This window comes from Gavia stellata, chromosome 16 (assembly GCF_030936135.1).
Source record: "Gavia stellata isolate bGavSte3 chromosome 16, bGavSte3.hap2, whole genome shotgun sequence".
In the NCBI taxonomy this organism is placed as follows: Eukaryota; Metazoa; Chordata; class Aves; order Gaviiformes; family Gaviidae; genus Gavia; species Gavia stellata.
In genome coordinates, this window is record NC_082609.1 from 11,590,862 (window position 1) to 11,662,626 (window position 71,765).

The 71,765-nt window shown below is 47.8% G+C and overlaps 1 protein-coding gene across 1 annotated transcript; it reads left to right on the top strand.

The window, feature by feature from the left end:
* The first annotated feature begins 29,495 nt into the window (after positions 1-29,495).
* On the top strand, positions 29,496-39,493 carry STC2 (stanniocalcin 2). Its single transcript, XM_059825380.1, has 4 exons — positions 29,496-29,646; positions 31,864-32,006; positions 34,552-34,763; positions 38,383-39,493. The coding sequence occupies exons 1-4, from the start codon at positions 29,496-29,498 to the stop codon at positions 38,774-38,776; spliced, it is 900 nt and encodes a 299-aa protein (XP_059681363.1). The 3' UTR covers positions 38,777-39,493.
* The last annotated feature ends 32,272 nt before the right edge of the window (positions 39,494-71,765 follow it).

Sequence of the window (71,765 nt, forward strand, 5' to 3'; positions counted from 1 at the left end):
GTGGTCACCTTGTGGGACACTTGCTTCTGCAGCTACATGGGGAGAATGACTCTCATTTCCGTAAAATGCAGCACTGTGCTTGCATTACACTGGCAATCTGTGTGTGGTGTGACTCATGTGCGCACATGTGCTTCTCTATCATGGGAAGAAAAGAATACAAAACCCCTCCGTTTCAATTCTGATCAGATTTCCAAAAGCTGGGGAAAAGGAAAATAGACCACAGGTTTGAGAGCTGGCAGAACAATTCAGTGATTCATCAGAAATAACACAGGTGCCACAAGAAGGGAGTTTTCTCCAGTTAGAATGACTGTTTTGCCAAAAACCCAGCTACGTACTAAAAACCCTCCAGTCCCAGGTTTAACCCAGGCTTGTCAACCCACCATGGTGCAATTTAACCTTTTCCCCCATCTCTCATCCTCCATGGCATGTCCTTTCCACAGTCCCCATCTCTCTGCTGTTTTTAACATTTCCCCAAGCCAGAGATTTTAACATTTCCCTAAAGTTGATTTACCCCCATGCTCCATACCTGAACCCAGTCCCAAATGTCTCCCCCATACAGTGGATGACTTGGCTCCCACCAATGCTCTGAGCTGAACCTCACTACCTTGGATGAGATCCTTCCTCCTACTACAGCCCCTGATCAGCCCAGCTTTAACCTCTAGAGATCCACCATGCAGATGTCCTCCCTCTTTCACCATATAGTTGTCACTGAAAGAATGGCATTTCCATGGTGAAATTACCCTTCTGGCTTTGGAGCTTTCTAGAATTGATAAGATTCATTGACTGCATCAAGCTCCAAATGAATTGCTGTTTTGTACATCACAGTACTTAAGTACACCAGGGAACCAGCAACTACAGCTACCAAAACCCCCTTGTATCAACTCTTGACAAGCTGCTGAGAGAAGTTACATTACAGCCTAATCCAGCGGGAATATTACCTTAGGTCACGCTCACCTCCCATCTCAGGTAGAGTCACATTTGGCCACCTGATTGACCGTCAAATCCCCTGTGCTGATACCTATCCATCTGTTTGATAGACAGGCTCCAACAATGTAAGTTACCTCCACCTAATTCTATCAAACCCATTGACCAGCACACTCCATTGGACAGGAGTTTGTCTCCTCAAGTGACTTTGTAGGTCAGACTCCTGCAGTTCACCCCTATCTCTGCATCCACACAAAAGCCAATGCTCTGATGGTGGAGAACAGCAATTACCAGAATATGTGAGATGTGGCAGGAGGCAGGGGAGTAGCTTGCAAAGAGTGTGGCCACCCTGGCAGCACCTACAGAAACTCCTATTAGGTGGAGATTTAAAGTCAGCCAGGTCTTGTGTCATCTTTCATCAGTCTTCTTGGCTTTCCCTCTCTGTGAGCAAATGATGAATATGACCTTCTTTGTTTGAGTTCTTGCGATGAAGCACTGTTTGCATAAGGCTCTTTTTTATTTATTTTTTTCCCTGCAGCTTGTTGACTTTTATAAGACATTCATAAATTTGTTCTGCCAGTGAGATGCTTAATGGTGCTAAAGGGAAGGTATTAAGGATAGTCGACTCATGTTAGAACAAGCCACTTGAAAGTAGCTATAAATATTTGTCTGGATTTCATTTTGCTAACAAACAGCTTCTTTTCTTTTTCTCCCCCCATCACCCCCCTTAAAGAGTTGATTTCATAAACAACAGAAGAATTTTCACATTAATATGAAAGTGCATGTCTGGGTTTGGGTTTTTTTAATAGAAACTTTCCTATTGGGGACATTCGAGTCCTTGTATTCTGTCTGCATGAAATCGGCTCCCTTTTCAGGAAAACCTTGGCAGCTTAAGACCTCCAGGGTGAGCTCATGTTCTTTTGCTCTCCCTCAAACTCATCTCGGCTCTTTCATTGCTCTGGCAACGAGTTTAGGCTAGACTTAGGGACTGCAGTGTCCTAGAATGAAGCCAGTAGCTACACATTCCTCCTCATTTTGCTCATAGGCACACTAGAGGTTTTTGGATTCCTTCAGGACTGTAGCCACTGGCCACATAATTTGGAAACTCCACCCTCTGGTCCCATTGCTCTAAGGTCACATTGACACAGACAGACACAGAATATTCTGATCTTATTGTCTTTGGTACCAAAGTCCCTCTCATTGAGAACTATGACTGATAACCAGGGGTTGCCACTCATGTGTGGTCACCCTCCAGATCCCTGTCAGCGCCAGGGCAGCACAAGAATAGTCCAAAGCTACTTCTTGGAATTGGCAGGCATCAAAGATGAGGACTTGTCTCTGACTCTGGCTTTGAACAGACAGAGCCCCTTCCTTCCCATTTCAGCCCTGAAAGGCCCAAAATTCTGTTGGGATGCAGTGGTCCAAGAATATCCAAACAGCCACTGCTGGGACAGATGAGCAGATAGCTCAGTGCTCAGCCAGCAACAGAGGAAAGGACAAGGGGGTGCCTAGAGGAGCCAGGTGGGGAGGAGAGGAAGCCCGCCCCCCCCCTTAGAACAGGGATTAAGGGACCAAAAGGAGTGGGAGAGCAGTGTTTGGGAAGGTCTTCTATTTTAAAGGCAAGAATTAGTTACCAATGCATTTTTTAGATTTGTTTTCTTGGTGTTTTCACCAACTGTGTTTATTATAGCAGTCCAGAAAGTACCAGCAAGGGTATCTTGAACACTGACATCTCAGACAACTCTCGTAAGACTCAGGGTGAGTTTTACCCCAGGAAGGACTCTCAGCTTTGGTCCAAGCTAGCAAACTGACTACCATTTTTAGCTCAAAGTCACTTCTAAAAATATTCAAACCTAGCATCCCCCGGAGAACTTCCCCAGACAGCAGGGGAAACATAGGGGAAAATAAACTTTCTAATACAGCTCTCTAAACTGTCTCCATTGTTTTTTCTGGATATGTGAACAGCTACATCCCTCTACTCTCCATTATAACATATCATTATGTCACAAACCCCATGCCTGCAGCACAGTAATGGCAAAGACCTGGCAGATGGTCCAGATGAGCAGTCATAAGAATAAATGTACCACATAGCTAAGGTACCTGCCCCAGGGAAGGATGCAGTTACTGGCCAACACGCAGCTTGCTGCTTCTGTTGTAATCCCTCCCCCCTTTTTTTAAAAATGCAGGTATATCATTCAACGAGGTTTTCTAGTCCATGCAAACGGTAACTGCCATGGTTTGAAACATTCTGTACCCCACTAGAATTAAATGGCAAACCAGCAGTTCTGATGATATCATGGTGAATTATTTATCTGGTGATATACTGCATTCCTGCAGTGTGCCTAAGCAATAAGGCATGCTGGGGAGAACGTTGAGATCAGTTTGCCTCTAGTGTGGGCTACAGTCAAAGATTAATGACCTTGAGCACCCAAGAAGTTCAATTAATGCCTTGAAATGGACTACGTAGAAGGCCTGATATCTATTATTAAATGGAACATTAACACAAGGAACACTTATTTCATGCCTTCGCAGGGCTCTGTAAACACGGGCAGAGTACTTCTCACATCCAAAGCACCCTTGCTGTCTTTCTAGACTAGCGAGCACCTGAAGAATTGAGGTGATGGGTCCCAGCTGCATTATAAACCCACCTTTCCACCACCATCACCACAAGTCTGGTCTGTTTAGAGTGGTGTTTGGGTCTAGCCTCCACGCTTTTACTACCCAGTAATCCCAGACTTTTCCTTCTCTTTTCGATGACTTTTGACATCTCAAAATACTTACAAGAAGCTGTGGTTTCCAGTGCTATCAGGATGCAGGCAACTTGCAGCTTTATACCACCTCCTCTATTTCTTCAGCCTCCACTCCCACCAAAACACCCAAAAGCCTGAAACAAGTAGAGTGAAGAACAGCATTTCCTTCAGACTCCTCCTGGGGAAGGCAAAGGAGTGCTGGCACTCCTTGAAGTAACTTGCCAACTTCAGCATTACTAACAACTAAGGGGAGAGACCATCCCATCCGCTACGAAGACTTTGCCACATGGAGTCTTTGCTCTGCTGCATCCTTGTCACGCTGTTTGGGAGGGGAGGAAATGAACAGTGGCAAGAACCAAGAACTAGTTCAGCAGATGATTAAGTAAAATGCTCTGTAGAAAGGACCTCCTATAAATCCATCTAAGCAACCCATCAATACTTCTAACAGTCACATTCCTCCACTCCCTCAGACGAGTGCAGAGAGAAGCAGCCAGCTCCCTCAAGGGCCAGAAGAAGACCTCTTAAGAGGTGGCACTAGCAAGAGTGAAGCTGGGAAAAAACCTCTAAAGACTATGATTTGCATAGGAACCACCCACTCCCTCAACGCCCTTGAAGTCATAAACACATGTTGCTCTGCCTCTAATTGCCCAGTCCTAGCTTCTTCCTCTGCTGAAGACTGATACAAGGCCCTTTCTCTACAGGCTACCCATCCATTTTTAGTTCAAAGACCTTAACCTACAACACCTGCTTGGCCAGGACCAAGCCAGTTGTGATGCAACGAGGCAGGAGTGTGCTATAGTACAGCCAGCCCAGGTTCGCTCTTCTGAGGCTGCCCCATCCCAGCTATAAAACTCCCTGCCAAGACAAATCGGATTAAGCTCAGGTCAGATTATGTGAGAGTTGGGCTGCAGGGACTTTTCACCCTAGCCTTTCTTCAGTAAGAACTCCACAGGCTCAGCATGACAACAAGAGAAGAGAGAAAGGAGAAAGACTGAAGCCATAAAGAGAGAACTGGACTCCTGGGGAGAGGAGAACAAAGAAAGATAAGATACAAGGTAAATAAAAAGGCACAAGGGCTTAGTTGTGACTTCAGAGAGAGAAAGTGGGGGACAAGGGGTCATATTTTACACTAACCTTGCACCAGCAAACCCTGAAAGTCAGCAACAGCCCCAATGACTGCAGCATGAGTGGTCAAGTCTGGCCCCATCTTCATCTTTTACACTAAGGATGAAGAAAGTGACAAAAAAAGTGACAGATCCACCTTCAGATGCCAGGCAGTTAGCTCGAGGTCTGACCTGAAAGTGGCAATTTGCTCTGGAATCTCCCCACAGCATCATTTTAATTTTGTAAGAAACAGCATTGTGAAAATGTGCACTTGCTCCCTGATCCACCAAAGCATAGACATGCGAGCTAGCCTTTAAATACAGGAGCTCCTGTTAACCAAGTGTGACTATTCACAATTTATTAAACCTTTACTTAAATACTTTCCTGAATCAGGGTTTTGCTGTCATGGGTGTCCTCTAGCTGCACAATTAATTGAAGCAGTACCCAATTCTGTCAATGCTATTCACAGCATGGTAAAAATCATGCAACAAATCACATGAATACAAAAACTATGACGACTAATACATAAAAGAAATTGAATGTCCATGTCTTTGTACTGTAAATACAGGACACAGAAAAAGAGCTGGTTTATATCTCTTTCCTCAATGGTGAATAGAAAAAGGGTAAGCCTGGTTTGGGTGTTCTGGCAATCATGCCATGTTTCTGCTTGCCATTTAATGCATTTACTTATTGGCTTGGAAAGAGAATTCAAATTCTTGGCGTATTAACACTGAAAAAGCATCATAGAAAAAGGAGCTTTCTTCAAACACTGAACAACCAACTTTATTCTGATAAAGAAAACTGATTTCCAAAGTCTGTCTTCCTTACTGCATCCCTCCAGAGCAGGGGAACCCCAGAAACACTGGGGGATCCACTCAGAGTTTTTGCACACAGCCTACAGAGAGATTTTTTTCATTACTGGTGTAGATCTGCATTACAATCACACATACCTAGAATTACTGCAATACAGATTAACTTTGTTCTACGGTTACCAGCAAGATCTGCTCCCACTGAACAACTCCATGAACAGAACTATGGGGACCCCTTTTATTCAACCTTCTGTCTAGAATTTTTACATACCTTTTCCCTCCTGCTACAGAATTTAAATACAAATTTTGCAGGATTTGGGGAAGGCAAGGTCAGCTCTGCCCAGCTCCTTGCACACAGCAAACTAATTAATAATCACAGCAGAAGAAAGAACATAGCTGTGTTCCCATTCTCTCAGTATGAGAGATCAGTGATTGAGAACTCCTGCCTCCAGAAAAGTCTCTTTTGCTTCCCAGTCCAGTTTGTATTTGTTTAAGCCTGAGGCAGGCAAACACGACACAAGCCCCCAGGAATCCATAACCACCCTGATGCTTCTGGGTTGCAAAGCATCTCCACCACCATCTGTTTTCAGTCACTCCAAAACGAGTTCTGAAGAGTCAATTGTTTTCTTCTAGGAAAAATAAACATGCAAGCTGCTATTCTCCTGATTTCCAGCAATTTTCTGCTGTGGGTAAATGTAGCTTCAGATTTTAGAACTAAGTCTCATTCTCATCCAAAGAATTTTGCAATATAATTACCTCATTTTTACTGACTTGGATAACTGCTGCCCTTTAAAAATAAAGTGTGTAAAGTCTGCAAGACTTAATTCCTCCTCCTGCCCCTTTGCTATAAAATCTTGGAACAATTGATAGTGATTAATCTCACTTGATATTTCTTTGGTTCTCTATTTGTTGATTTAAAGGCATTTTATGACTGATTGTTTTCAGTTGCTTGGACAGCTGTCAGATCTGTATTGTGGTCTGATTTGGCTTCCAGGGAGTAAAATTATTATTTTTCTTATTTTTACAGCTCTAATGCATAGTAGCTGACGGAGGCAGCCCTTCGAAAACCATATATATGAAACCAAAACTACCTCCAGATTGGGAGAAGATTGCCTGGAGATTCTGCAGGCAGATGACACAAGCAAGATGTGGAAGGCATTAATACAGTTGGGTTTTTTTAAATTTTATTGCTAGTTTTTAAGATGTCCGGCTTGCACATTGAATGCACATACTCTCAAATACAGTGGCAAAATCCATCTCTAGGTGTAACATCAGTGGCTTTACAGGACTGGCTCTGGCCTTTGCAGCAGTACTGGCAGAGCTGGTGGGGTCTGCATTTTTTGCTTGTTTTGAGGGCTGGAGTGCTCCAGCCCAAGTTGTGTTCCCATCCCTGCCTGCCCAGGAAAGACTGTGCTCAATGGAAGGAGCCTGAAACAGGGTCCAAGACTCTGGACCACAAAATGAGGACAAAACGAGACAGAAGAGAGCTAGCAGAACTCAAGAAAGAAGGGTGTTAATACTGAATTGCTCAATACCCATCAGCTTCACCTCCCATCTTCAACCTCCTGACTGTCTCTAACAGTGACCTACGTCCTTTGACTCTGAACCTTACTTACCCTCAATTTCAGCCTATTTTCATCTCTGCATCCTCCTTTTACCTGCATCTCACAGCTGTGTCTTCCATGTGTCCACCCTCTCTTTCCTTTTTTCTTATGGTCCATCTACAAACATAACCAACTGCATTTGTATGTCAGCCCCGGCTCACCCTCATGTCTTTCCCATTTCAAACTAAAACCTCACCAGCCACTCTCTCAAACAAAATATACAGAAAGACCAATCATCTGTCAAAGTTCTTCCTCCAAAATATGCTGAATAAAATTTCACTAAAGCAGAAATCTTTGCTATTAGACAGTGCTTTCATTGCTTTCACATACAATACTCACAAGTTTCCCTTGTTTCAGAAATTGCATGAAAATCAGGTTTTATTCTGTAACTTCAGGGCTCTGCATGATCACAGTTGCATTTTCTGTATGGCCTGGTGTGCTCATTAATACACAATATCAGTGCTAACAACTTGACCTAAAGCAGAACTTACCTGTGAGGATGGAGAGAGCAACTGACTGCTATTGACTACAGTTTGCTAAAATTTAAGCACTTTTGCACAAAAGAAAGAATGCTCTTACTGCCATGGTGTCTTACTGGACAGATTATGTGATCTGCTTAGCATACCTTCATGTTTGTCCCCACCCGATTAATAAACACTAGGAGCAGACTGCTTTAAGCCAAGCGCTAGATAGTGGTGGCAGCCCAGGGGCCACACTTCCTTCCTTCCCCTTTTTTGTAATCTATTGCTTCCGCTACCCAAAGTTAACAGCACATAAAAACAGAACAAGTGCTCAGAAATACAGTGAAATGAGGGATGGGAATTGTTATCTTGCACACCCCCACTGCCTACAAAGGAAGGTGCCTCCAGTTCTCTCCACCACCCTGAGACACCCTCTCCTTCCACTGCCCACATTACTTTTTAGTCTGACTCCACTGCCATTCCTAGTTGGCTGCATTACTGCCAGATATCTCAAAAAAACCCACACAAGTCTTTTTCAGTTGCCAGATCTTTATTCACCCTTTCAGCCCATTCTGAAGAATATGAAATGAAATTATTTAGATGAGGTGCCTCTCTGGTTCTCTTCTTGAGCCTATAGCCCTGCTACTCTTTTCAAACTTCACACTTATATTTTTCTTGGATTTTTACTCTTCCTCTTCTAGTCCCCTCCTCCACAACACACTGCAAGCAGTAGAAGCAAGCCCCCTATTATGCCCTGAGAGACTATTTATAACAATAGACTTGAGCTTGGTTTTACTAAATCTCTCATACTGACATCTTTGCTTCTTTGCTTTCTAAACCATGGCCATAAATTGTTGGGAAAACAGCACAACAGTTGTATCTTCACATCTATGCCCTCATCAGCTTCTCTAATATACTGCAAATATGGCCCATCAAATCCACCAGGCCACATTCAACCGTGCGCAACACACAGATCTAGCACTACAGACTACGGGGGACGTTTCCCCCACCCTTGCTCACATACAGATCTTTCAACCCCATTGAAAGATCTAGGAATTCCTTTCCCAGTTCCACAAATCCCAGTGTGTTCCTTTCCCTTCCATCCCTCGTCATCTTCTTAGGGTACCATCTTCTGCAGACATGTGTATCACTGCTGCATCAGTGCTGTCTCCTTCCAAGCTGCTTGGATTGAGACCATCCTTGAACAAACCACCATAGTGTTCCCATCTCTTCTGCTTTCCACCACTCTGGTCTCATTTCTATCATCTGATTCCTCTTTATCCACATTGCCTGTTCTCATACCCATTCACGTCACACATTTAAGGAGGTGACAAAGAATGTCAAATGTTTTTATAATCCAACTAAACCACATTTGCTGCTTCCACCACCAGCTTAGTTCACTGTTCTCCTTTTAAACAAACACAAACAACTCCAGAAGATCTAGTAACAACAGAAACAGGCGGGCAGCAGAGCGGTACACACTGAAACTCAGCATGGTCCCCCATTAGGGGAAAAATTTCAAGTGCTTTAATCATGACAAACGGCACCACAATGAGTCAGTGGATATGACGGGTCAGCCTCTTGGCTGATGCTGCGCCAACAGCTTCCACAGGGGTTCATCAGGCATGAATTGGCCCCATATGTGAAAACCCACTACAATTTGTCCAGTTTCTCCCATCCCTGTGGAGCAAAGTCTCCATATGCGAGATCCCACAGAGCCGTCAGCCAATGTCACATTTCAATAACAGCAAAAACAACCAGCATAAACCAGCAAAGCAATCCCATTGCTCATGAACTGGCAAGTGACCTAGGTTGGCAATGTTTTTGTTGATCACAACCCTTTCTACGGAACAAAACATAGGAACTATCACGCCAGAACAGACTCAGTGATCCATCTTCTCCTTGTCTCCAGCAGAGGCCAACATTGATGCTTTAATGGAAGATTAAAAATGGATATACGAGGCCTGCAAGGCACCTGGGTCAGTTGTGCAATATTTTGCCCTTGACCCAGGGCAAAACTCCACTACTGTTATATACAGCTGTGCAGTATTATACTATGTTATCCCAGATACGAAAGATTGTCAGGTGCTGTCATAAAGAAATATATGTCAAAGTCACAGAATTGTCCTTTCTTCTCTCTTTATTTTAGCTTGATATAACTGTACACCCTCTTCTTAAGATCAAATATGTGACTTCTCAATAGACTGGACTTTACAAATCAGTTCAACTTTATGTCAAAAAGCAAATCATTATTCTTACTTATATTAATATCTTCTCTTACAGAAGAAGTAGTTTCATAGGATTCTTTCTTGAACCTTTCCCTGTTTTACAGAGCTCTACTCCCTTTCCTTGCATTATTCAACATCAAATTAATGTTGGTCTATTCAATCTCTTTTTAGAGAGATTCTCTCTCCCCAGACTTTATAAGCTTTTATTCTTGTCTACCTTTATTCCAGATTGTCTTGGACAAGCTTTATGTAGTTCAGCTACAAAAATATTTAGCTCTACCCTAAACCAAGATTGCACTATCAGTTCCTACAACATAAACCAATAGATCAGGTGAATAATAAAAAAAATTAAAACTGAAACAATATCTTCTGGCCTATTGTAGCTGAAGTAGAGTTTAGGGAAGTTGGCTCCAATGATACTGATGGCTATACAATGAATCGTATGCTTTCTAAACTGCTGATATTTAAGTAAAACAGTGCTTCATTTCCAAAGGGGAGATAGTGAGCAGGGGACTGTTCTATTTGTATGTCTTTTTGTCACAAAATGAACGATTTTGCAAATCTTAAATCAAAAGAAAATAAAATCTGATCCATTATTTCTTCTATTTTTCCTATCTCTGAAACAAGTACTTTTTAAATGCTTTGCCTGTGAGCCTGGTAGAGCATGCCAACATGAGGAACTTCTAAATCAATTTTAAAAAAAAGAAGTATAGACACTTTTGTTGTAAGTTACTAAAAATAAAGACATTTGCCTCACTCAATTTATATATTATTAATACTCATAGCATCTTCTGATCACAGAGCCTGAATTACAGAAAGAAGACGCGTGCATCCATCCCCAAGCTAAGTATTTTCTGAAGTACCAACTGCCAATTCTGGCAGCCCCACCACCCCTGGTAGGTGATAAATTAATGCTCGCACTCCCATTGTGCGCCTTGCCAAGCCAGGCAGAGTTCAGCCAGCCAAAGCCTCGCTGTGTCCAAACTGCACCCACCCTCTAGTGGGATGAGGAAAAAGTGCTGCTCTGGGCTGCGATTCTCTTCTATATATGCTTGATCCTGCAGCACAGGACAGTTTGTTGCAATACTGAAAGAACATTCATATGGGATAAGCATGCTAAGTTTTTTCTTTCTTTGCTTCTCTGTACCCTCCACACACCTGCTAGATATGCATTAATAAGGCATGTTAGCGCTAAAAGATGATTACAGACCTGATGAGTTTCACCAAGAGACTTTAGGAGCAATCTTTTCTTTTCAGCTTTGCCTTGCACTCCTCAGAGCCAGTGCCATTTTAACTATGGTTTCATAGGTGACTAAGCAGTGATTAGCCCACTGAATTAGTGGCTGTAATATCATTAATTATACCTTTCTTTTGCTATAAAGAAAAAAACCACCAACAAAAATGCTTAGAAAAAAATAAATCCAGCCCATTTTCCTCTATTTATTAGACAGACCACTACAATTGACTGTAAAAAGTAAAAAAGTGGAATATAATTGCTAAACAGTGAGTGCATCTGTGAAAAAGCAGCAGAGCTGTAAACAGGTTTCAAACCATGACCTAGGTCAGCTGTACAGACTAACAAGTGAGCAGTCCTTGGGGCAAACCACTCTTAAAAGTGTTTGCAGCAGCTGAAGACCAGATCCTGCTTCCCACAGCCAGGGAGGAGACAGAGCAGGATGCTTGGCAAGGGACAGGCAAGCAGGATCAAGGATGAGAGCAGGGCAGCACCCCCACCCAGAGATACAGCCCCCCGGTACCTGGGTAAGAGCTGAGCAGGTCCAGTGGCCACAACCAGGGTCAGCCACAGTCCAAAGCCCCAGGCAGGTCCAAATCAAGGCAGAAGGTCAAGGCACGAGGCTAAGCACAACAGTCCCACAACACCAGTGGCTGAGCCTAAACACAGATCAGGACCAGCCAGCACAGGGTGCATGGCTCGGTGGGGGCCAGGTGGAGCTGCACGGGGCAGCCAGAGCCTGCCAGCACCCTCTGAGGTCTGGCAAACCTCTTTATAAACCCAGACTAACGAGCCCCATTGAATTTAGGTGAGTCAAATTAGGTCCAAAAGAAGTAAGTCAAGATCTACAGCAAGGACACAACGTGAAAAAGTACTAAGAAATATATTCTGTTCGCAAATATGAAGATGGAGCTTGCAAATAAATCCACTGCCTTTAGCAGTAAACCTCGATGAAAGCTGGAGATAAAGAATTGACTCTACAAACGGTGATGCCTTTTACTAGCCTGACTATTTGGTCCACTGCTTGCACGACAGCAAAGTGAGGGACAGAAATAAAGCAGCCAAGGCCATTAAAAGCAAGATGGGACCTGAAACAATTGAACAGGACTGAAGGGAGCGTGAGCCCTTCCTCGACATGATGCAATCAGCAGCCTCCAGCAGCCTGCTAGGCAGACTCAGGTCTAGAATGGAAACAGCGTGAAGGGAAGGGGGGGGGAATAAAAATAAAGCTATCTTTCATAGATCACATGGTCCCACCAGGAAATACGGAAACCTCTGACTTGTCTGGCTCTCTGTCCCTCCCTCCCTATGAGTCTTCTGCAGAAAGCATAGCCTGTGTGCCCAGGAGGTGATGAAATCCCTAATGCTGTATGGCACATGGGGAATTTGGGGGATTGCAAAACAGGATGTTTCTTGGAGGAAATACAGTCTCAGAAAGCAAAAGGTTCAAGTACGGTACATCTCAACAATGATGTAAGAGCTTGATTATGCATCTCGCTTAAAGCCCAGCTTAGGGTTTTAGTTCTAGTAGAACTAATGGGCAACACCTGCTGCGATGAAAACAATTTCCGTCCCTGAACTCTAGCAGAAGTGTTTATCTTTTGAGTTAGAAAATGTTTCTCTAATGTCTGAACAAGACTCCAGGGACAGGAACATATGCCCAGAACTGACGTTTCTGCGCATTAGATAGCTTATAAAAATGAGAATTAGAAAAACCTGGTATCATCAGACGTCTCATCCAATAAAGGCATTAAATGGTAAGTACAGAAAGGTTCCTCTAACGTTTCCTCTCCCTGCCACTGTAGTTCTAGTTGCTCTTTGTAGAGCAGAAACAGGCTACTGAAAAAGCTTGCTGGGGTAAATTCTGAGTTCAAAATTCAGGGCTTTTCCAGACCTGTCCCTGGCAAAACTACCATTGGCTTCAATGGAAACTTTACCCAAATATGGGCCCCAGGACTTGGGCCTCTTGGTTTTAGTTACTAATTTTATTATTAAAGGTTAAACAGAGCTGTTGACAGTACAAACGATTTTCTTACGTAAGCAGGGGGAAGAGTGTCAGATATACAAGATAAAACAATACTGCCAAGTCAAGGCAATACAGGTTATGGGTGAACGTTCTTTCACAGAACATACTGCACCAAATCCCAAGTTTCGCCCTCTTCCTCAAGCAAAACTCCCATTTAAATCAACTGGAGCTCAGTTTGATCAAGCGGCAGGGTCAAGCCTAAGAAAGGACCTCGGCTTCAGCCACCATCGCTACAAGGGCTTTAAGAGACTGTAGCTGCTGAAAAGAGAAAAGCTCTACAGAACAAAATGAGTGATCAGTGAAAGTCATCAAAACCCACGTGCTTTGCTTTGCACTGAGAAAGGAAAAGGCACAGGTCCCAGATTCGACCATCAAAGCTGAAGGATGAAGCATTGCTTCATTTTGAACTTATGGGGACTGTTTGTCCTAGTAACGTCCTAGAATGGTAAGACAGACCTGCCCTGCAAATGCAACTGCTGTACAGATACATTATTTAATAACCATTAAATACTACAACTGCAAATTAAGGGCTTCAGACATTCAGTTACACACACACAACCCTTAACAATAAATGCCTTGATGATACAAATGTCAGGGAGGGCATGTAGGGCTTTCCTCCCATACTTTCTGCTATGATATTCTTTATCTAAAGCTTGGACAGAAACCAGAGACTTGTTTTTAATTCTTGACCAAAAATAATAACAGCAAATGATGTTATGATTAAAAATAATAACCATCCAGTCAAAGGCAAACTGTTCTCAGTTCAGTCTAACAACACTTCATTGGTTTGGTGATTAAGTGGCAACCCGAAAGTTAACTTCCTGGAAAATCTACTGTTGTTAAATGAAATCGCACTGTCAGAGCCATACGATAGTTCTGTCTTTAATAACAATGCAACAGACATTGAGGGAAATTCCTGTGGCTGTCTGTCCTATTCAGATACAGTTATCATCCAATAGATCATCAGCTGTACAATAGTCAATGGTGTTGCAAAGTTTTTGACACAGTTAACACATTAACACATTAGACAAATGTAGGATTTGAGCCAAGTCTCACCAAAGCCAATGGAAAAACTCCAACAGAGTTGTACTGGGCACAGGGATGGTGTCACACGTATTGTCAATCACGTAGGAAACAAGACAATCACAGCAGCTCTCTTCTGACATCAGCGTCTGCCTCTACTTGTGGCTTTGGCAGAGCCTCATGAAAGACTGGCTCTTTTTCTCCTGCTTCTTTTAAACACCCTGAGAATCACTGGGGTTTGTTTTTTGGCATAGGGCACTCAAAGGGACATTGTCAAGGTTCACAGAACTGAAATCTAAATAATTTTTGTCTTTTCTTCTTAAATTTCATATACTTTTTAAAGTGTGATTTGATTTTCACCCTTTTGCTTTACCCAATGCTTTTTAAAATAAAGAAGCAACAAACCCTTCCTTTACAATCAACCCCACTGTCATAAATCACAAACCGGCTCCAATCATGTACTATTGAAGTGTGGTCATATCAGCAAACATGCCAGTATATCTAACCATGGAATGTATTTTCTGAGCAAATGTTTAGTAAAACTCACATCATTTGCTGAGTAAGAGTTCATTGGGATTGATCTGCTCAGGCAAGGAACATCACGGATGAAAACATACTGTTCCTTTACAGTCACAATACTAACACAGCAATAAACACTACCTCAATTGACAAATCAAGCTTAAAACAACAAAATCCTTGTGCAAATGGTGCACAGAAATACCAGAACTCCCAGTTTAAACAAAAAAGCTACAAAACAATGAAAGAAAGAGAAAGAGTGTATATTAATCATTATGGCACTGATTCCTGCTGGGTTGAAGATCCAAATGAATGAGTGGGCAAAAGAACCTGATCCTGGAAATATGCTCACAGAGACATAAGTAGGACCCTAAATCCAAGACAATTTTCCCTTTTTGTAAAATCAGGGCTTCAACAGCAGAAAGAAACCTGTACATTTTCCTATTAATATGGAAAAATGTTAACCCAAGGCTCAAGTGGCAGAGACAAAACAGATCATAGATATCAGTGAGGTCTGAATGAAGCCTCTCCCTCCCTTCCTCTGTCCTCTTCCCCATCCCTACCTCCACCCAAACCTGCTGCTATCCATGATTTTGTATTTTAGCACATCTGCCCCAGCCCCTGCTGCAGGGACAAGTCTGCTACGTGGGCACCCCAGCAGGGAGTTCCTCGCTCTCCGTCCCCCCGCCTGAGCGCTTGGCAGAGGCAGGAGCCGCGCAGGTGGAGCAGCAGGTCGGCAGCTGCCTTTGTGTTTCCCGTTGCTGTGCTGCTCTCGCAGATGCTGCACCAGAGTCCGCCCCGCTCCCAGGGAGGCTGTGGCACATCCTCTTCTGCACTGGCTGGACTTCAGGGGACCATCCTAGCGGCGGGTGTAGTAAGCAGGAACATGCTTCCTCTCACCAGTACACTTTCCTTGGCAGATGCTTGCTGTGTTGCATCTGTTTCTGACAGAGATCTTCGCTTTTAGCCTAGTGCAGTACTTCAACAGCACTTGCTTAAGTTGCCCTGAGAATACAGCCTGTGCAAGCACTAACTAAAGGAGGTTTCCACTCTCCTGTCTCAGAGCCTTCAAAGGAAAATGGTTGGAAAAGATGATAAACAGGTAAATGGCTACTTAGTTGGTGACGAGCCATCAGGATCAGCCGCGTAACACTGGCACCTGCTATCAAACTTTGGCCAACATAATACCCTTACCCCCAAAATTTAAATCACTACAAAAATAATCTCTTTTAATAAGGTGGAAATGTGTTGTGAGGGACTTCTTTTTATTTCACTGCAAAGAACACAAGCAACATAGGTTTTTTCGCTGAAATTCATAGAAGACTGCCTGGTTTACATGAGGAAATGGAGAATGAACATTCACTGCAGTGTGCCTGCAGAGGGAAAGAAATTACTTCTCAGAAAGGGCCAAGTTCAGGATTTCAGCCTGCACTTTAAGCTGAGGCTAAGAGTAAAGTCCTGCCTGCTGGAATTGTGAAATCTCTGTAAGCAAGTTTAGAAGCAAGTATTAGCACAGCTGGCAAAGACCTTCAGCTAGGAAAAAGCCACTCTACTGGTGAAGACATGCAGGATGGTGCAGATGAACCGGAGTCTGCAAAAGCACATCAGATGGGGGGCTGTGGGGACTGGAGGGCTGTTGAGAAGCCGCTGCAGTATTCATGAAGGATTTTAGGTCCTTATACCAAAGTGCTTTACCCATAGCTATTAGCAAAACATTTTTTTCTCTGTTCGTGCACGAACTCTAGTTTTGCAGACAGCTACGATGAAAACCTTTTGAAATGCCAGCCAGAGGGAGGAGATGGACCTGACACATAACATGCCATGAGGAGACTGGTTTGATAGGTCCTGATGGAGCACTTCAGCCCAGTGATGGATTTGGGAAGCAGCTTGTACTGAGCTGAACGCAAAACTCGTAATGGGAAAAGATGCCTGTTCTTACAAGGGCTCCATGAAAAAAGCTTTTGTGAAAAGTCAGGTCATAAACAACTGAACGAAGGAACTTCAAAATCTACATTGGTGAAGAAAAAGAAGGTACAGAATGAACCTAAATTAGACAGATGCCCCCAGGGAAGCAGAAATAGGGGTCTTGTTAAAGCACCAGCTGTTAATTCCCATCTGTATGTAATTTCCATTCCTATCGTCTGTGCAGAATAAAGCCTTTCCAAAAAGGATCGTTAGTGAACTGGCTAAAAACTGGAGGAGGCCCAAGTGCAAGCTTGTGGTAGGTGTCCCACAGCTCAGAGGAGACCGTCTGTTTCCCATGTGGGTTTGAGGCCAGACGACATTTCTAGGCAGTATAGAGGCAAAGGTCACCAGTGACAGGATTGCCCAAGTGTAGGGAAACCACATAGGGGAAAACTAGAAGTTGCTGAAGCAGCAGTCACCATCAGCAACTCTTCCCAAGGCCCACGCAAAACGCTGGCCTCTCAGCTGCCATTGAAGGTGTGACACTGACAGCTTGAAAGCCCCATTGCTGGTCAGAAATAACTGACCCACAGAAAATGTGCACAGCTGAAGTATATGGGAACTGCAAGAAGTAAATAAACCATAATTATCAGCTGCATCAGGAGAAATCCAGCTCTTGGTGAAGTTCATGTCTAGGTAAGAGGTGGACTTTTAATAAAATGACCACTACTATCTCTAGCGCTGTTCGGTTTTGAGTGACCTCCACTTCAGCTACCCACCGTTTTACCACTGTGAACTGTAGCTGAAATAACTGTGTAAGGTGCTGGTTCGGAGTGAGTTCATCTGTCTGTTAACTGTGCTAATACATCTTCCCCTGGACATTTTTCAGACATCTCCAGTGGATGGGAACAAGAACAAGTGCTGACTCTGTGGGCAACTCATGGTTTCCCCACCATTCCTCCAGGGTGACAGAGATGAACTGCTCCCATCTGGACTCTCAGTAAAATTGTGGCAAAACTCGTTCATGACACAAAGGATTCTGCATGTGCTGATGCCATTTCAACTGGCTGGTGGGAATCAGCTGTTCACTGCTGGACCAGTTCATGATGGACCAAAGACCATATTCTGCAGGACAATTACATGACCAAGTAGCAGGTGCAGCTGGTGGAAAGTCACATCACGGGGACAGAGTTTAGTGTACCCAGTGTCACGAGAGAAGAGGTTGGCTCTGAAATAGCTCAGTGAGTTAAAGGCTGGCAGATGTGACAGCAGAAAGAAGAGAAAGGACATAACGAGAAGAGCAGCTCTCATGAAACATCAGTCCCTTCTCCAGAAATGAAGTTAGGACCTAGCCCTTATCCAACATTAGACTGCACTTAAACCAGATGGAACTCTCCAGAACCTGTCATCATCGCACTGGTCAGATGGCAGTGAAAGAGAAACAAAAGCACATCCTGGAGCACAGCCAGAGGCAACTACCTAAATTGCCCTCAACAGACCCAACTGCAGCGGTAAGAAATGCCAAGAGATACTTAGGCATATGCATTGACCATTAAAACCTTCATTTACAAACAAATCTACTGTTATCCCCATGTAGCAGACAACCAGGATAAAACACCAAGACTGAAATATGTTTGTAGATTAGACGTGGTGCCTGTAACACCATCAGACTAAAGCAGCACCCAAATATCAGGGCAAAACGAGTGATGCCCTGGTCTACTGAATGTCATTCAAACCCATAAATGTTCAAGAGAGATGTCAGAGAATGACACATGATCTAACCCAAGATTTGAGAAGTGAAAACATCTTCACTTAGATTATGACTTTTGTGTCCTTAAAACACAGACGGTACTTTTGGTAGGAGAGTAACAGACTCTAAATCATTTTAATGAGATAAAGTTTTAATTTGCAGGGACCAGACATCAATTTGAGAAAAATCATATCCTCCTGGTGAGATGTTTAATTACCTGATTATTTCAGGAGACATGCTTTGGCACACTAAGGTGATGGAGCTGTTCGCAGGCTCCAGAAAATTGTAGAGGTTTGCTCAAAACTTCACAGAAGAGGCACAGAACTATTAGGTCAGCTAATTAATGGAGTTTTTTGGCACAAATACTCGATCTATTTTAGACAGTTAAAATTGCCTAAAATCAACCCCTTCTCATTCATCTGAATTCAAAGGACTTCAAAACCAAGCTGATCTCATATCATCCATCCATCTCATCTCCCCCCAGATACCTTCAAGATGCTGTCAATCTGCATTTGAACCAGTTGAGGAGATTGGTAGGCAGTGATGGTGTCACCTGAGGAATCAATAAAGGTTTTGAGAGCAAAATCAGTATTCCACTACTTAAACTGGAGCCTATGGTTAACGAAGATGTTATACGTGAAGACCAGGAGTAAGTTTTGAGTTCCCTGGGATGTGCTATATGCCCTCTACTCCCCCTGTTTTTTGCAGGGTGGATAACACACACAAACTCAGCTGCGTTGAGCACCCGAGTCTGGCTCTCTTTTGTTAGGTCTGTTGATGCACAAAATATAACCGAGGCTCCCTGACTTGTTCTTGCATAACACTGTCACAAGACCAATTTGAATCTATTCTCACTGCTCTTTAGCCAGCTGAGGACATCTGCACCGAATGCCGCTTTCCAGGCACATGGTGAGGAATGTATACACACACAGTATGATATACCCGTATACCAGACATGTATACCCATACATCTCCAAGGGTGCCCTGGATTGCACTGTGTAAGGAGTGCTCTGGTGGGGGTACACTGGGGTTTCTGTACCTTACAAATCTTACCCAGCAATGAAGGAACTGAACAGCCTATTTTTTGCAAATGCAAACCCAAAGATTTTGGCCTGCTTAGTACATCAAGACTGCCACACACATTCATTGAAAGAAAGGCAAATGCTGAGGGAACTCCGTAACCCTCCCAGACAGATGCAGAAAAGAATTTGGAAATACCCCAGTGTGTTCCAGCAGCCTATAATGGGAGACTGGCTGTGGAAGAAGAATTGCTGGTATGATCTCAGGACTCAACCCACTGTAGTCAGACAGTCTGCCCACAATGATGGGCCCAGCCAAGACAATACAAGCTTTATACTCACTGATAATCTAGACCCAAATACAAACAACATCCCCATGCCTGACTATGCTACTCAAGTGGGCAAATGAACATGGAAACATAACGTAGATAGCAGGCCACCTGGTCTCTTAGTTTCAACACCAGTGTCTTTGCTGCTTTCCAAAACTCCTAACGGGGCCAGTTGAAATGATGGATGTAAACAGCTCCTCCAGCCACAGGCAGTGCTGGATATTCCTATGAGTACTAAGCTCCTGTGTGTATTACACGGCTGCCTCTATTCAGGAGGCTAAAAAGAAGTTCAGTCCTGCTTGTATATGCTGGAATCATTACATACAGTGTTCCCATAAATCATATAAATGAATATTACTGTGTCACTAGTTAGGATGGTTGCTGTTATTATTGAAAAACCTTCTGGCAACCCAATGCTAGCGCCATCCAAGCTGAGGTTGGCCTCAGTACAATTTATACCAGTCTCAAGTCTGTGCCCTGCAAACAGTTTCCCAAAAAGACTCTGGCAGCTAGACAGTCAGTGTTAAGGTGCTGTGCCCATTCTCCATCATATTCCCCAACCCAAAGATGAGACAGGTTGACGGAGCCATGTCACCAGCCATGCACCACCAGGAGCTGCATCCTCCTCCAGGCTGCTAGTGCTCTGCACCCCTGGAGCGGGGTCTGCTCCACGGCCGCTCCACATCCAAGGCAAAGACAACCTGTTTTCCACTTGGGATGAAATGCCTCGTGTGTTGCAGGAGACTGGGGAGAACCAACCCCAACCTTCCTGTTGGGGACACTATATACACAGATGAATCTCAGCAGATGCTCTCAGGGCACCCAGCAAAACTGCTGGTGAAAGAAGACACAAAAGCATAGGCAGCATTTACCTCGGCCAATGTGCCACCAATTATCAGAATAGAAACTTGACTAAACACAGAGATTTGAAAAGGCAGAGAGAAGAGGAGTCCCAGGAGGCAGCAGAAGACGATGGACACCCTGTCTGTGGTCTCGTTCTGCACATTCCACCCTCCAGTCAGCTCTGTCTGAACCACTTACCCAGAGTCCAATTTATTCCTGTGGATATTCAAGAAATATGAATCCTAAAACAAGATGTACTGGAAGTTCAGCACATAGTATTAAAGCTAGTATCCGTCATGTCAATTCTGTCTCTCCAATTTATACATTCTGCTTGTTATTATCATCTGACTACAATCTACTCATAAACAATACCCTTATGACTTTTTCCATGCCTATTTATCTCCTCAGTCATTGACTTGGTTCCCCGAGACTACTAAAAAAAAAAAATAAATTAATATTTATATAAACACATCTCTATTTTGAAATGGTCCCTAACTACTTATAAATGCGATATGACATCAACCAAAAATCAAAGCATGTTTTGCACACGGGACCAACTCCTGGCTATGAAAACGGGTGTAGCTGAAATAGCCCCAGGAAAGGACCCACCCAACCCATATACAGAATCCATTTAAACAAATACAGGGTCCAGTATTGGTCGATAGATGGGCAAAACTCTTAAGCAGGTGGTACAAGAGTCACCTGAACGACAGCACGGGGGGATATCTGTGCACCAGCCAGATGTGCAGATATAGTTGTACAGTACTGCAATACCATAGCTTCTTTGTAGTTGGACGGGTGAAAGAGTGGAAGAACTGAATTCCATTCATGGACATGTTTCCAGTATAAAATCTGACTACACTAGAATAAAGAAGACAGCAAATACTATCTCTGAGGGGTTTTATCACAGAAAACAGCATCCAGCAGTTCTTCCATTTTGGGTTATAGATCTAAAGTAGTTTACAATAAGGAGGAAAAAAACCTTCTGAAATAATCCCTTTGCAGACATGAGAAACTACCATGTACGGTCCCATGCTGATGAGCCCAGCTATAATCCAATCTTTGCTTTCTGCTGACTAGCTGAGATCTCGTGGTTTACTATGTCAGTGGAACCCCTCAAAAGAATTATAGCCTTTTATTCAGCTCCGAACCATGTATTATTATGAATACTAAACTGTTTCAAATAGTCTATTGGTCCTGCTATAACATTAGACAAACTCTTAAGTAATTACCTATCTCTTCAAAGAATGTGTTTTCATTGGCATCCGATCCCACTGAAAGCAGGCGTGCATGCTTGTGGATACACTGTGCACGACATCCCTAGAGCAAGGACATGGCAATGTATAAACAACAGGACAGAGCTCCCGCCACCACAGCTCTGCAAAATAAAAGGTTTCCACAGCAAGCAAAAATCTAATCTCAATTAATCATAATAAAAACACATTAAATGATGCCCAGAATAAATACAGATACGGATGGTGCAGGCAACATGCATGTCACAGTGGCAAACTGCAAGTTACTTCATGAAAAATAATAATGAAAGGTATTAATAAAGCTACTTTGAAAATAGATGTTAGCATCAGCCCTGCAAAAAGATGGGCTTAAACAGGTTCCTGCATCTAAGTGATCCCAGTGGAATCAGGAGACCCCGTGACAGCAGCACGACTTTAATTTGTATTTTAAAAGTTGCCTGTTCCAGTATTGGTAACTGCTCATCTAACACCCACAAAGCAGCAGGACCGTGGCTCTATGACTGCTCGCTACATTGAGCCCCGTTTTTTCTACAAACTGTCTGCAAGTCCTGCTCATAACTGATAAGATTCGGGGAATCTTTTTAGTCTCAGCTGCCTGGGCTTGACAATTAACTTTTTTTTTTTTTATGTGAATTTCAATTCACAGTAGTCACCATTTCACAGGGAGAATACAAACCCATAAATTGTGTCATGTAGGTCACAAATGGACCAGCACATGCAAGTATCTCTAAGCCAACATGGTTTACAGGCTGTGCTGTGTGTCAGAGCATCCGCCTAGATCCCATATAAGTGAAATGAGAGGTCCCACCAAGAAATTGTAATTAAGCCATGGGAACGGTTAGAGCTATGAGTTAGTTCTTGTCTGATCTACACTGAGAAGTCTCAAAGCAGTGGGAAGACCGTCTACACGTACAAAGTGAAATGTGGTTACAAAAAGCCAATGAGAGCCCAAGGTGGGACTGTAGAGGTGCTTTTCTGTCTCATTGCTCTTACCCACTCTGCAGAATTGCATTGAATTTTTTGGGTCCAACATGAAAACAAAAACTGACCCTTAATTTCAGCATCAGCTGTTGGCTGAAGTGAATCAGTGAAGAAAAAGCATAGGAGAGGCAAGCAAAACATCCATTCAATTTGTGTTTGCTGGCATCTGCACGGCCATTCACAGGAGAGGCAGATTCACTTTCAATCTGAGGTCAATCCAACTGAGAGCCAGGACTGGCGGGTAGGGAAATTTAAGAGCATTATATTGTCTGGACTCTGATTCTGGAATCATTGTACTCCGCACAGAGTTGTACTTTGTGGGCGGTGACTACGGTGCTATAATTACCACTATAATTACATTGGCATGTTTCCTTCTTGGCGAGCCCCATGGAATTACAGTCCCGCTACCTGACCTGGGTTTCCGATAGTCCTAGCATGATGGGCGATAGCATTTTTTTTTTTGGCCTGGCCACAAGCTGGTAGGGTTAGTGTGAATTGGAAGGCCAGGAATGCCAAGATAGGTTCTTCCAGAGCAAAAAAAATGTCGTTAATGTCCACTTTGACTGCAACTATCACTTGTGGCTCCTTCAGGAAGTGAGGTGGAGGAAGGAACCAAGGAACCAGAACATCCAAAGAATCTGGCACTGCAAAGGAGAAGGACACCCTGGGACTAGCAAATCTCACCCATCTTTAACTTCTGCCTCACGTAACTGCATCATAAACACACATAAGCTGGGTGTGTCTGATAAATATGTCAGCCGTGACACTTAATTAAATTATTTGCATTGGGCTTTGGCATTAATATCGTAGTGGTAATGCTCATCTCTCCTACAGCTGTTGCTTCAGGATTTGGCAGGTTCAAAAACGCAAAAATATCTTGTGTTGCAGATGGAACCTAGTTCATCCCTGGGTTTTGATCCTGCCCAAAATGAAGCATGTGTTAACCTTGAATCGTATAAAACCAAGAGGACACTGTATATACCAGGTGGTCTTCTGACAGGGGGACCCAGATAACACTTTTCTGCATTATATGAAAGCATGCTTCTCCCTAAATCAAAGAGGGTTTCTGCAGAAGAGCTGTGATGGGTTTCCATGCTCCTCAGAGCAGGGTCTGACACTGCAGCCCTCGGTCGGGAGACGGAGCTCGCTGTGTTCCAGCAGGCCGTTGTCTGGATGAAACCAGAGACTCCACTGCAAATCTTTTGCAGATTCTTCTTTTCTTTATAACACACAGGGGGATTCGGTTTTGGTGACTTCGCTAAACAATTCTCTGAATCGAAGCTTCTTCTTGAAACTCTTTTCTCTAGTTTCTGATGTATTTTTCTCCCTGCTGATTTGGAGTCCGACCTGGGAATATGAGTGTTACAGGATGTTCAGCACTTCCCTACGTCAAGCCGCAGCTGACTGAGGTAGCCACTTCACTCAAGGAAATTATTTGAGGTTTTCTGAGAGCCTCTTGACAGTAGGTAAAGATTGTTTCAGCTTGTGGGAGTGCCAGCTAGAACCCTTTAGAACCTGAATGACATGTAATGTCATAAAAACTCCTGCTAAAACTCACTCTGTCTTCTCAAGTTGGCAATTTTGACGTCAACATCTGTCTTTTCAACCATCACATAGCAGCTCATCTGGATAAGAACTGGCAAGTTGGAGATTGCCTACAAGTATCTCCTAACAAGAGTTCCTTCCATGTATTATTTTGGTTAAGAATGTAACTCAGCATGTCTTGCAGATCTCTTCCCCATTCTCTCAGGGGAAAAAAAATGTACTACTGTGAGAAGAGGGGAGAAATAGATGCTTTTGGCCAATGGTCTTATCTGATGACTAAGCATACTGCAGTCTCATATGTCTCAATCTGAACAACCACATTTTGACGACCCTTTCGCACATAATTACCAACAGAGCTTCCATTTTTCTTTAGCTAGTGCAGTAGTCACAGAAATCATGTCTGTTCGGCATTATCTGCCTTATATTAGTTGTAATCACATCACATTTTTGTTTATATCCACAAGTAATAAAAACCATGCATATCTTTAGTTTGACTTAAAGAATAAAGTAAATACATAATTCTGGCAAATTGTTTGGAATTATAGTTTAACGGCATCTGGTTCAGATATTGTGTAGTAAATTGTTGGCACCGACATTGCCACTTTTTTTTTTTTTTATTTGAACCAAAATGTTCTCAGAAACATGTGGTTTTTGTCCAACTTCCATGTAATCCATTTTATGAAGGCCGCAAAGCTTACGAAGTTTGAAACTTAAACTACCTGGGCAGAAGGGATTGTTTCTGGACACTCATTACACAGCTGATTAACTGAGGAATAAACAATTCTGGCATGCAACCTAGCGTGTCTGTTGTTTTGGCTTTTTGTCTCAAGGAGTTGTCTTTCTCGAAATACCTCCCCAGGTACAATGTGTACATTCCACCCTGTTTTGCTCACAAATTACATACCTCTCTTTTATGTCAAGTCCAATATAGCTGCACCAGGTTTTCTTATTCCACATAAAAAGTAACCAATTACTTGAGTAAATACCTGTTTTAAAAATATCACAGAGTGGTTTCCTGCTGCTCTAAATACTAAAACGTTCGGTAGGATTTCTGACCCCTATAAATCTTTCAAATAGTTCATACTTTATCAAAGAAGCCAGGCCATCTTTAAACCGGTGCATAACTCATTGAGACCATTTCTCAAATACTTGATTTTTACACAAGCAATCACGAAAAAAATGGCTGTCTAATTTTTAATATAATTAGCTCTGACTTTTCTTGCATTTCATTCTCTGTGGCTTTATTGTCAACTTCTGCTTGTTCATCATAAAAACTACAGTTACCAGAGATTCAAAAATACTAAATCGATGATGGGGGGAAAGCGGCTTAAAATACAACCCTTTGAAGCTTCCCAACAGACCTGCGTTTCCTGAGCCTAACAGGTTCTCCAGCGTCAAATCCCATTCAGTCACCGTCAGCAGCTTTATTTGCACCATCCGAGAACCAACTTGTGGGAATTAAATCAACACGTTCCCAGAGCAGGTCCTGCACCAGGAGGAAGCAAGTCCAAGAGGCAGCTTCCCTCCGCTCTCCCCGACCACTTTCCCAGCAATGCTCTGCAGCTCTGGGCTGGCTTCGTAATGATGTGTCATTTGCAAGTCAGCACCTCGCACTAAGCCCCGAGGTGGGGAAATTACCCAGGAGAAGAGGCAACAATAAATTCCCCTGTCTTGCTTATTTTCTCAAGTCTGATGAAATCCCATTGCGCTGCTGGGGCTGCACAGCACAGCTTACTCTAACTCTGCTGTGAAATGCGTTTAGTCACAGATAAAAAACCCAGAATCCAGACCTCGGCACACCTTCCCCACAGCATCCTCTTCCCTTTTGAAGTCATCGGCCTCTCCGTCCTTCATAACTGGGTGTGCTCGCTCTCTCCCTGTGTGCCGGAGCCTCTTGCACAGCATTCCTCAGCCTTCGCCTGCCTGAAACGGCCTCGCAGGGACACAGCCCTGTTAATAATCATGAAAGTAGCTCCTCTCCCTAAAAACCCCAAACACCTAAATGCTTCCTATTTAAAGGTAGTTGCAAAACGCTCGCGCTACTGCTTGATGGTATAAAGTTTTAATCAAATTATGAAACACTCTTAAAAAGTAAAACCTAGGTATGTTAGCTAAAGGGAAGGCAAAAGTGTATTCCTAAAAGCCAACAGTCGTTCAAAACTGCTGGAAGTATTTGTGATCCTCTCCGAAGTGTTACTCCTCGAACACGTCATCAAATGCCTCGCAACCGGACACCATCCTGCAATCAGGCGCCTGCGTCCACGCAAGCTCCCTGCTGCTGGAGCAACGCTGCAGGCTCAGTGCCTCAGTGCCTGGGGATTCAGGCATCCCAAGTCTCCTGGAAACCAGCCTCTAAATCACTGGACTTGATAACCGTTCTATAAAATTACCTGGCACTCAAACTGGCAGTCGATGGTGCTGCCAGGGAGCGAGTTACACCGTGCTCCAAAAGATGCCAAATTCGCTAGAGCACGACTTTGTATCACGCGCGTTTCTCTTGACAGCGCTCACCTTTAAAATGCGGGCGCAGTTTCTTGCCTTGCTAAGGAAGGGCTGAGCGCAACCAGATCCTCGAATCCCGGGAGCACCCTGAGAGTGACCTCGAGACAGAAAAACAGGGAAAAATCCTACAGCTCTGGGTGCCACCCGCCGCCCAGCAGTGTCTGCCGAGCGGGAGGAGATGGGAAATGCTCAACTTGCTGACAACCGGCAGATTTCTTCACCGAACGATGACACGAGGGGGTGCTATTTCAGGCACGGTTTTGGTTGAAAATAACCTTGGATGGAGCAATTAATGCAATACGGGCTGAAGGGGAGGACGAGCCGCACTAGGGTGGCCAGGGCTGCGGGGTTTGAAGGACGCGCTCTGAGAAATGATGAGACCTGACTAGAGAAGTCAACCGGAGGGAGGAACCGGGTCTGGCGCATGGAGGATGCGCGGAATTCCTTTCAGTCAAAAGGGCAAAACCCATCTGAAAATGGTAATTTTAAAAGGAGGCAGAAAGATTGATGAGGAATGGCTGCAGGAGGGCATCAGACCTAAAGCAGCAGGGAAAAGACATTAGGAGAAAGCACAATTCGTGAGGCACAAGAAGAAAAATTTAAAAATATATAATACGCATATAATTCAAACTTGCTGGTTAGGAACAGTACGTTGGTTGTTACCTCCTCCAACAGAGAAGAAACTGCTGTCCTTAAATTCTCCTGCCCATACTCCCTCTGTGCTGCTCCTGAGTTCATTCAGTCCCTGGCCTTTGAACACTGGAGATGAGAATTGTTAAAGTTGAGCTAGTTAGACCTAGCAAAGGCAATTAAATATCAAAACTCTTCAGCAGTATAAATAGTAAGAGAACAAGGACAAAAGAAGGGCCACCAGGCACTCAGGGTGAGGTAAAAAAGAAGAAGAAAAACCTATTCCTTTAATAGCCCTGTTGTCAAAAAGGGCAGAGCCCATCCCAGGGGCACAGGGGCTTTGCAGACATCCGCGCTGGCACAGCGCGTTCCTTAGAGGAAAGCTGCGAGTTGCAGTTCACGAGGCAGCAGCGTTATCGATAAAAGGGGATTTCCACACGAGCTTGGCACCACCATTAAGAATTTCAATCTTAAAAAGATGTTTCGAAGTCAAACCCTAAAGAACAATAAACAAACTTTGCACCGCTCAGACCCAGCAAACAAACCTCCCGGCCTGGGACAAAACCAGGGAAGGCCCAGGCGAGCGGAGCCGGCGGGGACGCCTCAGGGGCTGCGAGGGGGGTGCCAGAACGCGGCTGCTGGTGCACAGCCCTGGAGCCATGGTCCTGCGGCGCGGTGTCACGTCCCGCCGCGGAGACCCTTGCTCGGGGAGGTGTGAGTGGATTTCCTCAAGTGCATTTTGACAGCTGTGAGGAAGCGGGCGGCAGCAGCAGCTGGAGACATTCCTGCCTGCGCCCCCCCCGGCCGGACCCCCGCCCGCGGCGCAGCAGAGCGCGCCCCGCCACCGCCGGGGCCTCGGGGGCTGCCGGGGGAGGCAGGAGCCGCATGGGGCCTGCGGGGTCTGATGAAACATCTGATGTGCATTGCGGCAGGGCAGGGGGGACACGCACGCCCCCTCCCCAGCGAGCGCGGCCCTTCTCATCCATCACCTGCTAGGGATTTTCCTACGGGTCGCCCCCGCCCCGCTCCAGCTACCGGACAGAAGGGAGCTGCCCGAGCGGGCGCTGGGGTTGCTCCGGGGGGGCGGGCGAGGGTGATGCTCTCCCCGCCGTGGCGGCGGGGGCAGGGGGCGTCAAGTAAGGCAGCGCCCGGCCCTGCGCACCCGGCCGGGTCCGCGCTCAGGTACCACGTCGTCGTCCCCCAGCCCCCCCCCCCCCCAGGTGATGGATTTGGCCCAAATCCCCTCGGAACCCGCAGGGTACAAAATCCCAGGGAGAAGAAAAGGGGGGAGGGAGCGGAGGATTTCCAAGAAAGTCAGTGCAATAGCCGCTTCGGAGAGCGGTTTGGGTTTTGGTTTTTTTTTTCTTTTTCATCAAGTCTTGCCATCAGGCGTCAGTGCCGCAGGACGGCCGGCGCGGACAGCCGGCTCCGGGCGCGGACACCCCCGCTGCTCCCCGCGCTGCCCCGCGCAAGGGCAGCGGCGGCGCCTGGAGCGGCCCGAGGTTTGCCTTCCCGGCCCCGCGGTGCGGGGGGACCAGCCGCTGCCTGCTGGCTGCCTCCCTCCCTCCCTCCCTCCCACCCAAGCAGCGCGCTTACCCAAATCCCGCTTTTTCACCTTTTTATTCCCTTTTTTCACCCCCCCCGCCCACACCGCCGGCGGCAGGCACCCTCGCACCCCCCTCCCCGCCGCCGGGGTGCAGTCCCTGCCCGCTGCCCCCCGCATGCCCATCCCCCGCGGCGCGGCGCGGGGGGGGGGCCGGGGGAGGCGGGAGGCTGCAACCTGCCGGCGGGGCAGGGCCGGCCCCCGGCGGGCGGTCGGAGCGGGGCGGCGGCTGCCATTGGCCGCGGCGCGGAGCGACACCTGCTCGGCTCCCTCATGCGAGTGACACCGGGGCTCGGCGGGGATATTTGAGGCACCCTTCGGCGCCGCCGCCGCCACTCCGCGCTCGCCGCCGCGCCGGGCACATGCGGTTCGCGGGGCCGCGGCGAGGAGCGCGCTGGGCCCGGGTGCGGCACCCCGCGGGGGAGGACGCGGCGGCGGCGGGGGGAAGGCGCGACCATGTGCGCGGAGCTCCGCGGCAAGCTGCTGGCCCTGGCCCTGCTGCTCGCCAGCGCCCGGGCGGCGGCGGGCACTGAGGCCACCCACCCGCCGGAGGGGCCGCAGGACAGGACCCCGCAGCAGAAGGGGCGCCTGTCCCTGCAGAACACAGGTACGGCGGAGGGGGGGCCGCGAAGGCGGGGGGGGGTGTGGGGTGTGTGCATGTCCCTCGCCGCTTCTGGAGCGCCGGGGAAATAGCCGCGTTGAGTTATGACAGGCGTTTTATTTCGGTGTCCGACTGTCAGGCGTAAATCATCAGAGGAAATAAGAGCTCGCTCCTAATTACCTTTAAAGCCCGGCTTTGCCACGCACGTGTTGCCCTTGCAACAGCCGCGGAGCACTCCGGGCGAAGCGCCTCTGCAGCCGCGCCGGGCACGAAGTCGGCGCGGAGCGGGGCCGGGGGCGGCGGGGAGCCCAGCGGGGCCCGCCCCGGCCCGGGGGATGCTGCCTGCCGCGGGGATGCTGGGCTGGAGCTGGGGAGGAGAAAGTTTCTCGGCGCAGCGTTTGAAACCGGGTCGAGGGAGGGGGGGGACGACGACGGCGGGCGGGAGGGAAAGGGAAGCGGCTGGAAATGACTGGCGCTTTGCCCCCTCCGTAGGGAGCCGTGCAATGATGCAACGGACCGGGGGTTTCTCTCCTCCTCTCCCGCCCCCTGCGCTCCCTCCCCCGGGTATTATCTGCCTAGAAAGAGAGCTGAGGCGTGCACTTTGCTGGATCGCTTCCCAGCCGTGCAAAGAGAGAGCGCGGGATCCAGACGCTTCCCTTTCCCCCTCCCCCCCCCCCTTTCTCCTTTTTTCCCTTTTTTTTTTTTTTAACACTCTCAGTGCTGCGGGACGTGTTTAAACACACACGAGCAGGAATGCACGAATGCCCATTAGGGACTGCCACATGTGAATCACGGCACTGTGCAGTTCTCAGCACGCTGGAGCCAGGACATGTGATCCGGCGAAGGCTTTGCATCCGGATGCCAACACAAGCACTACAGCTGAGCTCCCGGCCCCAAAAAAGCCCAGCTCCGCGTTCGGCAGGGCTCCACAAAGAGCCCCGTTACCCCCCCCCCCCCACTCCGCCCCCCCGGTGCGTGTGTGTTTGCGCAGCTTTTCACGTGTGGCTGAGAGAATCCCGGGAGCCGACCCCGGGGCTCCTGTGTCCCACCCCCAGATGCACTTCGGGGCAGGTAGAGGGGGGGGGGAAGGCAGCGGCAGTGATTTGGTTTTGAGCTGGGGGGGGGGGGGGGGTTCACGTGAGCTCCGTCAGGCTCCGCGTTTACATCCGCGGCTCCTCTCTCTGCCTCGCAGCGGGTTGAAATCTGACCGAAAGTTGCTGTGAAGACTTGCAAATGGACCGCATGGCAAAGGGGGAGGCTGGGGATGTCTGAAACACGCTGCGGTTCGGAGGGGGATTAGGCTGGCTCCCAAGGGCGAGCTTTAATTAAAGGTACCACTAGGGCAGAGAGTACAGGAATTCTTAGCATCCTCAGTTCTGGTCTAAAAGCTGCCCCTGTTTAACTTTATCCCCAGGCTTTTTCAGCAACCACCTTCCCTCTGGCAGTACTACTACATCCATTTTTTTTTTTAAAGGACCAGAAGCTGTCTTGTTACAAATTAGATTTTTGGGGTTTTTTTGGTAAGTGAGTATTAGACAGCATTTTTTTTTTACAGTATTACATAACATCTGAAAGGGCAGAATAAGTACTATGTAACAGCTACCTCCAGCAGATCTATTTTGTGTACTGCATATATAAATATATTTATTTTCAACTGATTTCTGCATAGGCAAGGACATGCTTGCAGCTTTATGCAACACTCAGTGCGAAGGACTTTATCAGTGGGAGTTTTGCCGTTGAGTTTGTAGACATCACGACAGGGGAAGCCTAGTGATCTGTAAAAAACGTTGTGCTAAATAGCCAGAAACTAGCTCAAAGTACCAGAAATGAGAAATTTTAGCTGGCTGGGTCCTGGGCTTCTTGGTTTGGTACTTGAATTTGATGGGGGACTTTTGTACAAAAGTCAGACGGCAAAAATCATGCCCATCCTTTGCTCCTGAGGAATGCAAAAGCATTATACAGTTCTCAAGTGAAATAGCTTGACGTAAGCGTAGTGGATTTGGCATTTACTTCTTGGATATCACTTTCATAACATAATACACCCAAGTTTTGGCCTAATTTCTGCAAAAAGTGGGCATGCTGTGGGTACAATAACTGTTGTCACATGTGTTTTTTCTTCTGAACTGATGATGTTAGCAAAATAACTCTTTCCCTCCCCACCCTACCCACCACCAGCTTCCCTGAACAGTTCTTCAAATTAACTGTAATCAATGCTCATTTTAGCTGAAATCCAGCACTGCCTGGTTAACGCTGGCGATGTGGGATGTGGAGTGTTTGAATGCTTTGAAAACAATTCTTGCGAGATCCGAGGCTTACATGAGATCTGCATGACATTCCTGCACAACGCTGGAAAATTTGATGCCCAGGTAACACAGTGAAATGTCCTACGTATCTGCTTGCTTCCAATGCACATGTGGCATGTATTTTAGTTCTTTAACACATCTTTGGGAAAAAAGTTACCGTTGCAGAGCAAATCCGCTTTTGCACGTGACCAGCTTCAATAAGAGTTTTTCTGTTGAAGGGCCCAGAATCAAGACCCAACAACAGTAACAGAGCAGCAGTGTGCAACCTGTCCCAGGAGACAGGCTGTCTCTAGCTACAGCTCCCTGTGATCAATTCCTCCTCCTGTACCCAGGATAACTAAATCGGAACACTATTGTAGCTGAACGTGGTTTTCAGAAACACTAAGCAGCTTAAGCGTCTCCACCATGTTTGCTCAAAGCTGATTCTCAATGCAACTTGGGCGCCCAGTTCATTGGGATGTATCAAAGTATTTCCCAACGTGCAGTTGTTAAAGTGGGTTCTCAAGAGTAGTGCACAGGCAGTGCAGGCAACCTCCTAAAGCTGCTGTATTCAAATAAGTCTTTGGTTCAAGCACTGACGTTAAAATACATTGCTTACATGGTATGCGGTATTAAGTTTGTCTCCTTCATTTTCTCCCCAGACCATTTATGCATCACTGAGACATCCTGTTATTATGTCTTGTAAACCTACTCTCCCATTCCAGTGTGGAGGGAAGAGAACATTACGACGGGCCAGCGGCATTTGGCTTGACCATGCAGTTTACAGTATAACTTGACTAAAAGCACCAGCCTCATGGCACTGTTAAAAGCATGGTATAAAGTAGAGCTGTCTTCAGGATTCAGCCTGTTCCATGAGGGATGGAGGGACCACCCAGTAGGAGACACTTCTGAAGTGCTGGAATTTTAGTCACTAATTCTCAAGGATGTACAAAGGGTCTGGCTAGCCATTAAAATGGGAATTGTTTCTTCTGTGGGTATCTGAAAACCTTCAACTTAATTTCCAAGTGGCTTCCAGAAAACGCTCATTTATGTTTGCACAATATTCCGTCAGTGAACAAAGTTGACCAAAGAAGTAAGCCCTGTCCGGAGGGGAGGGAAACGTGCCTGCGAAGGCTGAGCGTAGCCATTGATGCCTGTTCCCCAGGATCCCCAGATATTGCTAATCAAATACAGCCCATTTCACATCCAGGCTGTCTCCGTTGCAGTGCAGAAGTATTAAACCCCTGGAGCTTTATTTAATACAGAGGTGACTTTAGCCTCTGCTATGACAATGACATGGCTTTTCGTGGCTCATCTCTGTATTATCTACAGTTATTTCAGGCTGCATTAAATGACAAGACTAACATTGGCCATTTTCTGTTCTCTGCTTTCTGGTCTCCTTCCCTCTCTCTGAAACCTGAGAATTGATGTCAGGGTTGGTTTGCATAAGAATTTTCTTTTTTATCCTTATTTGCCTAATATGCTGCGCATGCTTGTTAGTGAAGGGAAGGGCAAGTAAGTGCCTTTGGTATAGGGAATAGAAGGGGATGATGACTGAAGCAGTTCTTTGATCAGCAAGAAACATTTCTGGCTTGAAACAATCTGGGGACAAAATCTGCTTGCGGATCTGGGTGAATCTTAGTTAATGTCAGTGGAGCTGTGCCAGTGTACTCTTTGGATAAAGGTTAACAAGAATTTGGTCTTCCTGAAGCACTTGTGTAAAATAATCTGAAGCTAATGAAGAGATGGAGGCAGTGCAGGAGGCTTCCACACACCTATTGCTCAGCCAAGTAAAGGGAGTCTGAGCAGAGCTGTCAGACTGCGACACATGCACTGTGTATGGCAGCTATGGTATTCAGATAGCAAAGAGAAAAGGAAGGGATGGTTTAGATGCCCACTAAGCGATTGAATGAAGGAATCACTAACAGTGGTTAAAGAGAAGCTGCTAAAGCAGCTTTCCTGCAACTCAATTTTTTTTTTCTTGATTTGATTGTTTTAATCTCATTTAGAATTTCTTGCAGCAAACAGACATCAAGACACTATAGGATTATATTAGTGCTGATTTGAGCCCCCCCTGAGGAAGTGGTAGCAGAGAAAATACTGACAGATGGGGAATGGGGCAGGTGCATATAGGCAGTGCATGCATGACTGTAAGTTTGCAAACTAATTTTAAAATTTAAAGAAACCTAATTTATAGTACTGAATGGGTATCTGCTCGTGGTCCTGGGGACCTCAGCCACGGCAGGATACCCTCTCCTTTGTGTGAACCTGCTGTGCTGACACCCCAGAAGCGAACAAAGTCAGTAACTCAAGCACTGGGTTATTTCAAGGTGCTTACTTTTGCCCTTTCCCGTGTTCGGCATTCAGCTGTTGGGGTAGAAGAAACCTGGAAATACCAGTGAGGAAGCGCTGTGTGTTCAGCCCCACTGGAAAAGAAGGGCCAGGTAACTTGCCGTGACCTTTAAGGGCAGAGAAACAAAGAGAAGAGGGGGAAGAGCCATTAAGTGGTACCCTTAGCAATCTAATAACCCTTCACGTTGTCCTACAGAGGAGCAGCTAGCTGGGCATAAATCAGCTGCTGTGCTTAATGGACAAAAATACAGACCTACTCCATTTCTTTTCTTCTCAGGGAAAATCCTTCATTAAAGACGCTCTGAAGTGTAAGGCTCATGCCTTGAGGCATAAATTCAGCTGCATCAGCCGTAAGTGCCCTGCCATTAAAGAGATGGTGTTCCAGTTACAGCGGGAGTGCTACCTGAAGCATGACCTCTGCTCCGCTGCCAAGGAGAACGTCCAGGTCATTGTGGAGATGATTCACTTCAAAGACCTGCTGCAGCATGAGTAAGTGCCTCCGTGCTAGTGCAGTCAGAGGCGTGGGAGCTCCTTCCAGGAGCACGATGGTGCCAATGGGCTGTGCATCTGCCCAAGAGCTGTTTCACCTCCTTCTGGCCTTAAGCACATCTTGTTTTCCCATGTTCCAGAGCAAGGTAATGCTTTCTTTGCAGGGGCCCTTGAAGACTAGTTTGTTTACGAAGGGCTAGATGTGACCGTGGAAGGGAATGAAATACGCTGAAGTTGGATCTGGCTGTCTCTTTGGTCCTTTGGCAAATGCAGTGTTAGTGTCTGCTGTTTCCAGAGGCATCTCACAATGTCTCGTGCTTTCTGAGCTTAAAGGCACCGTTCCTGACCCCAGTACCTTGTTAAAGATGACAGCTGGAGGAGAAGGGAGAAGAAGGTCTTGGCAAAGTTGCCAGTAAGATGATAATTTCTTCTTTAAATACATACTTTCAAATGTCTTGTAGTTAATTGTCCCTGAAAGAGCTGCAGTCCCCCAGGTAATCTCCCATTCATCTTATTCCTTATTAATCTCAGATGCTTTTTAATAAAACATGGAGGTGTACAAAATGAAGGCACAAGTCAGATTTTGAGGAGTTCATCCCTCTGACTGGGAACACAGCTGCCCTCCGAGGAATGGCATGCATGAATCCTATTTGGAATTGATCAAAGCTGCTACATGACAGCAACAAACCAGGCACAAGCTGTTTGTACCAACTCTTTGTGCACAGATGCAAAAATTGGAGCCTGTTTTTCTTGCAGGTGAACATCTCGCTCCCAAACCAGAAGGCTGAGCTACTGCCTGGCAGCAGGCTTACCTTAGAGCATCTTCCTACCATGCCTCTATGCCGCCTTATCCCTAGTGGGTATTAGCACAGAAACCCCAAATCCCAGCAATCGTGAACAATACTTTTTTTTTCTGAGAATCATTTCTTCCAGACTTTTAGCCTTGCATTTTCATTGGTCTCCAAAGGAGCTGTGCCCCGATTCCCTTACTTTCTACTGAAAACCACCCCCCTAATACTTAAGCTGCAGTTGCAGAGACGCTTTGATGCCAGTTTACTCTCAAATGCAGAATCGTTTGCTGTGGTTTGTGCGAGCCGAGCATGGTGGTCTGAAAGCACAGAAAGGGCTTTGGGGACATTCCTGAGGCTGGGATCAAAGGCATGGCTGGTGGCAGATCTTGGCCTTGCCAGGGCTGCTGGCTGTGCCCAGGGTGAAGGGCAGCATCCCGCTGCCTGGGGGAAGCAGGGCTCCGTCCTGCGCAGCGGCACCTCTCCGTGGGCACTGCTCAAGCTGTGTTAGTAGGCTATAAATTGGGTACTTGGTACCAGTTAACCCCCCCATCACTTGGAGATGAGAAGAACTATGAAAGTCAAAGGCCTGTCCAAAGAGACGCAAGTTATCCTTGTTTTACAAACAGGCTAAAGCAGGAATGCTGAAAAGCAGCTGCTTATTTCTGGGGAGCTTAACTGGGGGATTCTCGGTTTGAAAAGAGACGGATCATTCAGCTGAACACCTATAATTTGCACAATCTCATTTAGAGCTTCTTACACTTCCTTTTCAGCATCTCACAGAGTCGGAGCTTAGCTTGCCTGTGTGGGACTCCCCAAATAGAAGCCAGCCAGCCTCCTCCCCTCCCCTAAATTTAGAGGCCATCTCTGAAGCTTTTGAACTAAGGAACTTGTTCAAGATCAATAGGCAAGTGTGGCAGAGCTGGAAATAAAATCACATCTGCTGACTTGCAGCCTTGTGCTCGGTTCAGGTACTATGGTCAGGCCAGCTGAAATGCAGAAAGTAAAACAGTGAAGGAGAAATGGGCCAGTATTAATCCGCAGGGCTCTGGCTGACTCTGAATACCTGAAATATTTGGCAGCTGAGCCACTTTTTAGTCATACCAGTGACCTTTTTCTTACAAAGATTTTTGTAAAGGTTATGCCCAATTTCAACAACTGATTTCTCTCTTTATTTTTTTTCTCCTTCTGCTGGATCACTTTGTATGCGATGTGCTCAGTTCTCTCATCTTCTGTTTTATGTTTAAAACAGAAACTAAGAGCAGAGAAGCAAGTGGCAGCTCTCAGACTTGTTCTCTGACTATTTTATTCTGACTGTTTTCTCCCGATGAGTGTTGAGGAACGCGGTCGGGGTGGTGAAGTCTCCTCCTGAGTCAGCTGCAGTGGGGTGGGGGTCAGGCCGATTTGCTATGGTGGAAGTGGTGACAGGCCCTGGCAGATCGGTCACTGCTGCATTCCAAGTAACTTTTTTTTAAATGGCAGAAACAATCCAAACATGGGAAATATTTTGAGATAGGGGAATAGGTGGCTCTCCAGGATTAGTCATTCAAAATGAGTTTAAGCAGTTGGGCAAAGTAATATCAGGGTAGTGTCAGACACTGATCATAATCTGTTGGTTTTCCTTGTCTCTTCTGACTTAGTTCATGGGAAGAGATTGAGACTTGTCCACAGCCACCAGAGCTGGTGGATGGCGTGCCCAGAAGGCGCACCCCCACCACCCCATCCAGCCACAACTGCTGACCCCAGGCAGTTCTCCACTTGCACTGTGGATGGTTCCTACCGTGGAAGACTTCTAAGCACACCCTTCTGGGCCTGCTAGCAGCTGAGCAGTTGTGTCAATAGACAACATCAATATTGACCCACAAAACTTGTGACCGCAACTATTTTAAAATCGCTGCACTCGGTGACCCGTGGCTGAGGAAGCCAAAGTGCCTGTGCTTGGGCTGCGTTGTGCTGCGGGGACACAGAGGGATGGGTGGGAAGCAGAAATGGTATTTGGCCATGGCATGTTTGGAGTCCTTGTGTGGCTGGGAAAAGGTGTATACTGAAAGCTGTACTCAACTGTGTAAGGAAATGAAGGAAAAATAACTTGGTGTGGGAAGAAACAGTGCCACCAAAGTGGATTTCCATGTGTCTGAGCTCTGTGCAGTCGGATCCTGAGTCCAGGTAGAATCTTGCTTGCGGTGGAACAACACCTGGTGCTTCAGCAAAAGCTAAAGATGATGAGAGAGGCCCGAGACCCTCTAGCTGAGTAGCTGTTGCTCCTCACAGAGGTGAGGAAATGCCTCCCTCTTGCAGGTCTGTGTATGCTCTGTGTATCACCTGGAGCTAGCAACCTGTTTGATGAAGTTGATGGCTCTGGACACGAGCAGGTTTCCTGTGTCCTGTATGCCGACTAATAAAGGTGAAGGGGCATGGAAAGAGATGGAGGCAAAAGGTGTGAGATAGCAGTTCTTCCATTTGCCAGCCCCATTTGCCAAGCGTGTAGACCTCACATGTTCCTCTGGTGGGCATTACAGTTCTCCCAGAGCGTCTCCGGTGGGGGAGCAATCCAGGCAGATCCAGCACTTGAGTGAAGCTTCGTTTGACAGGATGCCATCGTGTGCATTTCTTACAGCGATACGGCCGATTAAATGTAATATATTGCATAATAAACATATGGTGCAGAATTGCTCCACAAGGCTGCCGAGTCAGTGGGTAGCAGGGGGCTAACTACCGAACTGTGCTGGGCGCAAGGCAGGGTAAGGCAGAGAGGCCGTTACACTTGTTTACTGATAGATAACCATTATGTATTTTTTTGACTCTCCTCTCACTGTTTCCTTTACCTCTAGGCCGTATGTTGACCTAGTGAATATCCTGCTCACTTGTGGTGAGGAGGTGAAAAAGGCAATAACAAGAAGTGTCCAGGCCCAGTGCGAACAGAACTGGGGAAGTCTCTGCTCCATCCTGAGCTTCTGCACCTCAGCTGTGCACGGTGACACCATCCTGGGTCCCGAGAAGAAGCCGAGTGAAGCCAGCAAAGCTGCTGCTGGCCGCGGGGACGTGCTAGCCCACTCCGACTCAGACCACAGGGAGAGTTCACGAGCGTCTAAGGGAGAGAGAGGTACTAAGGGCCACTTGAATGCCCACGCCCGGGTGAAAGCTGGGGGCCACGGTCCCAAAGGGGCACATGGGATCATGGACCGGGCAGATGAACTGTCCGACTTCTCTGACATCCGGAGGTGAAAAAAGGCACCAACTCCCCATTCCCCCCATCCTCCCCCTCCACCGGAAACCTCCTCCGTTGAGTCCCATCTTCCTGTCTATGGACATTCCAAAGCATTTCCCATTCAGAGGTCAAGCACAGGGCATTGCAAGATATATATGGACCTCAGCAACAGTGTATATAGTAGCAAAGGGAGAGCAGTGGCAATGGGTTATCGATCCAGCAAACTCGACACTTGAGCAGCCACCAAAGGTGGCAAAACGTCTCCGACTAAATTCTTTTCCCCTTTTTTATGAATCGGACATCAGCTGAAATTTAGGATCTTGTTTGGGGGTTGTTGGGTTGTTTTAGGGGTTTGGTTTTTTCTTGGTCCCCTTGGCTGGGGAGAAAGTTCCAAGAGGGCTCTGCCAGATTGCATGTGGCTGCTTGTGGCTTAGCACCTCCGAAGGTTTAGGGTGCAGCCTTACAGCAGATGGCTGAGTTCCAGGGGGATTTGGTTTCTGCCTGTGGCTGAGAAAGCAGGAGCTCAAGGCTCTCTATGTGACACTCTCTAATGAAATAGCTACCCTGTCTCTCGCACAGGAACCGTGCGGTCTGGAGCTCCACCACTTTCTCTTAACTAACTTCTGAGCCATTGTTCCCATCTGGGTGATGCTGCCCTAGTTTAAGTGCCCCCTGTTTGTTTTAACCACTGCATAACTTGACATTTGTTAATCCAGTCACTTCAGCATAACAAAGGCAAGTAGTCAGCTTCCAGACAAGGCAGTGTGACTGTTAAAGACTTGCACAGTATGGAGGACCCCCAAGAGTATGCTCGTGGACCTCTAAAAAGCCTGTGCATGTTCTCTGCTTACACCATTCGGTGATACAGGTCCTCCACCCTTGTGGACAGCCCAAGCTTAAAAGGATGGGCGTAGGCTCAGACAGCAAAGGACCCCATATACTCAGTTCTTCTGCAGGGCTGTGGTGAAGGCCCACCAGAAATCTCTCTCTCCTTAGCAGTAGCATGGTGTGGCTTGCTGGGATGTGGAGCCCTACTCTAACCTGCCTATCAGCTGTGGTTTATCCAAATACCAAAGATAAGGAGAGGGGGTTGACTTGGGTTTTTTTTAATTGTCATGCAGATAATGACCACCAATCTCTGCAGAATGAGTTACTAAAGATGAAGAGTGTCAAGAGCTTATTGTCTCTAAGCAGTTTCAAGTGTGAATGAGGTGTTTGGACACATCTCTCCTACCCCCTATGCAATTGTAATTCTCAGGTTGCAGATCTGCAATCCTATATCCCCAGATATTGTACTGGAAAGGGACGTTACAGCATCCATGGGGACAGAAGGGTGAGCTCTTCAGCTTCCTCTAGAGAAAAAGAGTTTTCTTAGAAAGTGGGAATCACACCAGGGATTTGAGCCTTCTCATTTAGAAAGTTTGGGAGGAAAGCTGTGGGGGCAGGAAGGCAGTTCAGTAGAGACAGAACGTACCCAGTGAACTAACGTACGTCTTGTCGCATAGTGGGAAGGAGCTGTATAAACAGTAGAGGGTGTTGGAATTTGGCTACAATTTCCAACTCAGATTTTAGTTACTGCTAAGTGAACACAGCTCCTAATAGCTATATTCAGGGTTTAATGCATGTATCCACCCGCAGAAGTTATAGGCATTGCTTTTAATAGAAGCCACGTAGGAAGCAAGAGAGGACCGTTAAGTTGAAAAGGTGTGTCTCTATGTGATCACCAGGTCTTTTATCTAAAGACATCACCTTGATCCTGCCTGATTTTAGCTAAGTTCTGTGACAAAATTTTCATTTGACTTAACTGGGATGAGGTGGGATCGGGCCAGGTACTGTAGCAGCAAAGACCATGCTGACCTGAGGAGCAGAGCTCCTGGCAGTGAGAGTTGGGTTGTAGAACAACTCTCCCGCAGATGGGGCACCCAGGCTGTCCCATGGGGGAACTTGCCAAGGTTGGTTCAGGCCTGCCAGTGATGGCCAACAACTCTGCTCCAAAAAACTAAGTGGCTGTTGGTGGTACCGTAAGAAGGTTTCTAGCGTGCCTCCATGGGCTTCCCATGAGCGTCCTCTCCCCCTTGGTGGCGAATAGCCACCATGAAGAACAAGCTCAAACCAAAAAGACAATCCAAGCATTTTAGAAAAAAAAAAAAAAAAAAACGAAAAAAAAACCACCACAAAACAGAAACAACTCACTACCAACGTAATCTTCTTGCATTGAACTAAAATAAGATCCCTCTCTCATTAGAGGTCTGATTCATCAGTGGGAACCAAACATATAGATCTACATCCTTGAATGTCTCAGTCAACGTATCACCTCAGCATGCATACAGTTTTATTTGTATTCATTCGTTCTGTGGGGAAAAGCGTATATTCCCCTTGTTTAGTCAATGAAAATGGGGGGGGGGGGGGGGAAGGGCAAGCTGTGGGTGGGAGGGATTTTTGTATAAGGCATAACTTTTTTTCCTCTGTGTGTGAAGATTTTATGTGTTCATCTACTGATTCCACGTATGCTATTGTAAATATTTAACATTTCTATTTATTATAGTGTCTCCATTTAAATAAGAACACTGCTGGCTATGATAATTTAAACATACGTCATGACCTGTGTTGTATATATTCATGCCACTAGTATGGGTTTTTTTATGTTTAAAGCTGCGTAAATATAGTTTTATACAGTTCCATAATGTTATTGACAGCATAAATCATTTATTTATTGTTAAACCTTCTTTCATATCTAACAAATAGGGTGCATTTTACCTGAGATTATTTTATTGTGACATCTACATAGCCTTAATTCTTTACAAAAAAGAAAAAAAAGTCCATTTAGATACTGTATGATGCTTTAATTAACATTCCTTGTGAACTTGCTGTTCATGGAGGAGGTTTAGCTTAAAAGCCAAGGTATGAATGTTTCCTTTACGCTTTGCATCTAGAATGAGCCTTGTTCTGGAATGAAAATACTGGGAGAAGCAAAATGCCTACTGGAAAAAGATAGCAGTAAACCCTGGAAAATGCTGTCCTAACTTAAAGTGCTGAACTAAAAGGAAAACAAAATAAAAGAAAAAAAAAAAAAAGACAAACTATCCTTAATTCCAAATCTCTGGGAGAAAAACATACTAGGTTTTATCTCATGTAGAATTTGCAGCCAAATAGCTTGTAAAAAAAGAAAATGCATATGGCTTTAGACAAAGCTCTGTACCTTTCACACTATTATTTTCCTTAAACACTAATAAATGTTTTGAATAAGCCTGTGGCCGGGTTTTGTTTAGCTGGAATTTCAGCCGCTGCGGTAAGGGGTAAGACAAGCCCTCTGAAGCTGGGCCAGCAGCTGCAGCCGAGGGGGGCAGAGGTGATCTCTCTGCTCGTCCCCGCGGAGCCTGTGCCAGCCGGGCTGTGGCAGAGGTGCCCTGGCCGGGGCAGGATGCGGGGATGGAGCCAGCCCTTCCTCTCTGTATACCGGGAGAGCCGGTGCAGGGGCAGGGACCTTTTCACCGTCGTGTCGTTCCCCTGGGGGAGGGAGACCTCGCTGGCTGCTCAGCTGGGAGCTGGCAGCTTGGTTTGAGGGCAGAAAGGGAGACACAGAACAAACTAGAGGATGAAAAACACAGGGAACAGAAGCTCCTGTCATTCCCAGGCTCAGACAAAGCCTCTGTGCGTTTTGGGACGGTTTTTCCTTAGGAGGATCTGGGGATTGGGTTCACTGCAGTGTGTCAGAGCCACCCCATCTGCTTTAAATTAGTCTGTATTCAGGTTACGAAGGGAGTAGCGGGATGCAGGTGCTATGGGTTTCCTCTTTGTACTGCCCTGATGATCTTGGTTTACAAAATCCCCTTGGGAGGTGGCAGTGGCACCACGCTGTGCTCAGCCGGGTTGGCTATAGGCACAACTCAGCATCCCATAAGGGCTGGGAAGGGGATCTTGGCTGACCACAGCACCCGCCTGTGGGTGACTTGTCAGCAGCCCCCAGCATGAGGCCAAAGCCCTAGCACTGGATTTCAGCCAGACCCGTTAACAAATAAAACAGTAACGCTTTCTGAAAGCTGTAATAGCTGATAAGGTTTGTCCCGCGTGTCTAAAAAACCCCAGTTAGCTCATGTAATAACAAGACTTACCCCTTCAAGATTTTACCTTAAAAAGAGAGGACATCCATTTGGCTCTCTACTGTCAGCTATTAATAATCTATCAATAAGTACCAGCCAGTGGCTCTGTACAGGGATGTAACAAGCACGTACAGTAGCTGTAATTCTCTCTCAGATCGCTCCATCACCATCCCAGCAATGATCAGATACGCAAATCTTAAATGCTTACTGGAGTTGCAGCAAAGGAGAAAAGCAAAATCCTAAGATTTACAAAAAGCAAGCTGCAGAAACAGCACTTTGTGTTGTCTCCAAAGTCATTTTCATACAGTGTCGGAGTGTAGGCAGCAAGGGGATGGGGAAATTATGAGAAAGCACCTCAGAACATAAAGCACAGGGTTTTTTTTAAGGCTGCTTGCATGAAAAAGCACATTTTTAACACTCCTTCTGTGGGGTTTAAAAATAACTAATCCAGTTGAAGCCTTTGGATGAGATGGGCTTTCACAAGCCTAAAGTGATTTGCAGCAATCTAGGACCTGTAGCATTTCTTTGCCTTTAGGTGCAACAGCTCTTTATAATCCTGCCATGGACTGTCGTCAAACACCATCGGGAATGTGCATCTTGCCAGCAGCGATGTGGCACAGTTTGGTGGGATGTCATCTCAGACCAACCTGCAGTCAGGCTACAGCCAAGGAATAGCTTGTGCTGGTGTTGGACCACGCATTGGCATTAAAGATCCCACTGCATTTTTTTGCAGGAGCTGGTCCACACCGTGGCTGTGATGTAGCTAAGGTAACTGCCTTCTGCCCTCTACCATCCTCCTTGCAATTTCGACTAGAAAAGTTATTTTTCATCTCCTGATGCGTAAAGTGGTGAGACTGCATTCTGTTACAAAAAGTGGCTAGACATTAGTGATGGAGAAGTGACCCTTACCTTCCCTTAGGGCATCACATCTCACAAAATAGCGCAGTAAGTAACAGAGTGCTGACAGGGAGAAGCACAGAGAGAAAAAGCAGCCCTAAAACAGACTGCAGAGCAGGGATTCTGCATTGCACAACCCCAAGAAGCATATAACTTAAAATACGTTTAATACCAGCATACAACTCTGCTTCAAGACTGGAGTGATCTTAGTTCAATTTGGTCTGAGTCACTTTACAAGTGAGGTAAGGAAAACCAAATCAAGGCAATTCAAATTGCAAATGCATGTCCGTACACAGGTCTCATCCAATTGAACAAATCCCACCAAGATTCAAACATGTGGTCCCTTTGGATTTATTCTCCTAGGGGCTCCCTGTCTAGCCTCCCAAAAGAACAAAATTAATTCCAGCTATTGGCTTGCTCAGGCATACCAAAACATTTACAAATGTATATGGCAATTTACATATGTCAGCCCACGTAGCGATCTGAGTCAAACCTACTGCCAGTGCTTCTGCGTTCGTCTTTACCAGTTCCTCGGTACTGCCCTTCACTCTGCTCCCTGAGCCCACGCCTGGAGACGCCAGGAGAGCCAAGGCAGCTCCAGAGCACCTCTGCTGCGTCACGCCCGAGGAATTCATCGCAGTGATCTTCCCAGGTGAGGGAATAGTTAAAGCTTGCTGGGAAGCCTCTCAGCAGTGCATTTTTAAAGCTATTTCCTGACACCTCACCAGAAACACAAATCCCACTCAGTTTTCGCTGCTAGTTATGTTCATGTTTCTCTCCTCGCAGACTCTCGCAGGAAAGGCTTCTCTCACACCTGCTAAAGTCAGAAATTGCTGCATGCTTCCCCAGCGACAAATCCAGCAGATCTCGAGCCTTGAGCAACGCCAGGCAGCCTGCATCGCTCAGACCCATCTCGGTCACCTGCCCTGTGACCAACCAAAACTGAATCATGGAGAGGGGATGGAAGGGGGTGCAGCTGGAACTCCCCGGAGGCAGGAGCTCCACTAACGCCTCGCAAGGTCCCTCCCAGGTCTATTCCTGCAGTCCCAGCACTAACAGGTCCTGGCACAGGGTTGGGGCTAAGCATAACCATATAATTAGTGAAATCCTGACAATTTTTGTTTCTGTACATTTTCTTTAGGGAAAAACATCCCAGCCAGCGGAGCATTTCATTTTGAAATCAAAACCTCATGTCTTTCTTGATCGGGAATGTAGAATGGGGACTTGAGGGTTTAAAGACATGACAAATTATGGGAAGCTGCAGGGGCTGAGAATTCCTATCTCCGAGGATGCCGACTGTTATAGCCTTGACCTTTTCTGCAAATACCATCCTCCCTTATAAAAATGTGGCTTGGAGTTTATTTAGAAATTCTTTTAAAATAAGAAGTCATCTTTGGAGAGTCTGCTGCGAGGTTCTCCACATAGCTGGGGATATAGCTTTTTTAAGAGTGTTCCTCCGCCGCTGGAAAGTAGTGCCCTAGGGGCAGTGCCACTGCAGTGAGCACGCTGGACCGCGCTGCCGTGCACCTCAGTGGCTCTGGTGACACTGCAGAGATCAGGTCTGACTCATGGCTCTGAACGGGAACCTCAACAGGGTTGAAATTGAGCCTGGGTCGGCTTACACGGTGCAAGAACCCCCTGGCACAGACAGCGCCGGCATCCCTGGTGTCATTGGAAACACAAGCTCGTGGAAAGGCTGAAACCAGGCTGCGTTTTAACACAGCACAGGATCAGCCCTCTGCTATCTAAGACATTATGGCACGTAATCCCCTCTGTAAACCCCACTTCCATTTCTCAAATTTTCTGCAGTTTGTATCTGCTTTTCTCTATCCCACAATCACACCGGACTACATTTGTCACCCATGAATAATCCCACTTACACTGCCGAGTCTCTTCCTACCCTGGAGAAAAATGCAGTGGGAGGTGTGGGGAAGCTCAGTGAAAGCTGACAGCCAGGAGAGACTGGGAAAGGCCTACAGAGCGCCTTATTTAGATGTCCTATTTTAAGATAAAATGAAGAGGAACTATGCACATTCAGCATTTTGTTAAACTGACATGAAATCAAGCCACTATGAAATCAGTTTGCAGAGGGGTATGGTGCACATGCTTAAAGCCTTCTTGAAAATATTATTATTATTTATAATTGTGGTAGCTCCTGCCTGTCAGCAAGTCCCAACCTTGGGGCTACTGATCCATATATCACAGGAGAGAGTCCTGGCCAAAAAGAGTTCCCATTGCCATCAGTAGAAGGAAACATTGTCCTTTGCCTCTGCATGCAGAAAACGAAATAGTGTCTACCTGGGCGCTCAGCATTAACTCACTGCACAAGATGCTTCTGAACAGTAATCACAGGAATTACATGTTTTTCTCTCAGATCTACCACCCACACTTGCTGGTCCAAAAGCTAACATTAGCTGATGATGAGCCTGCAGAAGCCCATTAAATGCATTTTGGCCTGTACAGAAAGAGGGAGTTAAAGCAGCCGGGATGCCTTGGAGGGGGCAGAGGATGCCCAGGGAAGCTGAAACTGCTCTGCAGCAAGAAAGGGCTCCCGAGGGTCCGGGCAGCCCACGGCAGCAGCCGGCTGACTCTGCAGATTTCTGGAAGAGGAGATGTATTTTGTGGCTATCTGCATTACATGGAGTAGTGCAAGCTGGCCACAGCCGACGATCCAGGACCGGGGAATAAGTCTTGAATAATAATTAAAGGCCCAATCTTGGGTTCACCAAAGCCTCTGGTAAAATATCTTATTGATAATAGTAGGACATTAGGATTAGGCTCCTGCTGGAGCTGGGAATCACTGAAGCTTTCCTGACTACATAGGCTTATCAGGAATAGTCTTAACAAAATCAGAAAATAGATGAGGCTGAAAATAATCTGGTCTCAAACATACCACATTCAGAAATGCCTGGATCTGAGGCACGGGGTTTTTTTGCAGCACTCCCGAAGCATAGACCATTCGCAATCCATGGAAAAGCAGGCAACCCATAGTGTCTTTCAACAGCATCCAGAATTGTACACTTTAAATATAACAAAGATAAGACTTGAACGCTGCTTTTAAAAACCCAAAATAAAGTTTACTAGGTTTTATGACATTCTACACCACATTGCTTGAATTCTGGCCGTCCTACACATAATGGCCTCTCCCTTTCCTTCTGTTGGTCACATAGCACAGCTTTAGTAGTGGTCAGGCCCTCTCTTCAAAGGAGAAAAGACCAGCTACACCCTCCCAATGAAGAAAGTAGCAGGATGATACCATTTATTTGGGAAAATACAGCAATTTTTCTGAGCAATAGCATAGAAGTAAAAAAACTTGAAAGGGTGGAGGAAAAAAGGACCAGGAGACAGTACTGAGAATACGTGATGATGCTGTTTAAGCACATAAACTCATTTAGGAGCTTGCTTGGAACAAGCTGTTCTTACAGTATTGCCAGACTGACCAGAAACAAAAAGAGCATTAAGGTCCAATTGACCAATAAGTTGGTCAAACCCTCTCTCATTAGATTGCCAGCCAAATTTGTAAACACTGAAGGTCAGATAAACACACAAATGTTGCAACTTATTGGATTCACATTCCTCTGGCGATTCACCTATGTTTTCTTCTGTCGGGACTATGGGTTCAAGTGGATGGTGGGCAGCTGACAGGACAATCATGTTCTCTACCAGCACGAGGCACAGGCAGGAGAGAGAGGGCAGCGGCTGCAGGGGAAAGCCTAAGCTTCACGGGAAAAAGAAGCCCCAGTCCCCAAAGCAGCAGCAGCCATCCTTATCTTTGAAAGAAAAACGCGGGCATTCTCTGGTCTTTGCAATTCTCTCAAAGATGAGAAAATGAGCGAACTTAAAATCCTTCAGGGGCCATAAAACCTGCCAAGCCATTATAAACCAGCTCCTACCACTGAGGGATTGCGTTGGAGCAACATCAGCAGGAAGGGAGGGCCTACCCTTCGAGGCGGCTCACCTGCAACAGGCACGGCGTGTGCCCAGCAGCCTCAATGAAGCAACCACAGAGTGAGGCACAGCGTTGCGGGAAGGATGGCCACATAAAAGGCACACGCTAGTTTGAGTCAGCAGACTCCCCCCAGCCCTCGTCCCTGTGTGCGGACCGCGTGAGGTGCATTTGTTGCGGTGAGCATGATCTGCCCTTAGGGCTGTAACCGGCAGAAGCCACATGCTCTCGCAGCTGCTGCGGGATCCAAGGTCATCCCCTGGCTGCGACTGCAGCGCCGCAGGTGTAGCTGCACCGTGGTACACCCGTAGTAACGCTTATGCAACCCCGGCTCTAATACGCTCGATGACACACACAACCGCAAACACAGCTTACTCCTCCGGCAGAAATACAGCGGGGCCAGTCTTAGGGACCCTCCTATGGGACTGGCAACTCTGCAGCCGCGTGACAAGAGGGCTGGTGCCCCCAATATGGTGTCTGGTATTGGATAAATCAAAAAAAATTCTGGCTGCAATCTCACAACCCACCAAAATTACTGCAAAAGCATAAGGCTGGCTCCAAACCGTGTGCTCCTGCGGACCAAAATACAAGTATGTTGATGTGGTGCATCTCAACCGGGTCTATGTTACCGAGCAATCTGGTAGTGCACAGAGTCAGCGGGGTCTGTGATAGCCATGGCATCAGCTCACAGGTTACAGTAACAGAGCATGCAATTAGCTAAAATGCTGCTACTGGCAGTAATAGTACAATAGGCCGCAACTGAGGCTGCAATACCCTTGTCCTGAGTTCATATGAAAATGGCAAAAAAGGACTTTGAGTCCAACCAGATCGGGGGAAAGGAGGAGAAGGAAAAATAAACATAGAAACATCAGTTCCTATCTGTAGGACTGTGCTGATTCCCACTCAGTGCTGGCTGCAAATGGAGCAAATCTGTAGCAAAACCAGCCAAAGAAGGAAAGAGAGAGAGAAAATACATTAATAGTCATCCCTGCACCTGTCCTGAAGGCTGGCTTTATTCAATGGTCAGTGAGGCACCAATTCCCGGCAATGTCTAGGTTTTCTCTTCCAATTATGGCCAAGTGCCATTAGCTTAATTTCAGTATCTCTGTACCTAATATCTGACTGCAACCTGACAGCTCTCTAACAACAGCAACTGTCTCTCTAAGGTATTGAAAAGTGAGAGAGAAAGAAGACACGCAAGTAAGAATGCCATCTCTGCTACGTGTGGCCCTGCTGCTAAGCTTGTCCTGCAGTTCAGATGCTTTCAGGTTCCAGAAAGGCAAGAAATTAGGGTTTATTCCTGTTGCAGAGCTGTATAAGGCCAATAGAAAGAGAGGTATCAGAAGAAAGGGGGGATGCAAAGCAGGGACTGGATTAGCTGCCTGTAACTGCTTTGGTCTCTTTGTCAGATAGGTGGAATTGCCACCAAAATGAAGGCTGGGAAGGGCAACACCGCTGTCTCCAGACTCAAGAAACAGTTGCTAAAGCCCATCCATGGTGGAAAAAAAAAGCTGTGAGAGCATTTGCCAACATCTTCACATCGCTAGTCAGGAACTGCGCAATCAGCCAGAAGAAGGGTGGGTGGATCAGCTCAACATTAACAAGCCCAGCTGGCTCTGCCTTGCGCCCTTCTCAATAGTTTCCAAAGACAGGGCAACGATTTACCATGAAGAGGCCCTGGGGCACTGACGCGTTATTTTATTTCTGGCTTTGAACTTGAGAAACATCCAGGATTCATGGATGTGTGCCGTCGCTCACACCAGGTGAATTTACCCGGGGTCTCTGTTTCAGCCACACAACCGTTGGAAAGCTTCCGTGCCTGCTTTCCATCTGACAGCAGCACAGCTGAACAAGAGAGATGCAAAACTAATCGTACGGAGAAGGGAGCCAAAAAAGGATTCCAGCAACATGAAAACCAGAGGGAAATGCCAGAGTCATGCTATCTGCGATCAGTATCTGTGACCCTTCATTTTCCAAGAAGTAGCAATGATAAGGCAGCTCTGTCCAGGTGAAAGATATCAGCAGGGCTAATTGTAGCTGAGCAGACTGATTCTCATGGCAATGCTGTTATCTCCCTGGATTCCAGCTCCCAGGGGCTGCTGTCACTGCTCATAATATCCAGCAGCAAGAGAGAGAGAAAGGAAGAGAAAGGGGGAGAAAGGAGAGAAAAAAAAATGAAGAAGAAAGGAACAGAGCAGGAAATAGCAAACAGAAGGGAAAATGTAAGAATAGTAAAAAAGAAAGGGGAGGAACAGAGAAGATACGGAAAGAAGCAAAGCCAAATGGGAACCCTTAGCTGCTCCACAATTTCCTCTTATAGGAGTTTCAAGAGAGTGGAGCTGATGGCAGAAATTGCTCACTGTGAGTGGATGGCAAGAAGCAAACTCAACTCGTCCCTTCCCTGAGGAGGTACATCTTCTGCAAGGAGAGACCGGGCAAACGTGGAAGGCACAGAGAGTAAAGAAATTACTCCAGAGACATTATCTCTCTGCTGACTATGCTGGCTGCTTGCTGAGTGTAGAATTCTCAAGAAGTTTAAAAAATTGTAATAAAAAAGGGAAGAGTACTACTAATAAGCTGCTAACGAGGCTTAGCCTGTGCACACAGCATAGCACAGAAGGGAGGCTGCTCTGGTCCCTGAAAACTCTGCCCAAAGAGCAAAGGGATGTGCTTGTCCAGCAGGAAGGGAAGGAAAGGGAAGGCCAAAACACTGATAACTTTGCATCGACTACCACCACATCCCCTGCTATTCCTGCACCAATCCACAAATTTTCTGGTGCCCCCTGCCCATCCCTTACAGTGCCCTACTCAATTTCCAGATTTTGGACAGCCCCAGCTCCAAAAGGGCATGAGTTCTGGGCAAGCTGCCCCCGCACGGTCCCCGCGCCGTGCCCTGCGCACACCGGGAGCCTGCTGTGCACGTGCATGGCCAGCCGGACCTGTCAGACCTGCTGCGGTTGGCAGGTGGGTCTGGGCCACATGGTTATTACTCCTGTCATTCCTCCTCAGATCCAGGTAAATACATGGTACAAGAGTCCATGGACCAAGGAGATGACGCTCAAAACAGCCACAGCAAAGGATGAAAGGAGCAGTGAGAAGTGACTTGCTCAAGAGCACGCAGCAGAACAACAGCAACGTCTAGTGCGAGATGGAAGGGGTTTGTTGCCAAAATATAGGTGTCAGGAGCCAGCTGATACGTGCTAGGTTATCCCAGACATCCACCCGGGGCTGGCAGGTATTACCCAGGACCTCCTGGAGACTGGTGGCCTTCTGGAGCAGCAGTTGGAGGCCAAGTAGGACACCTACGTTTGCAAAATTGAGTACAGGCTTATTCTCAGAGCAGTGCCTGATGCCCCAGGCCAGGCTGTCTCCCCACGCAAGGATTTAACTCTCTGTGCTGGGGAAACACCTCCAGCCAGTATTTGGAAGCAGAGTCATGTGGACTCTGAGGAAAAAGGTCCAAACCCCACACAACAACTCTTAGGGCCATGTGCTTTAGGAATAAATGTCATGAGGATGAAAATAGAAAATAAGACATCATACCCAGTCAAGGCCAATGCCATAAACAAAACCAGTGTCAGCCTGAAAGCAACCTGCTGGGTTATATATAGACAGCCAGTGGGTGCTCTCAGTGTAGATAAACATTAACTTACTCTTATTAAAGTTTATATTTTCATTTCACCTAGACACATCTTAAATTATATTAGAAATAGAATCAAACTTAGACCATACGCTGTTGAAATCCTTTGCACTATAGAGAAATCATACATGATGACAGCAGTTTAAAGGAAAGTCAAACTGCTGAAAGGGTGGAGGCCACAGATGATGACCAGAACATGTCAAAAAGCTCAACAAGCTTTTGATGAAAATAACTTTTACTGCAAGTATGGAAAAAACTATCAGATTTATTCAATCAGTTTGATTGAGGTACTTTATCATTCAGATGTTAATTAATGACTTGGAAAAGCAGGAAAGTTTATTTTCCTCTTCTAGCCATGAAAAAGTATTTCAGAATGCACTCTGCTAGTACTAAACCCATGAAGACCCTGACCAGAAACTCATTTAACTCACTACTTAAAAATAACCTTAATACATCAGCTTTACATGCAGAACAGGCCTCTGTATACTTACTTTGGTTTTCATATGTATTTGATACATTAGACAGTTTCATTTCAATAATTCCTTCTCATGATTTCTTTTCTGAATTCCCATTTCAATCCTGATAAATTTAAAGATAAATCACAAAAGAAAACCAAGTCTGGCCAAAAAAAAAAAAAGAAAAAGAAAAACCCCCAAAAAAGTGCTATGCATCATTTTCTTATATAATAAAGTTTCCTCCTGAGAATCTGAATAAGCATACGATAAGTTGTATAACTGTGTAAGTAAATGTGTACAGGTATGGCAAAAACCAGAACAAATGTAGTGCAAGGGCTGTATTTAGGGCTCTGACCTACATCCTCTGGTCAACCACAGCAGACCAGTTTAAGATGCCCAAAGGATTTTGCTGTGGCTTGCTGACCGTCACCACTCCTGGAGCAAAACCGACATCATGGGACACACACACCTCCATTTCAGGAGTTCCAGAGACGAGTTTGTTCACCAGCTTAAGCCATCGGCAAAGGTCAGTTTGCCCCCTAAAACCGAAGTTATCGGGCTGGAAACCTGGAAGTGCGGCTCATCCTGCCCCACAAGAACACAAGACGGGGGGAACTGGGGGCAGTAACATCTTAAACTTCTGCCACTAGATTCACTGGAGCAGGTTAGCCAGAAAGCCTGACTGCAAACAGTCCCAGCAGAGTGAACCAGGATTTCTGCAAGGAAATAACTACAGCCTACATGAGTCCAGGGCAGGACTGGGATTCACAATATGAATGTCTTGAAGTAAAGCACGATAATGTCAGTGATCTTAACCACTCGGATATATACCAGCCCAGCATGACCAAGCCAAAGCTGCCCGTCTCCTCCCGTGCATGACACAGAAAAGGGCACAGCAATATGTCATAGGCAGATAAGGAATTTCCACCCATATTGCCCTGACACCCCCATATCTGCAGAGCAGGCAGGAGATGGAGGGATCACCAGTTAGTCGGTTTTCCCTGGGCAGGAAGAATCGGCGCAGGTTAGATGCAACCCACAGCCCACCCCAGCGTTGTTGGGGCTTGCCAGCCCTCCTTCGCCCTGCCCCACCAGGTCCCCCCATGCTGCCAGCAGCTCCGGCACCCGCTCACGGCCATAAGCCCAGACTTTGCAGGGCAGGCCCTGTCCTCCAGCAGCAATGCCTACTGCACACTCCGGCTCTGAGACCCGGCAGCTCTCGCAGAGACCCATTTCCCTATTCTGCAGCACCATCTTGCAGCAAGAGGGAGGAAAGCACCTTTTGCAGACAACAGTGCCGAGAGGTGGACCTGAAGGACACGGCAGTCCGGACTGCAGCTGCAGCCAGGAACAAAACAGATAATAGATGAGAAGTTTTTATTAGGGATGGAGAGTTATGGCCTCTAGCATCCCAGCCAAACCTCAGCGTCAGCGTTGGGGTTCAACTGAACTTGGGAATAGTTTGCAGGATTCAGTATTTTATTGTTAAACTCTTCTGCCCTCACAGCCCCTTTTCTGCCCACCTCCCTTGCTGGTGGCTGCTTTTCACCCAACTAAAACCAAGGTATCTGCCAAATTCTCTGCTTGAACATTGCTCCCAGCACAGCCCTTGCGGCAGCCACCAACCTGCCCCGTACCAGCATAGCCACATCCACGACGGGAAGGAAACAAGTGTGACTTCTCAGCACGAGGCAGCAGCAGGAGTCTAAAAATTCTAGTATGTCCCCACAACCTCTAAAATGCTGTTCCCCAGTCCCAGATTTTCCACGCTCTCTCCCACACAGTTTTAGAGCGTCGGGGAGAGCAAAGGATGTGACTGAAAACATAGCAGCAACAGCAAAATGACCCTTTACGCTCTTTTGCCTCCCACTGCTTGGGCAGTGTGAGACATGATGAGAATAGGGAGAGGACACAGAGCGCGTGGAGGTGTTTGCTTCAGGTTCTCAATGTGTTTGATGACACTCGTAGTTCGGTCTCCTCCCTTCTGGAGAGGAACTCGTCTTTCTCCTGTCAGCATCTAGATTTCTCAGATAACAGAATAACAACAGAGGAGATGCAAGTATTTAAAATAGGAAGAATATTCATTTAGAACCACCAAATAGTGGTCAATGGGCTCTGAAACAGTGGAAATTTGATATTAACTTTAAGTGATTATATTTCAAGAGCCTTTTTAGTAAAAGAAATCAAATTTTAAGAAGGCTATTTTCAAGGAAGTTACTCTCAGACCATTTGTGTCATTAATTCTGAAGCTGGCTGCATTTTTTAAGGAGAAAAAGAATCCAAATGGACCAAAGTTACCTACCACCAAGACATCAGATTTTTTTAATTCTCCAGTTAAAGAAAAGTGGAGCGGGATGCAGCTGGGAAACAGGGCAAAGCTCATCCTCCTGCACATCGTAGGGTGCATTTTCCCCTTTCTGTCAGTCAGTGTGAGTGCACATAAAAAATTATTTCTACTAAAGAAAACCTCCAAGATCTTAACCAGAGGAGGGCCGAGAACAGCCACCAGTTGTGTGTTGACTCTCGAAGGCAAAGCTTCGCCTCCTTTTGGCAACACCAACTTTTCCCACAAAGCCACGGCTCGGATTAATACGCAGCAGTGGGAAAGGAGTATAAACTACTTGTAAACTCAGTGGGTTGTACAGGCCACAGATGATGGTCCAGATTACCAAAGTTATGTACATTTTCTCAAATTATTGTGCTGGGGTTTTTTTTGTTCCTGTGTCTTTTTTATTCACAGAGTCTCTTGTGCGCTGAACTCTGCATGTCCTGGCTCTAGCTGGGAGTGCAGCTCCCAAATCTGCTTCAGTCTTTCCAGATATCCGTAGTCCTCATCCTCCCCTCCCTGCAGTACCTTTCTGTTTTCACTTGAAGGCAACCTTGCGCCACACATTTCTATAAAAAGAACCGGGCTGGGAAAGCACCGCAGCTGCTTCACCCAGCAGATACCCCACCTTGCAGGTGGAAGGAGGCTGAGCTCCAGGCGCAGGGCAGGAGCAGCCTAGCTCTTCTTCTGAGGTTTGATTCATCAACATCTGCACACTGCTGACTTCTCATGTAGCTCCTCTAAATGTGATTTCACCACTCCCTGATCACAGTCTTGTAAACTGCAGGAAAGAGATGGTCTGCAGCTGCACCGGGAGCAAGCGTGTCCCTGGGTGATGCCTTGGTGCTCACCGCCTATTTTGGCTCTTCTCTTCACCAAAAGCATCAACAGTGACCACAATTAATAGCAGGGACAGAGCCTGAGCTCAATTTTGAGCAGGGACGGAACAAGCTGGAAAGTATGTAGATAAGAGTGATATTTCCTAATCAGCTACCCCCAAGGAATTTTATCCTTGGATACTCGGGGAGGCGGTTATCTCGGCCATTAGTGAACTTGTGAGGGACAGGTGAGATACCAGCAGACGGGCAAAGGGCAAAGGTAGCATCTCTCTTCAAAAGCAGGGGATGGGAGGAACCAGGCAATTATAGACCTGTCTGCTTAACTGTGACACCAGGAAAAATACGGGGAGAAATAAGTACTAAAAAAAACCAAGATGAATAGCAGGACCCATGGACTAGTCCATAGCGAGTGGTACAACATGGCGATGTGTTTTATGCAGAGAAGAATACAAGGAGATGCAATATAGAAAAAATTAAGAGTCCAGGGCATTAAACATGTCTTTTCCATTCATTTCAGGAAACAGACACATTGATAAATGGTATACATCCACCTCTTGACACTACTTTGGAAAGAACAACCAATAACATTACCATGCATTAAGCTGCATTTATGAAACCACTCTTCAAAGCAGAGCAGTATTTAACATTTTCTTCTTTTCCTTCTGCTCAAAATGACCATCTGGCAACAGACTTTCTGGAATGGAGCCTTTTCTCTGGTTTGTGTTTGGGGACAAATCTGTGCCAACTTCCAGCAGTTCATGTGATTTAGGGATGCAGAATATAGTTCTCTTCTGAAATGTACGTGGGTTTGAAGTCAAATTCAGATACTGAAGAGATCTGGTGTGAAGCAAGCTGTGGTTACAATACAGTTTTCTCTATGTGCATGCAGTGTGTCAAACTAGAAGGGTTTGCATCCCTTTCCACAGAGTCTCAGGCTAAGTGGCAAATTCTGTGTATTATCCACAGTTACTTTACTTGCCCTAAACTAACCCCATCAAACCTGTCTGAAGTTTCATTTAGAACTTCTAGGAACTTTCATTTGAAATCATACGACGCAAGAGTCTCCTCAGATATAGTGGGCACAATTATGGTCAATTAACTTTTCTTTAAAAAAAAAAAAATCAAAACAAATTCAAACTGCAAGAAGCTAAGAGGTCTCAGGGGCAAAACCTCCCATTTCAGGAGGATGTGGGAGTTTGCGAAGACTGTCTAGCCTGTCCCTGAAGGAAGAACAATTCTCCCTGTGCATCAGCCTGTGTTGGTTTTAGAAGCAACATCTAAAACTTTTAAGAACTAAAATATGAGCATACGCTCAGCCATCACTGCATACACAGGGCCTTGGAGACGCAGACAGAAAAAAAAAGTCTCATCTAATGACCTGCACTGCCTCTGTAACTATCTGGTCCCAATTCCGCCTGGTCTATGGGCAGAAAATAGCAGGAAATGAAATCTAAGACCCTGCTTGGAAACTTCAGGCCAGGTTTCCGATCCTTTTTCCAAATGTCCCAGCACACTGGTGACAGAGCTCTGAAACCTGGCCATGTCTGTCTGGGGCACAGGAGCAGGCAAGGAGCTGCACAGCCAATGCTGGGAGAGAGCATCAGCACGAGGGGGGAAACGGGCTCTCCAGGCTGAGGGTCGTCGGAGGATTAAGCAGAGGACAGGCATGCGGCTCCCTGGGGAATGCCACCAGCCTCCCGTTATTTCTCAGGAAAGTCTGCAGGAAACTATCACTGGATAAACCTTTTTTCTTAAAGGTCTCATCTTCCTGGGTCTAAAATTTGGGAGGACACTCTTAGAGTATGTTATAAATGGATTAAAAATATCTTGACTTTTTTGCTTGGAGATAAAATGTGGCTAAACAGTATTTCCAAGGAAAGAGGCTGGTGTCTAAGTGGAGGAAAAGACAGAGGCAGTCTCTTCGCCTTTGTGAACAGAATGAAGTGCAAAAATAAACATCAAAACCCAGGAGAAATTCATTACTTTCTAAAATTCCTTTCAGCTATTACAGTCCCAGGTTTATTTCCATTTATTAGATCCACTAAAGTAGGACGCCCGAGGAAAAATTTTAAAATCATCAAACCATGTGGCTGCTTTTCCAACAGCCCAGAAAGCAATCCACAATTTTCACTGAAGTTTTTACCTATGCTTCATCTTTCCTTTTAGGAAATGACCACCTTAGAAGCCAGCCTAAAATAAAAAATAAATATCTGCCAATAAGCCTGAAAATAATGTTGCAAAGTATTTGCACTGGTATTTTGTGGGGTTTTTTTAGTAAAAGCTGTTACAACAGCTTACAGCCCAGTTGAGACCATGCTGGTGCGCAAGTGCTGCACAAATACACGCTAAAAGACAGATCACGCTCCAAAGACCTTCCCATCAAGGGCAAGGAGACGGACAGGGTCTTATCACTGTTTTGCAGGTGAAGCAGAGTCAGATTTGTATCCCTCCAGCGAGGCACCCGCTTAGCTGGTACAATTAGGAAGGCTTTAAGTTCAGGAGAGGTGCTGGGAGCATCGCACCAGAGCTGCCAGAGCTGTGCCACGGAAAACCAGCCCTATTGCCTAAATCAGACCCCTCAATGGGCTGTCTGTAGGGAGCCTGGGCCAAGCCTGAAGAAGGCTGAGGAGCAGAACTAGATATTCTGAGAGCCATCCCAGGGTTTAAGATAGAAACCGAGCTTTCCTTGTAATGACAGGGAGGCAAACTTCATGTAATTTTTAGTAATCCTGTAGGATTTTTTGCAATGGCTCTTGATACGTGGTGAGGTGATGCCTACACCTCGAATATCCTCCTGTTTGTGGAAGGTCTGTCAGGGCTTTGTATTTTTTAGCAGCCAGCTGAGCAAGCTGCATCCAGCAGATAGGTGTGTTTCCGAGCGTAAGGGCATTATGCTACAAGAATATAGTAGCTCTACTGAGATAACAGCAGCATTGGAAGCACGTGGCTCTCAAATACGGGACAGCCACTCAATCTACTCTAACTAGCTAATGTCACTGGCAAAGTGGAACAAGTATACAGTCTCCTGACTGACTCACCTTCAAAGGGCTGTGTGTTTTCATGGTGAATCTTTCTCCCCGATTTCCATTTTTCCTTCTGGAAAAGTTGTTAGTATTTCCATTCACACAAGACCCACCTAAATTCCTGTACACCTATATCCCTGCATATGTATGTGTGCGTGGCTCCTAGACCCAGCCGTGGAGAAAATAAGGAGCTGAGCTGGCTTTTTGACCGCTTACCAAATCCTTGCTGCTGCCTATAGTTGCAGACATGACTGCATCCTGCCAAATAATAAATAAAGGCTACTCCCCACTCTGAAATTAATAGCAGCTTGTTTTGCCTCTCTCACAGACAGGCTGTAATCTAATCGCACGCCCTGTTGCTTTACTCAGCAATCGCTCTTTCCCTTCTGCTGTCGCAGGGCATCAGGGATTCCTCAGCACCCACCATAGGTACCTAGGGCTGGGACTTGCTCAGCAGCCCATCCTGAGGCAGCCTTCCTTACGCACATCTATGGAGGCCGAAATAAGAGGAGGGCGTGTGCCAGGGGTGCTGGATCACAAACGTTAACACAGGGTTACCCGACTGTGAAGACAAGGGGTGTTATGTGTCAGGAAACCTTGATACACGGTTTTCGTTCCTCCCAAGCGAGCAATAGCTCTAGCCCAGCGGTGGCTGTTGAACAGGAGCACGTGGGTATTTGGCTGTTCACAGCCTACAGACCTCTCCACTGTGGGTGCACGCTGCGTATAGGGGACTCCTGCTGATAAAACTTAAGCTATTTTTAACATATACGAAAGGCAAACGGTAGAGGTAAGGAACTACAGCAAGGCATTCATATCAAACAGATAGGGAAAGACTGACTGAATACAATGGTTCAAGCTGAAAAGAAAGGAAATAAAGAAGATAGAGGAGAGCAGCAGAGAAGGGATGGACCTGGAGCTTGTGGAAAGGTTAGCTAGCTGTGCTATTTTGGCTCAATTTGTTTGGGAGAAGACAACTAATTAGCTTATCCAGCCGACAAGCTGGAAGGGAGTCCTAGACAAACATCCAGGAGGTGTAGGCCAGTGCGTGTTTGTGGGTGTCCCTGATGTCACATGAACCGTATCACTTCTCCAGGAGATGTAGAAGCAGCCAAGTCAGATGGCAAGCAGCCAGCCTAGGGTTGCTAAGTATCCAGAGCAAGATCTGCTGCAGGCCTTGCTCTCAGATAAGCAGGCACACTCATATCCAGATGCATCCTAGACTTGGACATATGGGCACATGGGCATGAGGGGCTTACTGGTGCCGAGGTCGGCTCCTCAAAGTGCTTTGACAGAGGAGCGGAGCAGGCACAGATAGAGGTTACTCCTCTCAGGACCTTCACAGTCCTATCATTTCCTAAACTGTTGTATACATGCTCAAAAAGAAAACAAAAAGCAGTACCTATTCCCCTGACTCCCCCTACACCTGGCTGCAGAGAATATGCTCCAAGCACTGCTGCCCTCTGCAGAAACCAGTTCACCAACCCTTCCTCTGACATCCTGACCCCAAAGAGCCCCCATCTCTCTGTGGATCTTACCCAGCACTAACATTTTGCCCTTTTGCTCAGACCACTTCTCTAATTAGCTTTGTTCTGACTTCACTGTTAACCTTTCGGATCCACTAAATCCAAAGCAGTGTGTTGGAAAAGCCAAGTAAGAGAAACTAATGAACCTCCCTTCCTTGGAGAACCTGCCCAGGCTGTATTTCACCTGATTAAAACGGGGTAAGTCCCAGTTCCATGTACGTGGACACAGACCACATTACCTGCTGAAATCAGGCAGGAGCACGAGATGCTGCTCTGCATTAAAAGAGGAAAGAAGCTCTGAGGTTGCTCCGTAGACAGCTGTCAGCTCCTTGGACCTGCTAGCTGTGCTTTGGCCACAGCCAGACTACAATCTACCAGCCGTGTCAAATGTCCCATTTCCCCAAGTCTGCAGAGCTCAGAGAAAAGAGGATCCAGACAGTGCTTTATCTTGGTGACAACTTTCTTTTCTGAAATCAGTTGGGAACAACATGTCCAGCTATTGCCAAAAAAGATCACCAACAGCTATTGGCATCAGCAGCCCTCAGTTACGTGGTTTCCCAAGTGGCACAAGGGATGACAGATTCATATTAATTCCAGTCAGCAAATGGATTATAAATACTCCCCCAGCCAGTTGCCACCTGATAGGACTGTCCTTGAGTCCTCCAATTGTGGGAGGGAGTTGTCAACTCTAAATTTACCCACCACCATGTATTGTATAAAACATACTACTCTGTCATCCTTGGTAGACACTTGTGCTGTAGCCCAGTATGGATTAGACCAGAAACTGCTAGTTCCATCAACCAGACAGACATCTCACTATTGCTTATCTCAAGACTTCGATGGCAGAAAGGAGAGAGGGATGGGTTTGACAGGATGCTTTGGTGTATTGGTCATGCAATTGCCACAGCAGTCCCATCAAGTCTGAGTTAATAGTGATCAAAAGCTAGGCCCACCTAACACCTTTCTGATGAGGTAACAGCTCCCGTTCCTAAGCATAGCCTTTCCCATCAGAAAAATGTACCACCACAACTGATATAAGTAAACCCACTCCAAGGGTGGGGTGTCCAAAACCAGATAGAGCTGATACAAAGCAGACCGAGACAGTATTCCCTGTAAAAAGCAGTAGGCAGGATGCTAAAAGTTTGTACAAATGGACTATTCACTTGAAGAACCGTAATTAGATGGATTTAACTTTTACAAAATGGAAAGTAAACAAAAAGAAAGCAAGTGAGGAGCTCCACTTTTTTCTAGCTTTAGAACGGTCCTAGTATCTGCAATTAGGCAGATGCACATGCTAGCAGCACCTGTCTGCGGTAGATTTTCTCACCCAAAAAAAGGACCTGCCTGAGTGGGAGGACAGTTTGTAAATTATCAGTTCAGGGCACTTACCTAAAGTAAGCCCATTTTTTTGCCTGTTGCTTGTTCACGCACAAAAGTTTTCCAAGCTGATCAGCTGGAGACAGCATCTCCTCCCTGTTGCTCGATGGCCACAGGTAAAAGCTGCCCTCAGTTAGACAAAGACACAGGAGTTACATGGCGGCTGGGGGCTGCATGACATTTTGCTCCGCTTTGGGCTTTTTTCTGATTTCATGCCCCAGGTTATTCTTTAGTGATGCTCTTCAGCACTCCTGAGGACAGCCAGCCTCTCAGGCAGCAGCAAGAGCCTTTCTGCTCACTGTCTGCACCCACAGCCTGGGTACCCCTCTTCCCCCAAACCCTGCAAGCCCTGGGGGCTCCCAGGCAGGCTGCAGGTCCCACAAGATGGCACTCGGCCACAGAGTGAGGGACAGCAGCCCAGAACCCGGTGGCTGCTTCTGGACAGAGCAGGCTCTCCCACCTACCGGAGACTTGCCCCGTATTTCCATTATTTTCACCTGCTGAGCACTTTTTAGCAGTTGAGCCAAAATGGTACCTGCCTGCTTTCTGGAAAACCTCAGGGGAAAGCAGGGCTGGAAAATGCTGCATCACAAAAATCCTGCGGATCTTCGCTTTGAGAAACTGTAGCACACCTCTGTGTTTAGGAAAAGATCTGACCTTGGGCCTTTGTACCAGGAACAGGCATTTTTGTCACCTACATGAGAATCGCCCTAAATGTAGCCAAGTTACTGCTAAAGAGCAGTTTCTCTGTGCTTTCTACGTACTTGGAAAATTGTAGCATCTTTTAACATCAAAAATACTTTTAACTCACACTGCAGCTACCTCACATGGGGTACCCCAAATCAATGGATGCTTTTAACCTTAAACTCTGCGCCTTAAATTCTTTAGGCAGTAGGGATAAAGCTCCTGGATTATTTCCTCCTCACATATGGGATAGGCAAAGGCAGAACCACTCGTACTGTCAAAGCACTCGGACACCCCTGAAATGAAAGAGGAACTGAAAAGCTCCATTTCTGTGGTTTAGCCACACTCATCTCTAGATACACACTCATATCTAGATGTGGAACAAGGGCTGGAGCTCAACAGGATAAAACTAAATGCTGAATGGCTGCTTGTTGCACAAGCACTGTGCATCCTGCGCACTTTGTGAGACAGAGGCCTTAGGGAAAAATCAAAGCTGAAATAGAACCAAAAGCCCAATGGGGAATGTACGCAACAGAGAGTCACAGCCTGAATGCTGAGTGCCTGACTTTGCAGTTCGCACAATGTCCCTTTCGCTTCATTTTTGCTCATGTGTGATACATATAAAAAGTAGTCAGAGTAACTCCGGTCATACAACAGGCTTTTTCAAAATGCAGATTTACTTCAGGGCTGCTGGAGCTTGTCATAAAAAAGTACACAGAGCCAATATCATTCACTCACATCAAAATACAGAGTAGAAATCTGTATTGCAGGACATTTTATCCTATTGGAACTTTAATCCAACTAATGCTAACAAATCATTCAGAATAAACGTGGTGGGAAGGAGAACAGGAGAGAGAGTCAACTATGCAAATAGATCTACTCTATTTCCATTAGATCTCCACCACGGAGTTAGACCAGCAGTGACGAGTCCATTGCTTCCTCCTGCACAACACCTAAAGTCTCAGCACTAACGCAGCCAAGGGTCAGGCTAGCAGAGGTTTCACATCCCTGATGGAATTTAAGTTCCCAAGACAGGAGATACACGGTCATTTTCCACTCTGTTTTGCCGCAACTTCCATCACCTGAAGTGCAGAGCTCTGCCTGAATGTAAACTACTGGATCAGGCTCATATTTTGTAAATATTATTGTTATTTTATGAACTTTGGCATCAATGAGAACAAAGCTAGAGGGGCTGGAATATGACACAAGGGTTTTGAGCTTGGCTGTTATTTGTCCATTTTTTAAAAAGTGGGGAGGGAGAAGGAAAAGGATAGTTTAGAATTGTGGTTAAACACATTTTTTTCTCTAAAGGCATTTAGGTTTTTGCCTTTGCTTTGTTTATTCTTCTTTGGGACTAAGTAAAGTCCTATTTTTAAACATAGGACATCCCCCCTTTCCTTTTTAAATACTGAGATTCTAAGAGTCTCACCCTAGACAGGGCTCAGGCTGCTCTGACTACTTGGAATCAAATGCATCTTTCAGAGTGTTTTCTTGTGGCCTAAGAAAGTATTTGTTTCTTCAGACATTCCACTTGGATGTACCTTTGTTCACTTTTCAGGAGCAGTTCAGTTTCATTCCTTTTTTCTTTTAAATCACAATATGTAGTAGAGTTCCTAGTTTGGGCCTCAATTCTGTTATGATACTTCAAGCACATGAGTGATCCTTGTAATTCAGATATTTAAAATTGGACCGGCACTTTAGGATCTTACTGAATCAGCGCTTACACATTTCCTTATTTCTCTTCTGGGGGGTTACTGTCTTTTTACTTTTCTTAAAAGTGGATGCATAATCCAGCTCTGAAACACACAAAACCAAGGGCACTTTTTTACCAAAGCACGTTTTGACAGCATGAGCAGGGAAGATCAGGGCCCTGGCTGAAAGCACGGAGGTACCCCTCCTCTCCGGGATGGACTCTGCCAAACAGGAGGGCTGGAAGCCATAGGGCAGCTAATCCTAAACTACACATACGGGTGTAGTGGGGAAACAACTTCTGCTGGACACAGTGAAGGGAAAAAGCCTCAGAAAATACTTCAGGATACAGATTTCCATCTCGCCAGGCTGGCTGTGCCTAAAATGCGTTTCCAAACCCGAGGAGCCGCAGTAAAGATCCTGGAGGTTTCAGTCCCCCTGTGCAGACACAGTGTCGAGTATTTCCCAGCTGGAGCTGGAGGTCGGGAGTGCATCGCCCAAGCGAGTGCCCCGAGGAGCAGAGGGGCTGCTCTGGGTGGCCGGAGGGTTGGAGTGGAGAAGGCATCTGGGAAGAAGCAATGCAGAGCCTGACAGCTCGGAGACGGCCAGATGTTTTCATCATTATGGAAAAAATCTGTTGGTGCCTCTTTGCCCAGAGAAATACTGGAGGAGGAAATACCCTCTTGAGCTCTGATCAGGGCTGCATATTAAAACTGCGATGGGCCAGGGTCAAAAAACAACAGAAATGGGAGGAAAGGCTCTTTTCTGACTCCGGCTCTAACATTCAATGTGAAGGTGCCCTGAAAGGCTGCGCTGCCTCCCCAGGGATGTTTTCCCAAATCACTGCCTCAGACAGCTGGAGAGACAGGGCCTGAAAGATGGGCCCAAGTGATGTTTCTCCAGCACCCCACCCGCAGTGCTCCATCGCCTCTCCAGCTGCAGCAGGTGCTGCCCCGGGGACGTGGGGACGTGTAACCCTGGAGCTGCATAGCTCTGGAGACACGCAGCCCTGGGGTTGCAAGGAGACTGAACTCAGGAATAATGCAACCAGGGGCTGGGGACCCCTGTCCCGGCTTACAAACTCAGCGTTGAAGGAAGCCCGCTGCCCTCCTGGCCCCAGACACCCCAGTCCGCCCCAAGCCCCTGGCTTAGTGCTATAACCAAGACCAGGAGACACCTAAAAGCGAGACCCAGGGCCGGGTTTTTCAGCCGCACAGGATAACAGGTTCCAGGTTTTCCTTTCTCTCCCCGCAGCCCCTCCAGGCTCCGCTGCCCCTCTCAGCCCCAGCATCCCGATGGGCTGCAGGACACCAGGATACGGCCAGCCGCTTCCCTCGGGCCGCCCTGGGGCTCCCCCCGGGGTTCATCCCTCCCCACGGATCCCCCCTTCCCAAAAGCAGCGTCGGCTCCATCCCCCGCCGGCTCCTCTCAGCAGTTTTAGCGCTCAGGCACAAAAGATACGGTGCAATTAAAACCCAAAAGTAACCCCCGAGGACCGCCCAGGAGAAAAGCGTGCAAAACCGTAAGAAAACGCCAACAGCCAAACCCAAATCCCTCCAATTTCTGTAAGAAATAAACTCTACCCGCGAAATAAAAGGGCGTTTAACGTTACATGCGTTTCACTTGGATTTTTTTGTTCTTTAATTGACAAATAGAAAAGGCGGGCGGCGTCTGGGCTGGGGAACGGAGGGCAAATCGCGCAGACCTGGCAGGGAGGAAGGCAGCACCGCGGGGAACTCTCCCTCCGTTCCTCCCTTGCTTCTTTTTACAGTATTGCTGGGGCTCCCAGAAAAAAAAAAAAAAAAAAAAAGCTGCCGTTTAAATGGTGCTTTTCTCTCTACCGCCGAAAAAGGGGCTCGTAATTAATGCAGGAATTGGGAAAATAATGCAGATGTGGTTTTATTCATGCGACCTTCGTTTGACATTTAAAAAGAGACTTGTGAAGATATCCGAAACTTGGAAATTTTACCCAGAAAAAAAAAAAAAAAAGTAAAAATCTAGGAGAACTTTTACAAGATTTTCGTTTCTCTACACCTTTTTCTTTTTGACGCACACTTGGAATATATCGTATTTTATGTTCGGTGAATTGTATATTCATCAGGCTGATGAAAACACTTTCCGGCGCATGTATTTGCCAGTTTCTCTCTCTCATAGACTGTAAATTCGCATGGATTTCTTCCCAACCGTTTTTCTCTCTGCAAAACAAGCCGCGGGAGCACTCGGGGTTTTAGTTTTATGGGAGAGGATGCAGAAACGGGACTCTTCAGAGAAACGGACCGCCACAAAAACCGAACAACGGATGATTTCCCCGCTTCGAGAAAAAGAACGACTCAAAGGCCTGATCCTGCTGCCGGGGATGAACCGCCCGGGAGCCCCGTGGGGGCGGGCAGCGCTCCGGCCGCCCCCCGGCTCCGGCCCCGCCGCACGGCGCGGAGCCCGTTTTCCCGGTGCCTCCGTTTGCAGAATTCAAGGGTGGGAAAGGAAGAACCGGCTCCGCCAAACCCGCGCCTCTCGGGGAAAAATGGAAGCGGGTCCGAGCGTCCCGGGGTAGCGGGCGTTATTCCCCCCCCCCCTTTTTTTTTTTGGTTGCTTAATTTTTATTGAGTTTGGGGGTTTTTTGTTTGTTTGGGGGTTGTTGGGATTTTTTTTTTTTGGGGGGGGGGGAGTTGTTGTGTTTTTTTGAAATTATTTATTATTACCTGGAAAACGCCGGCACTCCCGCCAGCCACCCCGGGGGCGGGTGGGGGATTTTGCAGGACAGGGGTGAGACCCGTCCCGTCCCGCCCGTGCCTCCCCCGGGGCAGCCCAGCTGCACCGCGGCAAGTGCGGGAAAAGAAACGGGGCTGTCTCGGGAAGCCGCCTTCCCGGTGCAGGGGGACAAGGAGGAAAGGCAGAGCCACCCACCCACCCCCCCACCCCGCAAAGGCCCCGCGGGAGCGGAGGGGGCAGCTCGGCAGGGGCAGGGACCCCCCCCTGTCCCGCGGCTTGCCCTTGGGGCAGCCGATTTCACGCCTCTCCGGTTGTGGGTCACAGGCCGGGCCCTCGCCGGAGCAGAGGGGACATCGCCGGGAGACGCCGGAGCGGAGGTGGGGGTCAGGGCTCTGTAACTCTACTCGCCCGGCTTCGTCCCCCCCCCGTCTCGGCGCAGCTGATGCCCTCGGGAAGGGGCTCTCCCGGAGGGTGCGGGCGGGGTCTTGCCGCAGGGAGCCCCGGGGCGAAACCTGCCGCAGCCCGGCGGGGCTGAGAGCGGCCACCCCGGGCAGGGCGGTGGCTGGGAACGCTGCCGGTCCCCCATCTCCGCGGGGGAGGGGGGGGGATGATCACTTTTAAGACAAATAAAACCCAAACACCGCCGTCTCATGTTAAATATGGCTCCCCCCGACCTGCGCCTCCAGGCTGCGCTCCCCTTCTCCGCGCTACGCGGCCAAGGGCAGACCCGCATCCCGGGGCGGGGGGGGGAGCAGGGCCCCGCTGCCCCGGCCCTGCCCGCTGCCCTGGCCCGGCGCCCCGGCACGGCCCCCCCGGGCAGCGCAAAACGCGCATGGTGACATCGCAAGACGGATCGGATTTGCACGGCCAGCAGGAAGTACCCGAGAAGTCAGACCTTTATCTCCTCTGGAAAGCATCGTGCGGACAGACAAGCTGCAAACACCCTGAAATCCTTGCGGCGGTTTCAGGCTCCCCAGCCAAGCGCTGCCCCCGTCCCCGCTGGAGCCGGGGGGAACCTTTCCGCCCCGGGGAGGTAGACCGGGCCAAAGCTCCGAGGGAGAGGGCAGGGCAGCCCCGCCGCGGTTAGAGCTTTGTCCTTCGAAACAGCCCACGCCTCATAGTGCCTGGAAGGTATTTCGTTTTTAAAACAGTTTTCTCGGCCATCACCAGGCACCGGTGCGTCCTGGCTACTGGACGCGTGTGTCAAACCGTTGTTGCATTTACTAAACGTGAAAGTCACTTCGGTCGTTTAATTTTCCCGGCCCTAAAATAACCGTATTGCTTCTACCCTGTGTGCGTTCCCCTTGGAAACGTAACGAAGAAGCGCTTTTGGAATTAACTGGCCGCGTGGAAAAGCCTTTCCTGGAGCGCAGAGGAGCGGCGGGTGCGGAACCAGCGCTCCCGAGGCGGTCGCTGCAGTGACGCCCGGTGCTGGGAGAGGGGCGGTGGGAAGGACGACGAAATCCCAGATCGCGCTCGTTTCACCAGCGAACCCAGCACAGTTACAGGCAGAAAAAGTTATAGGCAGGGTAAAATTAAAGCTTTTGATTTATCTGACCGGCTCCCAGTTTTTGTTTCAGCCAGGGGGAAAAAACCCACCTCCAGCGCCCGAGGCGCAAGAGCCAGCTGAATTGTCAGATTCCAGGCACGGAGCCCAGGGCAGGAGGGGAAAGTCCGCGGTGGCATTTGCTGTCCAAGTCCCCCCGCCCCGCTCACCCCGCCCGAGTCACCGGCGGAGGCGGAAAGCGGCGACCGAACCGTCTCCCGGCGCGCCCGCTGTGCTGCCCGCGGCCTGCCTGAAAGGCGGGGGGGGGGGGGGGTACCAAACCGGGAGACCACGGGACGGTTTTATTCCGGGCATAAATAGTCCTGAAATAAAGGGAAGACGCTTCGGAGCTTTCTGGCTGCTGCCTTCGCGTGCTGTGCCCCGGCATCAGCCTGCCCGGCTGCAGCAGCGCTCCCCAGCCGGCGTGCCCGGAGGGAAGGGGCCCGATGCTCTCCTAAGCGCACGGCGGGGGGGGCGGGGGGCCGGCAGCGGCGGGCAGGAGCCCCGGAGGCCGAGCAGCGGCGGCGGGGATGGCCGCCGAGCGGCCGCCTCGCACCTGCCCCGCCGCCGGATCGCGGGGCTGTCCCGGAGGAGCCCCCCCAGCCCCGGCTCACGGCGCAGCAGTCCCGGGCAGAGGCGAGGCCCCTCGCCCAGGCCGCCTTCGCGTCAAAGTCAAAACCCCCTTTTTCTTGCGCAACGCCCGAGGCCGGGCAGGCCGGGGCCGCGGAGCGGGGCTGCCCTCCCCACCAGCCGGCCCGGCGCTGGGAGCGGAGCGGGGCGGCCGGGAAAGGCGTGCTTCGTTAGAGCGTGAAAGGATCGAGGGGGGGAAGAAAAAAGAATGGGGAAAAAAAAAGGGGGGGTGGAGAAAACAAAAAAAAAGGTAGCAAGAAAAGGAGAAGGTTTTAGCTGCAGCAGAGTGGAACGCCTGGACAGCTCCAAAGCCGGTTTTCTCTGCCGAAATCCCGAGGGGTGAAAGCAGACCCTACCCCGGCCCCAGCCACCTCCTGCAGCCGGGCAGTGCGGCCCGCAGCCCCCAGGCCCCCTCCGGGCCCCCCGGTGGGACCCCGCCGCGGCGGACACGCACAGCAGACCAGCTATCACGCCGGAAGGATTTATTCAAGCAGGGCTCGCAGTTTTGTAGCTTCCCTTTCCATTCGTTTAAAAGAAATCACTGGCCAAAAGACCTTGGGGAGCCCTCGGGGACCCGCAGAGATCCCGAGATCCCAGCGGCTCCCGCCGCCCATGATGGGAACGGGGAGATTGGCACAAGTTCTCGCAAGGAAACCCTAATAGGCTATTTCTGGACTACTGGCTCTTAACAAATCTATAGCACCTGAAGTGTTAGCACTCAATTAGTGACAAGGTTTGAAACCCCAGCGTTTACTGGTGAGGTATAAACAGAGTCCCCGGGAGATAGCCGGGAATTAGAGCGGGAGGGGGCCCTGGACATCTTAACCGACTGGGATTAAGAGGAAAACTTTTTTAAAAGGCTCCATCTCTCTCTCTCTAAACAGTCCGAGGTGTCGAAAGCTCAGGGGGAGAGAGGATGTGCTCTCCGGAGCTAATTGCGGGGTTGGGGATTTTTTTTTTTGTTTTCAGCAAGAAAAGTTCAGCAATCCCGGAGAGAAGCAACGAGCGGGTGTGGAAGACAACCCTCGCCTACGAGGGGCTTTTCTGGGCGTGGGGGCCCGGCTCAGTCCCGAGGGGGCAGCGAGAGGAACCCGCAAACCGCGGGAGGCGGCGGGAGGGCGCAGGGCACCCCTTTCCCGCTTTCCCCTTGCAGCCAGGAAAACAGCAGCGGTTTTGCTCACCCCGTCTCCCCCCGCACACCCGCGGGGCCTGAGTCCCGGCTGGATGGGTGGGCTGGAGAAGGTGTTTCAGGGCGCTCCTCCGGGGCCCTGTCTCCCTTTACTCCTTTTCGCGTGTTATTTAAACGCGATTCTCATTTCGCACCCACTGGCCTGCAGTCAAAAGCGACCCCACAGCGGGCAAAAGCGGTGTGGGAGAGCTCGAGGTGCAGGTGATGCCCCCCCTCCACCCCTGCCCCGGGGGCTCAGCCGGGGCCGGGCGGGACGGGACGGGGACGGAGCCGCGGCGCCCGAGGGCAGCACGCAGGGGCCGGAGCTGGGTGAACCGGTCGCCTTTGTCCCCTCTGCTCGGCTGCCCTCGGCCGAGACGCCGTTTGCGGTGGGAGCCTGGCTTCAGCGGGCTGCTGGAGAGCACCGGGAAAGGGAGAAAGCGGGGGGGGGGGGGGGGGGGCGGGGAGGAATGGGTGCTGAGCCCCGACCCGGAAAGTCCATGAGCTGCTGTATGTCAGTAACTTACTCATCAATCAGCCGGACACAGAGCAGACCTGGCCTCTCTTTGCGGAGTGTTTGCTTTTTGACCAATTATTGCGGCCCTGCAGCTCTTTTTGTTGATACAGTAGTTCTAAAAAGTGCTAATGTTCATTTATCAGGGGGCCGAGGCCGGGACTCCCACTAGTTGTGATTCTTGCAAAAATATAAACACGAAGAGAAGGGCTAAGGCTAAAGCCCCCATTTGTTTCTAAACTGCAGTATTAAAAGTGATGCATTGTTGAAGATAAAGCGGAGATAACGCTGTCTGTCTCCAATGAATGTCTCCCCGACGCATTAATGACATTCCAAATGATAGCTCCGGCTTATCGTTCAATTAATCACTTCCACCCTCTGCAGCCGGGCCCACATCGATCGGGAGCCGCCGTGTGATTGGGGTCTGGAGGAAGCCCGTCAGCCCTCAATTCGCAGCAGTTTGCCGGCCGGCAGCCCTCCTCCCCGCGGCCGCGGGGCCGCCCCACCGGGGATGCGCTCCGGGCCCGGGGCGGCCGAGGTCGGACCCCCACCGGGTCGGGGCCGCTTTCGCCTCCGGGTTCAGCGGGCAGAGGGGGACCCCGGGGCAGGCACTGCCTTGCGAGCTCCGGGCCTGATCTGGGAAGGGCGTTTTGGGCCCGGGATGGAGGAAGGGAGCGCTGGACCCCCTTCCTCCCGTCCCGAGCGAGGTGGGTGCCTCCTCGGCAGGCGAACCTGCGGCCGCGGGTCTGGATTTGGGGGGGGGTGGGGATCACTTCGTTATTTTAGTATTTATCTAACCTATCCCGATTAGCTTGTAATAAAAAGGAGGCAACGAGGTTGGAAAGAGCGCCGGGCGGTGCAGAGGGCAAGGGGTGCCGCCGACACCCGGCAAAGTCCCGCTGTAGGCCCCTCTCCTGAGCCGGGCTGCCGAGGCTGCCTCCACCTTCCCCGGGCACATCACCCCTTCTCCTGCAACCGAGGAAAATCCCCTCCGAGCTGTTTCCCAGGGGAGTCCGCAGGAAGAGCAGCCGCGAAGAGCGAGACGGCCGCTTGGCCGCCCCCTCCCCTCATTAAATAGCAATATTTCAGGCCTCCCCATACACACTAATCGCTCCAACTGTCATCGCAAGATCCGGATCTGGTTCGCGAACAAACCGCTCCCAGGACACCAGCGGACGGCTGCAGCGAGAGGCTGCCAGCGCCGGGGCTGCTGCTGCACCGGCCGGCGGTCCCCGGGGAGCGGGACGACAGCCCGCAAAAATATCCTTGCCTAAATTCCCCAGGAGGGAGCCCGAGGGTGCCGAGACACAAAATCTCGGGGGTGGTAAGGAGGGTAGAGTGGGAGGAGGGACAGCATCAGGTACGTTCAGGAAGGAGCAGCCCGGAGAGGGCAGCTGCGGGCAGGTGCCCGCGTTTCCCCCCGCCTCGGAGGCTTTCCTCCGGCTGCGGGAGGAGGATTTGCAAAACTCGCCCTGCGACCCCGCGGCCTCCCCGGGCAGGGCCCGGCCGAGGGACCCCCCAGCTTACCGCATCCCGGCAGGGCTTCTCCGCTCGGCTCCCCGGCCCCTGCCTTATCTCCCACCGCCCTCGGCCGCGCCGGGGCTCGGAGCGGGCGCGCTCTCCCCGTGCCTCTCGGAGCCGGGCGCTCCGCGCCGTAGTCGCTAGAGGAGATTTTTTTTTAATTTTCTCGTTTTTTCTTCGCCCCCCGGAGCCAGAAAGGGCCGTATCGCCCCCCCTCAACCTGTGACTTTGCCGCTAAGGTTTATTTCAGCGACTCCAAGCGCGCTAAATTAACGAGGTCCCACTTCTGCCGCGGGGATGCAGGGGCCTGCGGGCAGCCGTGCGCCCGCCCGGGCTGCGGGGACCCGGCCAGCACCGGGGCTCGCCCGCGGCCCAGCGGCCGGTGGCTTTGACTTGCTCCTCTCTTGCCCACAGGA

Excerpts from the sequence above, each read along its gene's own strand:
- STC2 (XM_059825380.1), top strand. The coding sequence starts at position 29,496 with ATGTGCGCGGAGCTCCGCGGCAAGCTGCTGGCCCTGGCCCTGCTGCTC. Across the intron at positions 29,647-31,863 it reads CCTGTCCCTGCAGAACACAG|CTGAAATCCAGCACTGCCTG; the intron begins GTACGGCGGAGG and ends TGCTCATTTTAG. Across the intron at positions 34,764-38,382 it reads AAAGACCTGCTGCAGCATGA|GCCGTATGTTGACCTAGTGA; the intron begins GTAAGTGCCTCC and ends CTTTACCTCTAG.